Genomic DNA, 72089 nt, shown 5'->3' on the forward strand with positions numbered 1-72089 from the left:
ATCATCCTTTGAAAGCCAACAGAACCTTTTGAAAGCAAATTGCTGCTTAGTGTGGGGAAAGGTACTGGAGTTTGTGTCATCTGCCCAGTTTGCTTACCTGGCACCATTCAGGAGAAGTCCAACTTACCTCTAAATGTAATTCGCATGGTGAAGCTGGGGCATTCTCACAGTGTAAAACTGTGGCCGAGAAGCTGCACTGCTTGCTGTGGGTCACAGCCGGGAAAGAGAAGGAAGTTAAAGAGGACAGAGTAGGGGGAGCCCTCCAACAGCTCCCCAGGGAGACAACGGTCCTCTGAGACCTGTGGAAAGCCTAAACAGATAAGGAAAGTCTTTTGCAACATGAATCTAGGGCCAGAGTGAAAGACGGATTTAGGATGCCAAATCCAGTCCCAGTCACTCTTTCCCTCACTGGTGCATTCAGCTCAGGCTACACATAGCAGAGACTTTAGACCAGCTAACATACTTTTAGCAAGTAAAAGGCCAGCGAGGTTACTTTCAGCAAATAAAAATGAGGCGTTATTTTGATTTGCAATTTCCAGGGACTATTCCCTTCTGACAAATAAATAAGTAGGTGTATATGCATTTTAAACACTAAATGAAAGTCCTCAGTTTGCCCAAATTATTGCATGTCAAGTTGCAGCTAAAAAGGCAGTATTCTCATCTCTCCGTGAGTCTACTTCATTTGTTATAAATAAAACCTTGATGCAAACAAAGCCAGACAACACCATGTCCAGATAACTTTCCCCAGACAAGGCCCAGATAGGTACTATTATGTTTACAAATCACATTTATGACACTGAGCCTATCATGAAGAGAAAATGGTGTAAAACTTGACCAGAATCAGTGCCGAGACTGTAACAGGAATTGGAGTGTAAACTCAGGCTCCTATTATTGTAACCTCAAAGTTTCTCTCAAATTCCTTCTTGGAAGTCATGCTTGCCCTACTTAGAAAGATACTAAAATACTTCTTGTATAATTGCTCAGGAAAAGCTGTACATAGGAAATAAACTACTGAGCTGGCATTAATTTCATTTTACTCTAGTGTTCCGCAATATGACATATTTTACATCAGCTCCGCTGCGTAAGGTTCTTCTATCTATCAACTTAAAGAGAAAAGTTTGACATTGAATTTATTTCTTGGATAACATACTGGATGCTTCTGAAGTCTACACTGAAGCATGAAGTGATAGTGTCTGTTGAAGCCATCCGTTCTTATTGACAAGTCTGGTTAAATTATCAGGTTGTATGTAATTTTATTTGAGTGTAGGAAAATGAAGGTTATAGCCAAGAGCTTGGTGGGGTTTTCTTTCCTGAGATGATGATTTATTCATTTTGGCTTCAATAGCTACGGTGTCAGGCGTATTTTATATTTTTCCAACTTTGACACTTCAAACATTTGATTTCCCTTTGCAACTTCCAACCTAAAACATGTTTCCCATTATAGATATTCAAGTGACTGCCTTGCACACACTGACTCATGAGGCTGGTTTTTATTTTCACAAAATATATAACCCTATTTGAATAAAATACAGATGGTGTCCAATACATTAAACACAGCAAATTTGCCTTTCCCTCCTTCATCCCCTCTGTGTTCCCTTCCCCAGATTTTCTGTGGCTGTATGAAATCTTATCAGCCTCAACAGCTCCAAGAAGATGTGGCAACAGAAATTTGATGCCACTCATATTTCATTTGCTACAATAAATAATGTGCAGGTTTTTTAATTATTAGCATTTTTCTGTAGGATTCTGCATTTGGAGCTCTGCTTTGAAGTGAGACGCGTGTCCCTTGGAAGGTACTGAATAGCCAGCTTCACATGGTCCTGTGGTAGAATTTGAATTAAGGGCATTCAACATGGAATATGGCACCAAGTAACTTGCCTTCCAGGTGACAGCTGAGCACATTCAGTGGCCTCTTACATCGCCAAACCATCCAGAAGGAACAAAAATGCAATATACTAATAGTATAGTAAGTTAACTGATTAAGTTAGTAAAAACTGCTGAAATTAGTTGAAGAAAAATTGCTCTGGGTTTGCTATGAAAGCATAAGGATCGTAGTACACACATGCATAGAAGTTATTTGGAATGCACACGATCCGAGTTTTTGAATAAGATTTTACCAGCATCACTAGATGGCATTGGAGGGTGCTTTATCTCATCATAGGAGAAAGGTAGCTTTTGTCAGCAGTCCATAGCAATTTTTACTAGGAACACTAGTAGTTAAGGAACTTATTCCAAGCAAGCTGCAGGCATGTTCTATGCAACTTAGGTGAGGGAATTGCAACACGAAGCAAGGATCAAGGCTGGCTGAGCAGTCACTGTATTGTTGCAGTTTCCTTCTGTCACACACAAGGAGTCCACCAGCTCTGAGCTAGAACTGGAAGACTGAAATTCACACAGAAATAAATTGTGAAGGGTACCGAAGAAACAGAGAACTGATATTACATGGGCTGGTGATTTCAGACAGGTAGGAGTTAATTTGTTCCTGAAATTTAGGGTAGAATTTTTGGTGCTTTATATTTGTTTTTCCCCCCACAGCAAGTTATACAAATATTTATTATATAAATGGTTTCTCTATTTTTTCTTACACAATTTTTACTATATAGTTCTCATGTCCCTTTCCTATTACTTTTAGAATGAGATACGTTTGCCATCCTGTGAATTTTTTGTTTAGCACCAACCTCCACTTTGGAATTACTGCTAATTTTAGTCATCTACTCTTGCCCCTTGATTGTTACTGCAAAGAAGCTGTGCAGAATCAGCTGCACCACAACTACAGTGGCTTCTGAATTGCAAAATTATTAGTACAGAGTTCTCTTTTATTCATATTTTTTAGTAGTCGGTAAAAAGAAGCAAAGAAGAGTTTGCTCCCATATAAACACGATTCTAGGACTGTATATCAGAATAATTATAGGTCATGGAACATATGTTGCAATGTAAGGCAGCAAAATGGTGATTTCTTTTCATATCTGCCACCTTGACCCACAGTCTAAGTCAAACTTCTCAATTCTCCGGGTAGACTGTGCAGAGTCTGTTTGTAAATTCATTGCCTATACAACAAAATGGGCACTATTTTTTGCTTCTGTCACATTCTCTCTGCTTAAGAGCTGTCTTTTATCTAAACTCTAAAATGAAACAGAAATCAGAGCCACATACAGATGAAAACCTGACATTTAACTGGAGTGTTTCCATTCCTCAAACAGGCTTTAGGTTTGTTACTTTTGGGCACTAAAGGACAGGATGGTAAAACATGTAGAAATAGTAGCGCTTGTGCTGGTCAACAGCTTGTGTCCAAGAATGGCGTTAAGACCTGCCAGTGAGTCACGTGAGGTTTTTAATAGGTCATGAACTTTCTCTAAAGCTAAAGTCTTGTATAAAACGTTAAGTACACTCACTTCTAAAGGTGCCCCTGTGCCCCTGGTCATCTGTCTGTCTGACTGGCTGCTCCGCATTCCTTCTAGTGTATTTATAGAAAGCTACGGTTCATAAATACCAATTTGTACCATTATCTTCATACATGCCAGCTACTTGTAATATTGAAAACTGGAAATTGTTCTTAGGACATACTGGAAGTCAGCAGAAGGATAATAAGTAAGAATGGCATTATACCTGTTAAACAGTGAGTGTAAACATGTAGAACTCATTCCTTTCCTGAGATTATTTATTAAATAGTATGTCTTTAATTTGCTATGTCTCACTTCCATCTTAAAGTAAGGTATTCCTTCATGTTGTCCTTGTTTAACAGGAACCTACACATGTGCGTACTCCCTCCCTCTTACACACACATGTATATACAGGAAAATCAGTGTATTTTGCCTCACGTACGTGGTCCAAACATTTAGGTCCAAGTAACTTTAAAATCTCACAGTCTGTTTTGCGTGAGCGTAAATCAAGGCTTAACTGAATTACACTGGTAAAACCAAGCTAAGTAAGATCAGATTCTGTCTTTACCATTTCAAGTAGCCACCAGATAGTTTAGTCTTCCTTCTCAGACTCACAGTCATTTGCTGAAAAACTGTGGTTAGCAGGGATTTTTTGTTTACAAGCCACAATTTCTAATAAATGTGTTGTTTGCCCTCTGGCTTGACATCAAAGACAGCTTCATAATGAGGGTGGCTCCTACTGAATTATATTTCCCCGCAATTTGAATGAGGAAGCAGGGCACCTATTACGCAAAGGCAATCGTTGACTGCCTGCAACTACAAAGGGAAGAGATAGAACGTTTTGTTTCCTTCATATTTTTAAAATGCAGCTCTTAAAAGCATCCACGTCAACTTGAAAAAAAATCACGTATGCTGACTTGCAAGCAACTTACTCATTGCAGTTAAAATGTGCCAGTCCATGCCCGTGCTGACGGATGGATATGGAACCCCACGTGCCTGGGGAGCTCTCAGAAGCAGCCAGCCCGAGTCAGCCCGATGTGTCTTGATCCTGCTTAAAACTCAGAGACAGGAAAAAAAATTGTGGTTGTTTTTTTTTTTAAAAAAAAGGATCAAATGATCACATCTCAAAAAACATTAAGCAGGGTATGATAGTAAAGTCTTTATATACTGCCTGCTTTCCACAAATCTTCCTCTTCTTCTTTCTGCAGTCAATTGATGAAAACTTCATTTGAGTCTCTTCAACCCAAATCTGTTGGACTTCTTTCAACAGTGTCTCACATTTTGACACAAACATTAGGGATATGTTTTCCTGGAAAAACTTGTGAACAGTTTTGCCACTCCATTTTTCCTTTTTCTTTTTTTTTTTTTTTTCCCAATAGTAGGTTTTAGTTAGTTTTCAAAGAATTTAGTGCTAAAGAATACAAGATAAGGCTTTCCCTTCCAAAGTTTGAACATCCCTGTACTCATATATTTCTTTCTGACAGGCAACATAACATGATCTCTGGATGTTCGCTACCACCTTCCATATGCTTTGAATTACAAGCCCTCTAAATCATTTGCCTAATCTAAATTATTATCAACAAGAGTGTCTTTTTTTCTCTAAATAGCAACAGTGCATGAAGGCGTGGGGCCTTATAAACATTAATAGGGTCAGCACCTCACATCCACCAGTAGAAGTGGAATAACAGTATATATTTTGCCTTTCGCAACTCTCCTTGTAAGGCATGCCTCCCCCATGTCCCCAGGTGACAGCAGGCTGTGGGAGAGGAGCAGTGCAGGACAGTCCTGCAGGGAGCTGCTGGGGCTCTGCTCTCCATAACCACGGCAGAGAGAGCCCATGTGGGTAGCTATGTTTTTCAGAACGTTTGTCTGTGACTGACAAATTAGTCACTAAGTCTACTCCTTTGCTGACCTGGTATGAACACAAGGCTGCACTGACTTATCATGAGCTGTGGTACAAGTTGGTAAGGGGGATTTCAGAGACAGGGACAAGGTCTTCGCTGTGAACCCACCATGGTCAGGTCCTGCTCCAGGACAGTGGTCCCCAGTGGTTACCACACCACATACAGTAACTGGCAACAGGAAGTCCTGCCTTCGCTGCAAGACACTGTCCTCCCTGCGCCCCACTCTTGCCATCCTTCTCACAAATCTTACGGGAAACTTGGTGGTCACGGCTGGCAGAAATACTAAGCAAAATACCCCAGTGAGGCAGGGAGAGGCAGGGAAAAGCACGTTAGGAATAGTTGTACTTATTCTAAACTCCTTTATCTCACCTGGGAAGAATATCTCTCTGAGATTCTTCACCAGTGTCTCCTTGCCTATCCAACCCCTTCACCCTCTACACAAACTTACCTGAGCTCCTCGGCTGGCAACAGGGCCCACTTGCTTACAGGCTTCCTCTCGAGATGATGAATGCTCATGGCAGTATCACTCATTTCACCACAGATTTCTCTTAGATGCAATGCGAGTTGTAACAACCCATTTCTGGAGCCGAATACATGAGACCTCATCTTTCCACTTAAAAAGACGCATTGAAGCCGGGGAGAAAGCTTTGCAAAATGACCAGAGAGAAAACAGTAGGCTCAGACAAGATAAAAAAAAATAGAAGAACATATTTTTATTTTGGTCTAAGCAAGACCAAAGCTCTCAGTGTATCTCCACTACATCCCTTGGGATGTCAGGCCAGAGATGATGCTGAGCAGTGCCCGCTTTGTTGCCTTGAGTCTGTTCCTAGTGGTGGGGCAAGTTTCACCCCTTCACCAAACCACCACAGAGCTAGAGGGCAGCTCTTGGAGGTGCTCTGAGCCACAGCCCAGCCGGGGCATCGCAGGGCTGGACCGAAGGCTCAGCACAGCCCCTCACAGAGCCACAGCAGCCACCGCTTCACCCAGCTCTCACTTCTCCAGATGAACTCAACATCCTGTTCAGCAATTCATTCTGTACACAGCCAATTGTTTTTCCACTGAGGAAATAAGCTCTCCCTGTTCAGCATGACAGGTAAATACGTATACACATACACACACGTGCCTGCGCACACACAGACATCACTCGTTTAAAGCCCTGTGGGTGTCTTCTTTCGTATTTCTACCTTGTGGCTTAAGGAAGCCAGGAAATGTAAAAAACAGTTAAAATGTTAGGCGGAAAACAGATAGAAATACCTTTTCCACAGACACCATGGAGCAGTTCCCAGGGTGGCTGGCCCAGGCCTGCCAGCTCACTTTGTGCCTTGCTTCCTTCTCCTCCTCTTCCTCCTCCATGGCTTCTCAGAGGTTTCCATGCCACAAGTGCCAGGCAGGCACTTTGCTGAATCAGACCCACTGCTGCCAAAGACACTTTCTCCCCATAAATTTAGTCTTTTACCAGTGCTTATTACAGCTATTAAATTCACCTATTGTAGTATCACACCTCTCTTATTAGGATTTTAATCAGCATTTCCACTGGAAAGTCTTACTCTCAAAGAGTTATAAAACTGCCTGTATAAAGTTGATTACCGCTGAAATTTATAATCCAGCTTCTTGGCTCATGGCTACATTTCTTCCTTGCTTACTTGATCTCTGTTTGCAAAAACTGATGTAAATTGGTTTGGCAAGTTTGTTTAATTCCAGGGGTAAACAATTCCTGACTTGAGTCACTTTTTTCTGGTGTGCCAAAAGTGATGGAATGAAATTATTCTAAGTTACCTGACTGAATTACCCTGGCTATCTATTATTTTTTTTTTTTCTTTTAAATGTTGATAGATTTTACCTAGGAACGCAACTAAAGAATTTAACCATTCACATTGTTTTTAAATGCTGAGGATTTTTGGAGCAGTGTACAGTGCTTAAAAGGCAATCATGGGAGGTTAAAGACTTTCAAAATACATACCAGCACCCCAGTGCCAAAAACTCATATCACTTCAATGAACTGTGCAGTATGTGTTGGCATGATTTACGTAGCAATTTTAAAAGAATCTGTAGTGTTTGTTTATTACCACAGCATGATTGATGGGTTCCTAAGTGCATGGCGACACAATCAGCTGAGCTATTACGGCTGGGAGCTTGATAATTTGTGAGTTACAGCCATTACAGCGTGTCATTTCAGTCCATTGCCAGAAGTCGATAGGGTATCGGTGACCTCAGAGGAACCATGGTGAGACGAGATCCACTGCTGACGATGTCACCTTCTCTCCTGCATAGCCACACAGGCTAAGAGCACTTCTGCCCAGCTTCCCTGGCTCTCCTGCTCTCCTTCTCACGCCCTCCTTGGTAAAGAAAGCCCAGTAAGAAAACCCACCATTTAGCCCAATGAGTAATTCCTTCAGGTTCTGCTCTCATCTGCATCTCTTTCAAATGTTAAAAGACTTGTACCAATGAGACTCAAGACAGAGAAAGTCTGCTCAAATCTTATCTTCTAATGGCCACTTGCTTTGCAACAGGCAACCGAAGTCACCGTGTACCCCCAGAAACACACCCCTCACTGGGAGCCACTGGAACAACCTCAGATCCTTCCTGGAAAAAATATCTCAGGCTTCAGTTTACACCAAATACATTATATCTAAGTCCTCACTGGATGTAGGCATTTAGTTGCAACACAAAAAAAAAATTGAGCATGAAAGAAATTGTATTTATCTTTTATTTTTTTTTTTACAAAAATAAACTATTTGAGAAACAAAAGCACATTTTTTTCCTGACTGTACAAACTACAAAACAGTATGACATTGGTCACTTTAGCATTTACTTTATTGCTTTCATTGAAAGCAAATTCTCTAGACACACCATGCCTGTAAAACGCATTTTATATAGAATTAAGGCTAGCATTCATTTGACATTATTAAGGTCATTTACTTCATTCACTCTAAGAATTAGCAAGCGGTGCCTTAGAAAACCAAGGATTTGATGATAAAAAATGCGAATAACTGCAAGATAGTCATTAAACTAGTACTGTTCCACCAGCTGGATTGCTTTGCCAGTCTGTCAAAGATGTGGCTTCCTGAACAATTCAAACTCGATTCAACAAAAGTCTTAAGCACAGGCTTAATTGTAAGCATATGCTTAGGCCTACCCCTATTCAGCAAAGCACTCGGCACTTGGGTAAGTCCCTACCCTTTCAGTGGGACCATTCATATGCTTATGCGATTTGCTTGACCTACAAAATGGCTCTTTTAAATTAAAAGTGAAACTTTATGATAACATGGGAAGCAAAACCGAAAATTAGCTACAGTCTTGCAATTCTAAACATAACCAATTCCTTCCTTTTGACAAATACATCGGCACTGCATGTTTGATAGCTTTAACACAAATGTTGATTGTCTTCAGTAACATTTGTTACTCAGTTTACAAACTGATACGCTTCAGTTACTCTGTTGTGATTGTACCTGCCCAAATAAATATCAGCGCGGAGGATACAGACTTCCCATAGAAATGATCGACTTTCATCCCTGGGAACACACGCACAGGTCAGAAACATTATGCTAACCTTGGTTAGAAAAGCCAGAGCTGCCAGCTGATTTATAACCAAAATTATACCCTAACAGTGTATCATATCTTGTATTTTGCTTTGTTTTTTCTTTAAAAAAAATCACATTTTCAAAATGTTGTTTTATTGCACATTCATCCTGGTCATGCAGGTTATTTCTTTAAAGTTTTGTTTAGCACTCTATAGATTAGAATGAGTAATAGTGCAATTATCTCTCCGGCCACAGCCGCCTCATACCTAACAGCTGCCCATATTTATACACAAACAGCTCTTGTCACTCACGCGTCAGACTGAGCCACTTTAGGTGTCAGTCTGTCACCTTCACATATGTTATCTTGTCAGGATCAGGCAAGATATGATTTGAGGCCATCTTGAAGAAGACAAGCTGCCGACCTGCACCAAATAGGAAAAAGGGAGGGGGGGGGGGGGGGAAATAAAAAGATTTAGAAGTGATGAGCAAAAGGTTGCAAACTTTAAAATACTGACATTTCATATTCTTCTTCAATCTATGCATTCTTCAGGCAATCTGAGAGTGAACTCTTTCTTAAATTCCCCTGGTATAAAACTGAAATGCTTTTGTCTACACTGAATAACACTGAATCTCCTCTGCTTTCAGTGTATTTTATGTAATTATGGTCAAGATACAGGCTGCAAATAGCTAGCACAGTAAATGAAGGGAAGGTATGAATATTTTAGAACAAATTTCACATGATCTTTTCAAATGTTTTTAAAGACTGATAAAAACAGGGTTTGGTTCGGGGCATTCATTTGATTGTACAGGAGCAATATCATCTTTGCATGCTTGAATCTTTGCAAAACCAATCAGTGCAATGTGTGTTAAACAAGTCTTTCTCCGAAATTGCTCTTGCTCCGTAGCTCTGGGTTTTAAACAAGCTGGAACTGGGTTTCCACTTCTCATACAAAAGCCACCAGTAAGTGATAATAGCCTGGGGAGTGTAAGGCACCTGCCACACGCACATCCTGGGCCAGTGGGGCTGAATTTGGTGAGGATTCACTCATTTGTGGATGCCACAGCACAGTTCTTGTATCTCCCCATGCTTCTTCACCTGGTGTCTTACTCACATCGCTGTGCCTCGATGGGTACCGTCCCACGGACACCCACTGTCATTGCCTTTCCTTGGAGCAGAGGCCACAGAGATACTTTCCACATCTATTCAACCTCTGCCTTCCCTCTCTTTAACTTCAGAAAACCAAATGCCATCTACTCCCAGCCTGCCTCTCTAGGGGGCTCCCATAACACTATTTTCTTAAAAAGTATCACACGGCAAATGGGAAGCCTCAACTACTGAGCAAATTTCCATGCTGCAGATTTCCGGCACTCGAGTGCTTATGCATCAGGAGCAACATGGTAAAGGGAATGATAAATAAGACTAGAAATATTGCTACTATCTCTCATTTGCTTTTAACATTATAACCTGAGACAGGAGCTGCTCTAAACTTCCTATGAACTTCCCTGTCCCATAATAATTACGTTTTTTAATATAATAATTAACTTCAAAGGTCTGACTATAGATAGTGTGACATGATCACCCAGTAGTCACCGGTTAGCCACAGGCAAGGTTAATATAAATTAGTTTTTTCTAGGTTTCATGGAAGTCTCTGTTTACACCTCCCAGAAGTAGAAGACATGCAGAAAGCCATAGTATTATAATGCCAAAAATACTCTGAAACATATGAACTGTCTAAAGTTTCTACTTGTTTGTGATGCTCAGAACTGGAGACCTGCCCTGAGAAATAGGCATGTGTCTGTTTGCTCAGATTGCTCTGGAGTTGGCTGAAACAGGCACAAATCTGGTGTGGAACCAGCAAGCCAGGGCCAATTCTCCACTTGATGTCAATCAGCACCAACATTTGATTGTACAGGAGCAATATCATCTTTTGCTCCTCAGAGTCTGTCCACAGGTTAGACAAGAAAATGAGTTGCAGTGGCAAATGGTATTTTCCCCTGGAAGTTCTAGTTCTAGTTCTGCTTCTACTTCTACTTGGTCTTAAACTCTCCCTCATCGCCGTCCTTTAGCCAAAGCCCTACTGCGAGAAGAACAGTGTTCCCACCAGCAGCAGGGCATCTCTGACACCAGCCAGGAAGTCCCAGCTAAATGCATAGGAGAACCTGTTTGGTTTTGTGTCAAACCGCAACAACCATATGGATTGGAAAGATTTATTTAAATCCAGATGTTGGACCCTGTCCTGCACATTTAACTGCGGAAACAGGTCACAGGCTTTTGTTGTTGTTTCTGCTGCTGTGTTTTAAAATAAAATTTCAGACCTTGCGGCTTGGAGACCTGTGGTCCACGTGCTGTAGCCCTCTGGTGCCAGCTCCTCAGAGTCTGTCCACAGGTTCCTGCTCTGCTGACAGCTGGCAAAGAGAAGCTCCACCAAACTCAAAACTGCCTTGGCTCTAGCTTCAGAAACTATCCCACTTCTAGCTGCTGCTGGTGGCTCCCACAGCCCAGCCCAGCACGCTCCCCAAACTGTATTAAAACACTTAAAGCAGTCAGAATATGTGATTCAGCTGCTGCTTCTCCTCCACAGCATCCACCACCTACCTGTCCAAGTCGTCTGGTTAGTTAGGACGAAAGCTTTGCACTGGGAGTAGCTGTCACAGATCTCAATGGCTTCGTTGACGTCAAACACGGAGAGGAGGCAGCCCTTATGATGGTAAGATGGCCAGCATCTGTAGTTCTCATCAGGAATAAAAGCTTCAGGCACCCGTCTGTACTCTGCAAATAACCAGAGCAAAGCAATCGTTTTGAAAGCTCCAGCAAATTGCTTGTTTTTAACAGGCAAAGTTTATTATAACAGCTTAGGAGCAGGATATATGATGGAAAAGGTGACGAGCTAGACTGTACCAGCCCCGGTTTTCTCCCAAACGTGTTTATAGCTCTGCACCTTACTTTCCTTTTCCTTTCCTCCTTTCTTCTTCTCACCTTTTTCTCCAGAAAGCGTCTGTACATAGTCTGTGCACAAAACCCTTTCCCCTTCCCCGCTGCGTAGGCGAGGCTTTGGTTTTATTAGGAGTTTTCCAGGAAGAATGTCCCATTGAATAAACAGCATCCACTTGAATGAACTGACTCACTGTCCTACTTCTTAACAGTGAGTGGGATTGTCGGGGTGAGACCCAACCAGGCGTTCCCAGCCCTCCCTCTCCCTCAGAAGAGCATGCTATTTTCCTCCGGCTCCTTTAGAGAAGGAAGAAAAGACAGGCTTTTAATTAAGCAAACTTTTTTTGCTTGCTCAGATTAGCACAAAAGGGGGAATCGCTTGATGGGCCTCCGAAGAGAAGGGGGGAAAAAAAAGGAGCGGGAGCATGTCAGCGTGGTCCTCGCCCAGCGCCTCCGCGCTGCCCTGCCGATTACTCCTCTCCCTTGGCTGCCGTTCAGTCTCACTTGCCTTTATGAGCTGCCTCTTGTTCTCTGTTCACAGCTCCTCTCACTTTCCCAGCCACTGATGGGGGGTTCTCTAATGAATGCATCAGCAAATTCAACTAATCATTTATAAACATTTCTATTTGGCGTCCAGACGCACAAATTGATGGTTCCCTCCTGTCTGTCCCCCCCACGTCCTATTCAAAAAAATAAATAACATTCTGTATTTCTTCTAATTGTATCTATTATGGAAACCAGAGCTGCCAGCTCTGACTCACAGCCTATTCTTAAGTCACTTTGGTTCAGGCATTTTCTGCCTGACATTGCAGATTCAGCCGGCTAGTATTTCAGACAGCACATTGTACGAACACCACCGAGTCAAAGGCGAGTGCCTCTACTACTCTAAACTGCCAGCATTTCAACTGGGAAAAGAAGTACACATCCACAAGTGTTCATTCACACCATGCAGTATGAAATAGCGGGAAACTAATGCACTAAATGCATTATTTTTTTTTAAAGCCTGGCTCATTAAAAGCACCATAAGAAACACTCGCAAACAAGAAGCAAAATCAGAGCTGATCATGTCCCACTTAAATCAAAAGCAAAACTGTTTCCATTAATTCAGAAAATGCAGATTCACACAGACAAAGGAAAAAAAATAAATAAAAATGCAGTTTTACATTACAAATGGTCATGTCTCTATCAAAAACATATGTATTTCTTCTGAAGAGAAGTCATAGCATAAATCAAACTGCTACTGGCTGGATAGGTAAAGTCCCTTTTTTTTTTTTTTTTGAATTTCCTTATCAACTGTACAGTGTAACAACAAATGAATGAAATTGAATAATATCCTCTTATGTCTGTATGGTAACTGCTGGGTATTGATTTGTACCTCACAGCCAAGGTCAGTAAAATGGTATGTGCAAACAAAATGCAAAAAAATCAATTCACCACTGTCAGTGCCATATACAACTATCTGTGTCAGTGTGCGTGCCATGTTGACTGGATATAAAATGTGACCATCCACAACTTTTCTTCACGTGGCTACAGAAATGCCACCCAACACCGCACTGCCCCAAAGCCCACGCCACAGAGGACGTTCACAGAAGGATGGCACTGGCTGTAGCAGAAGATGATGAAGTTTCTGCCCAGTTCTCTGCACCAGTAGGGACTGTGCTCCGGCTCTTCCCACAGGAGCTCTTGGAGCCTGTTGGACCCTGCACCAGGGCTGGGAGGGAGCTGCAGCATCCCTCGGCACACCCTCAGGGCACTAAGCAGAGCAGCCCCGTGTCACATTGTGAATTTTCCTCCATGCAAGGCAGGAGCCCATCTGGAAGACCCTTATTTTGAATTATCATTTGATTTTTAAACTCTTCTGCATGTAGATATGCCTCTAAGTACGCCTACAGTTCTTTCTTCTCAGTACAGCTCTCAGGGGTTAGGCTCTCAGCTGGCGTAACACAGATTTCAAAAAAGCAGCTGTGATTTACCTGACCTGAGGGCCTGCCAGAGGTAGGAGATAAAGTCCTCCCTTTCCACTAACTTTTTCAAGGTGTCCGAGACAGGTAAATCATTTGAGCAGCTTAGACACATTAATCGACAGTGCTAGGCCAGCAATAACAGTGATGGGGATGGGGAGGCCCTGGACTGCAGGTGGCAGAGAGGATGGAAATCTCCACGCTGGTGCTTAGGGTGGTCTCACCATGCAGCAGAGTCCTGTGGCCATCCCTACCCTCCTTGCCACTCCCCACCAGTTCCTACACGAGGGAAACCACCACCATCTGCTCATGGGAACAGGGTAGTGAAACAGGTACACAGCAGCACAAACCACACACAAAGACCATTTTCGTTCGCTGGGAGATCACCAAGTGCCAGACAGGTGAAAACACAGCCACTGGAGTCTAGGTGGAAGCACAGAGGCACACGGGCTCCACAAAGGCAGGTTCTGGCAGCTCCCCCAAACTGTCACAGACCACCGACTGCCTGCAGTCTGGGGATTTGAGTCTCCTACCTACACTGCCTGTGGGGAGGGGAGCTGGATGCAGTGAGTGGAGAAGGCAGGAAGGCATCCCCTCTGCCTGCCGGCACGGTAGGCAGCAGGGATGGTTGCCCAGGAGTGCCTTCCCCTAGGACCATCCCAATGGGAAGGTGGCCACGAGGAGCAGAGAGTGGGACATGTGATGGCCCTGCACCCTGGCTCATGCTCCCAAACTAGCCCAGGGGCTTCCACCATCCTGGGAAGCCAACATGGGATCTCCTCTTAAACTACTACAGTCAGAACTGATCAGAAACTCACTGCAACACCAACTGAGTGCTGGTCTGAGGAAACCACATTTCTCTCCTAAACTCACTTGATCTCAAGCAGAGCAAGGTAGCTGCTGTCCCTGTTTGCACAGCAAAGGCAAATATCCCTGGAATCTCTTGTTTACACAGCAACAAATTAGGGAGCTGACCTCTTAACTCCTATTTGTACGAGTTGTGAAAAAATACACTCCTCACACGAACTAGAAGGGTGCTCCTGAAGGATGCCCCTCCATCGAGATGTGCCCTGGCAATGCCAGGCGTCTCCTGCTCCTCCTTGCACTCCATTAGCCCCAGCCAGCAGGAGAGATGGACTTCAGCGATCAGCCTGGTCACTACAGTGCAGTTACTTGCTCAATTAAGCAATACTCCACTGGTTTAAAGACAACTCCGGCTCAGGTTTTTGTCCTGCCAAGACCCGAAACTTGCTTAAATGGAGTCCGTGGAATTTGAAGGCTCATGGCAGTAAATCACATCATAAAAAGGTCAAAGTTCTGGTCGATTTCCAGACTAATGGTGTTTAAAACCAATAAATACTTGCCTAATGCTATAAATGCAGTCATAAATTTACACTTTTGCGTACATACACGTAGCTCAACACAGAGTACATAATGTCTATCAAGGTAATGGCAAGGAACAGATCAGAGAAACACAAGACGCTCCTACCAGTATCACAACAGAAAAAGAATCCTTTTCTCCATCTACCAATTTTGTGAGGATTGAAGCAAATAAATGTAATGCAGTAAGCCTCATCTTGATGTCACATGACATTTACTCCAGCTTCGCACAGGGAAGCTGATTTGCTGCCCACAGTTATACAAATAAACCCCACTAGAAAACATCTGTCCTGCCCTGTAAACATTATGAAATTTCAAAATATCTTGCTATGCTGAATCTGGGCAATCCTCAGAAGTTTTGTTTTTTAAAAGGTTTTAAATCTTTTTATAAGTTTGCTCTAGTCAATCAAAACACTCTGTTTCAATCAGGCCAGAATCTTCTTAGAAGTTTCTTACAGCACTAGCCAGCCCCCACACCAACCACAGTAATCTTCCAAATGAGCACCTACTCATGACAGGTAAAAGAGGCATCTTTAAAAGCCATCTCAGCATCACTGACTGGTGCAAGAGCTATAAAAGAAAGCCAATGCTTTAAAATCGTGTTCTAATTTTTTTCCATCAAAAATCACCTGCGTTGCCCCAAAGCCGACTACAATCTATAAACATACTCATTTTCACTGTACTAGACTGAATCATATAAATAACTCCACAAGTATATAATAAACTATGTGAAACTGCCTGTGGTTTCCCCCTTTTAGCTCGTTTGAATCACCCTAAATCTGACTTTAATCAGTCCTAATGACCGTTTATTTCAGCCACAGCAGCCAGATTGCATTTTTACTACCAACTATACAGCTACTCGTTGGAAATTTGCCCAGTTCTCTTTTCTAGTTATCACCTGCCAATACACCATGGGTCAATGACACAGACGCAGTAATGGTCATCCTTGAGAGAGAAATCCTGTTGCTCCTTTTCCTCCCTCCTCTTTTCCTCCCCTCTCGAGAGGAGCACTGGCAGTCGACTCCGGATTTGCTTTTAATTGCTTTGCTTACAAGTAAGCAGAAAGAGCCTGATCTTGCCAATCTCAGCAAAAAGCGGTATTGAGCAGTGTTTTGCTCTACAAACAGTCCCCACCGATTCCCAGGGAGCTTAAGGAGAACGGAATCACATCCTAAATAGACAATAATACACTCATGTTTTCGGTACGCTTCATTTTACGCTGAGATTTTTCCTCATGCTTCAATACCTCGCATTTAAACATGCTTCTGACGAGAAGCCTCGCAAAGCGTTACGGAAAGCTATTTTTTGGCCTGTCTGAGAGAGCGCCATGCTAGGCGTATCCCGCGTGCCTCTGCTTTCAATCATTTCTGACGAGTCCCAACTGCTTGGAAGGGCAGGCAGGCCTGGCAGGACAGGGCTCTGCCATCAGACCGGGAGATAGCCCTGCTCCTCTGGTGAGTATTTCCGTCCTTTGGCTGCTTCCCGCGGGCAGGCTGGAAGCGAAGTAGGGCTCGCCTCTTTTTATATGCTTCTATTGTGCCTACAGTAGAGCCATATTTAAATCGGTATGCAGGCTGTCACCGAAACACAAATAAATAAGGAGAAGAACGACATGTTCCCTTAGATTTTATTCCCCTTAACATGACACAGCTGGAGCCGTTTTCCTGCCTCGTGCCCCACATCTCAGGGCCGTTCACCGGGCTGCGGAGCTGCTCTGCACCCACAGCCACCTCTGCAGCTCACACCCATTTACTGATGGCAACTAGCCCGAACCAGTGCCACGGCCGCTTGTAAGCTGCATCTGGCACATAAAAACAACGATGCTGATGACGGACGAGCCAGAAGTTGTCTAGGTTCATGTGCGCAGGGTATTTAAGCTTAAAGACAGATGCCTACAGGATTTGTAAAAGACACTTGGTGTCTTCTCTAGTGTTCTTGAAAGGAGCTGAGGACCTAACCCATCAGCAGAAAGCATTTTGCTGTACGCTGCTGCCAAGACGGACCTAGAAAAGTTTAGCGACAGGAGAACAAGTTGCCCAGTGAATAGGGCATATGGCTTGCACGATGGTGGAGATGGTGGTGTGAGCAACAACTAACCAGTCACTACAGAGCTACACAGCCCCACTGGATTTCCAGTGCGGTAAGGGTGCAAAGGAACCTGCTGCTGCGTTCCTCTGTGTGCTGGGACTGCCCGGCTGCTGATGCAAAAGCCCTCTGTGCCTGACGAGCCTGGAGAAGAGAAGGCTCCAAGGAGACCTTGTAGCAGCCTTCCAGTACCTAAAGGGCCCTACAGGAGAGATGGGGAGGGACTCTTATCGGGGACTGTAGCAACAGGACGAGGGGCAACAGTTTTAAACTGAAAGACGGGAGATTTAGATTAGATACTATAAAGAAATTCTTCACTGTGAGGGTGGTGTGACACTGGAACAGGTTGCCCAGAGAAGTTGTGGATGCCCCATCCCTGGAGGTGTTCAAGGCCAGGTTTGATGGGGCTTTGAGCAACCTGCTCTAGCAGGAGGTGTCCCGGCCCATGGCAGGGGGGTTGGAACTAGATGATCTTTAAGGTCCCTTCCAACCCAAACCATTCTGTGATTCTATGATTTCCCCCTCAGCTGGCCACAAAGCAGCCCTGACGTCCCTGGGAAAGAACCACTGAACGCACAAGTGCCAGATAAAGCAGGAATCTGGGCTTTCAAGGACCAGGCTGTGGTATGTTCCCAGCTGAGCCTCCAAGTGCCTTGAGCAGCATGCGTTGTGCCTTCACATTGTGGCCTGCCATGGGATACACAAATTGCCTCAAAAAACATTCCAGCAACCTTGTGAAATTTCTCTCACACTTACACATGTGCATAAACACACACACACACACACACACTCCCCTTGCTTTCAGTAATTCTTGGGTGGATTTACAATTTCCTAAGCAGGTTGCTATAGTGACCCTGCAGAATATTTTTTCAAAACACTGTTGTACTGTAAATGTTTACATACAGCATAATCCTGCCAAATTGTCTTAAGACAAAGGAAAACATGAAGTGTCTTTGCTTTATGTCCAGCCTTCCAGCTTTTTTAGCATTGAGAATGTACTTTCAACTAACAGCAGCAGCTAATAATGCCTTTCTGTGGGCTTGCACACCCTCGGGCCTAATAATGGGTCATCTATTAGCTTTAATGAATAACAAAGCTATCGGATTTACTAGTGTTAGCTGATTTCACGCATTTCTGAGTAAATTCTGAGTTAACTGAAGGGCTGGGGCTTAGCTCAAGGGCCAAACACCCAGTTGGTACAAATCAGTAAGTAATAAAAATGTTGATACTGGGGCAGAACTTTACTGATGAACATCAGTAGATTTTTTTATAGTCTTTTTAATCTGGATAATTAATGGAACAATTTAATCATTTTTAGATAACATATGTCAGAAGTAATACATGGTTCCTGTTTTAATTCATATTTTTCTGGATTCCAGCATGAGAGACCGACAGTCAATGGAATATAAAAGTATTTGTTCATGGTGTTGTTTTAAACACTGTAATGTTCCTATATCAACATTAACAGTAGTGTGATTTATGATTACAGAACACATACATAGCTATCGAATGTCTCCCACGCCTCTACTCTGTTTCTAAGATACTAAAGCAAAGTCCAGAGCATAATATAATTTACAGCACTATAAAATCTTTTACAACTGAAGCACAGTGAAAGCTTAATATCCAAGACCTTCTGTAATATGACTATGTCATCTTGTTAAACTTTATTTATGGGAACACTAGGGCTGACAAGAACTTTCTTCGTGTCACTTCCCTACTGATTATCAATATCACCTTTCTCACTTCGTGGTGTTCACAGGAGAAGGTCTTCCTTTCAAAAACATAGGTTCAGATAGATAATAGACTGTTTCCTCAAAGTTTATGTTTAAGTTACGGCCTTGGATCACTTGCCCAAGATCACGATCTCTTCTTTCCTAGTACAAATTTACAGTGGTCTATCCAAGACAATGGATAATTCAAAGCATTTAGACCTAATACAAATTCTGAAGCACCATTACCTGAACCTTCTGTGGGTTTGGTTTTCTTTTTTTCAAAAAAAAAAAAAAAAGAAAACAAAATAAAATATTGCAATTCTTGGGTCTGAATTCTCCTCTAGTTCTGCTTTTAGGATTTCAAAATAGATCACCCACCAGAAAAGCCTTATTTTGCCACAACCCTTTAGATGCCAGAGGAGACTGGCATTGTTAATTCTTGTCATGTCTACTGTTTGAGAGCAAAAATCCTGGGAGACAAGTCACCTTGTGAGACTTCCATCATCTGGAGAAAAACTGATACAAACTTGTGGCTGCCCAATCTTGGCACACTGGCATACGAATGCAAAGCTCTAATTAATTCTGATCTGGCCTGAGAACCACACCATCATCTCTAGTTTTATCTTAACCTAGCACTGGGTTGGAAAACACTCTCCTTGAACTTTCATTATGCTCTAGAGCAAAGCAGAAAAGGTTTAAACTAAAATTCCACAATCTTAAAAATATTTTTTCTTTGCTTTCAGAGAGTAACACAGTGTCCTCCTAGGCCCCAAACAGGGCCAAAGTACGATCTCAGCTGACAACTTGAGAAAGTATCACAGTTGTCCATTTTCACCCCTGTCTCTCCCTCCACCACCCACCAGGAGTTACACAAATTATTCGATCTGCTCAGCTGTTCAGCCCTGGTTTCTGCAGTCAGGACACCAGCTCAGCTGAAAATGTCCTGCCAGCGGGAAGAGGTTGAGCACTTGGACACCAGTCCTTTACAGCACCACTGTCACCTTCTCCTGCAGCTTCACTGTACCACAGAAGAACTGCTGATTCCATAATCTCTGGATCATTTCTAACTAATAATTTCTAATTCCATAATCTCTGGACTGAGAATATTAAAAATTAATTCTAGCATGGTATTACCAATCAAATAATGGTTGAAGAAGGAATTTTTTCAGAATAAAAATGATACAAATGAGTAGGCAGGTGTATTTTCCCCCTCACAATATAATTTCTTCATACTTTTCTGGCAAGGAAAGGGAGCCTTAAAATAGAAATAAATTACAACCCCTTTTCTGTTTGGTTAAAGTAGCTTTAGAACAAACAAGAAACAGGCCTGCACATCTTAAAGGCATGGCAGCCAAGACTGAAAACACATCTCATCTAAGAGTAGTTTCCACTGAGATATCTGATTCCTCAGGCTTGCCATTGGTTGAGAACATTTTCCTATCAAGGAATACAGTATTGCACTCACAGTCTTTACTGGCCAAATATGTTACACAAAGCATCTATGGATTTTCAACATCTTTGCTCCCGCTGTAGAGTGTCTAAGTCCATGATCAGTGTCCTACAAATAAAAAGGGCTCCTTGGAGAGAAGGGTGTTACTAACCATGAACCGGGCAGTGGATTCTGCATTATATTATCCAGGACTCTATGGAATTAAACTAACACAAAAATGTGTAATTATTACAGTAGCCAAATATACATGGAGGTCTGCTCCATATTAGTAGAAACCTGCACTGTTACATTTACTAGTGCTGTCCTAAGCTTCTCTCCCCGAGACTCTTTATAAACATGACAGCCCTCTAAAATTCAAAACTTCATCTTGTCCTGATACAGCAGTTAAATCTGGAATCAACCAGTATCACAGAAAAACTTCAGCCCTCCTGGCACTTCTTCAACAAAGGACGTGTTTGTACTATTGATTGTACTGCTGAAAATAATTTTGCTGTGTTGACAGGCATCACTCAGCACAGATTGTGATGAAAAGCTGAAAATTAGAAAGTTAAATGAACACCTGCAACAATTTTCCTGCCAATTTTCCAACAAAATAAATATTGAATTATTCTGATAAGTGGGTCAAATTCATCCCTGGTGTCATGGCCCTTTGAGGTTAACAGCGCTACGACAGGAATGAATTTGGCTCCTGTGTCTCTTTCACAGAGCAAATGCTTCACTGAACTTTTCAAACCCCCTGTGCCAACATTCATCTTCATTTAGAACCCATCTTTCCCTCTTTACTGAGCTTTTTGCAGCAAAGCCATAATTTTCCTATCAACTTGCAGTCAATTATGTTGACAGTTTGACATGAATATTGTACGTACACAAAAATAATTTGCAAAACAGCTTTTTCAATTGTTAGGCTTAACAGTCATTTCCATCATACATAATCTTCTTTGACGTGTATAATTCCACAAGCTATCCTTCCGGGAAGAATATGCATCCCTCTGTACCATAGCTGCTTGGATAGCATTTTACATACCTGTGGTGCTGCAGAGATTTTATGAAAAAGATACTATTATACAGCTTAGTTTTCATCCTGTTCTTTTTTTTTATTATTATTCTATTGCTAGCAGACAGCTGAGGGACACCTTATTTTCCTCTTGCAAAGCAAGCAAAAATTTTATTCTTTCAGTCTACAAGTGCTTACATAGCAAGAAATTCCTGTATGTCCCAGGAACCCCATGGAGAGTTAAGGCATCTTGGTTAGAATCCCCCCAACTCGTGCTTGGGCACATTCTGATACTCCAACAACAGAGAAGTGTGTAGCTGTGATGAAAAATTCTGGGGAACTGCTATGGAGAGCAACATTCCACTGGATTTCCTTATCCCTGTATTACAGCCTGCTCACACCTATGGATGTGCAGCTACCTCATTTAGTGAGAAGGGCTTCAGAAGGCACCCAGGAAGCACAAAGCAGACAACGAATTACTATATGCATGATTTCAAGCGTCATTGAGCCCCGTCTTCTGCACATTTGCCCTTTCAAACCTCAAAATAAAGACAAAGTTTCTGATTTTAAGTTTCGAGAAAGACCGCTTTACCAGCTTTCGGCATCCGGGTTGTGTTCTGTAGGTACTCCCCACTCTTATACAGATTCAAAACTCTCTCCAGCTGAGCAGCCGTCTCATCTATTCCCCAGTGAAGTTCTCCTTAAAAAGCACAGAAAAAGAACGAGTTAGATGCACCCGCATAGGACAAAACAAGGTTGCACTTGAATAAAGCCCTAAGCATCAGAGCCCAGAGGTGCCCTGCTCTGTGGCAGCGTTGTGACATGGACATTAAATCCCTGAGTTACTACAAATTGGGTTTGATACCTGGCATGAGCCAGGCATGTCGAAAGCCGGCTCATCCAGCTGGAACCGCAGGCCTGCGGGCAGAAAACACTGCGGTGAACTCCCCACAAGCGATGAGCTTTAGCTAATATAGGGAGCTCCAAAGGCTTTGCTTGTTAATTAGCTATAGCCCAGCATCATTAACTTCCCCCTTGAATGCACACAGTACAAGGTATAAAACCCCTAGAACAATGTAGCAAAACCCCTCAAATCAGACTTACAGGCACACACAATTTCTCTTTTCCCAAAGGCACTACCTTGGAAATTAGTAAGGATTAGGAACAAATACTTTACTCTGAGGGTGGTGAGACACTGCAAGAAGTTGCCCAAGGAATTTGTAGGCGCCCCTTCCCTGGAGGTGTTCAAGACCAGGCTGGATGGGGCTTTGAGCAACCTGGTCTAGTGGGAGGTGTCCCTGCCCACGGCAGGGGGGTAGGAAATAGGTGATCTTTAAGGTCCCTTCCAACCCAAACCGTTCTATGATTCTACGACCTTTGGTAATGTCACTTGCCTCTGGCTTCTGAGGTATGAAAGCACCACCACTACTACTGCCAATGGAGAAGTATCCTGTTTCTATCATTAAAATTCCCCTTGCCAGAGACGGAGGTTCCTCCAGATCCTGGAAGGAATTGCATTCTGATGCAGTTCACTCCAGTGCTGAGGTGTCAGGAGGAAGTAAATACCTCTGTGAAGCCCAGATAAAATCTCAAAATGGAATTCCTCTGGTATATGGGGCCATTCTTGCTTCCTCTGTATGGGGGAAGTTTTATCCTGAATAGAAAAACAATCTGGTTCTATTGCAGTGAACATAAAAGCAGCACCCCCCACATCCCAAATGTGATAGTCACAGTAAAAAAGAACATACTTGGCGTTATCATGCTTATTGTGATTACCTGTTGCATTGACTATCTTATCCAGTAACGGTCTCAGTGAGGATGGAGCACTGTGTGGAAGAAGATACGTGAAAAAAAACCTGCAATGGAAAAGTAACCCATATTGAAAAATTAAAAAAAAAAAAAAAAAAGAGTTTACAAATGTCTGGTAACTACTGAACAACATAAGAAATACAATTCCTATTGCTCATAAGCCATTGACCTATTCAGAAAATATAATTATATTCTATAGTCAAATAAATACATAGCGGATGCTATTCACGCAGCTGTCTGGTATACCTAGACCATACCGTTATATACAATGCTGCTGTGTAACTATGTGTAAATGTTCCATTAATATCGAAATTTGCTATGAAGCCCCATGGATTGTGATTATTTGCAAAGCTGTCTGTACTTTAACAAACTAAAAGGATGCTATCAACCCCAGAAGTCGTGGGGTTTTTTGAAGCCTTGAAAGTGCATAAATCAAATTTCTGCTCATTTCAAATAATTGACTATTATTTTCTTTTCTACAGTTTTCTCAGAATTTCAAATTAACTGTGAGGAGAAAGCTTTTTTCTATTGTTTTACTGCCACTGCAATTCAGAATGTCTTCTTTGCTCTCATCATTTATCTAAATTCAAGATGCATTCATGTACACATTCATTGACAAATGTATATTCTTCATTTTAACATTTTTAATTACAAAAGAAAGAACAGTATGCCTTTACCATCACTTGAAGTACACTTAGTTTTCACATTGTTCCTTTAAATTTCTATTACTCTGCCAAAATTACCCTGCTTTACATCTAACCTGCAAAGAAGATTTTTTTTTTAATATACAGAGACCACATTGTCAAACAGAAACCTCCAGGGACCCATGCTCAGGAGGGAGACTAGCAGGCGTCTTACATAAGCACAAATTAAAAAATTATGTTACCAACAGCAAAAATTGATCATAGACAGGTATTATTGAGCTGACATATTCCACTTACACAATATTTCCTTGAGATTGTAACACTCTTTTTCATCCCTTATAAATATTATAAACGTTATTTATATAAATAATATAGAATTATAATGTATAATATCAATACTAATTTTGTATTATTAATACATATAAATATATTTATTAAGGAGGATTAACCCCAGGTAGGTTTTCTTAGAGATGAGTATGAAACAGATAGTATAAATACATACAGAAATCTAAAGAGCAGCATAATGTTTGTAATGAATAATTTGTCTGGTAAATTTTACCTCACTGTTTTGGTTTAGAGATTATCAATAAGCAGAGTCTGACTGATTGTGAATAGTTCTTTGCAAAAATTCAGTAGCTGGCATTCTCTTTGCTAAACACTGGATGGATACAAGTCATGGAGGTTATTGTTTTTCCGTGGCTATATAAATATATGACTTGTTCTAACGCAAACACCCACATGTGAAATTCTGACATGTAGAGACACTGGCGCCTGCACAACTTAATTGCAGGAACATTTGTTATTCATCGATTCCAGGGCCAGTGGCATCCCTTGTGATCTGCATAACACAGATTGTCAGATCCTTTTACATTTGTTCCTACAGCTTTTTTTCCCCCCTCTTTTTTCTTTTTGAGAATAATCTGATCTTAATTTAAGAATTGACAATGATGGAGAATTCATCTCAGCCATTGGTTAATAATTCAAAATATTAATTATCCCTACTTTTAAAACTGTCCAGTGCTTTGAAAATTGTTCCTCCAAACATTTGGAGGAAAACCCATAGAGACACATTTGTGACAGAAGGTAACCATCTGAAAGTCAAGATGGGCCAGTTCTTGCATAGTAGAGTTTTTTCCAAAATGTTTTCTCTCCTTTAATTATTTACCTCATAAAGAAACCAGCGAGATAGGCTAATTACATGTTCAAGGCTAGGGCCTGCTATATTTTAAAATTACAAGGGGTTTATGCACGGTTTGACATATTGCTGCTTTTGACTTCAACCTAACAGCACCAACAGCCCTGTCCTGAGGGCAGTCTCCAACCCCATAGCAACAGGGTGCATGAAAATACGAATTTAGCCTATACCTAATGGCCTGAAGATTTAGCCTTCCAAGACAAGTGCACAGGGTCTGTTGCTGATGCCCTGGCACAGGCGGTCGCAGCCTGCTCTAGCACGGATCTGCTGTTGAACAAAAACCCGCTCTCTCTACCCAATAAAGCGAAAGCAGGGGCTGGAAATACTGGGGCACTGTGCGCGTTACACACCAGTGTGAGGTTCAAAGGCAATACTGAGAACTGTAATAGCAAAAAGACCGCTTCCTTCAGTGAGACCAGCAACCTGCCGCAAGCCCACCACACCGCAGACACGTCCCCACTTATGACCGAGATGGATGGGTGCCTACTAAAGGTTTCTGAGCCAGACCATTAAAACCATCTTAACCAAAAGCCAGCAAGCTAAGCAAGATCTTTAAGCCAAGCAAATGGAAACGGAAAATTTTGCAGGATAGACTAAAAACTGCGCTGCGCAACTGCAGATGGCTGTCATGTGGTGCAGCCCATTTCAGTGTGGTCAGCTAATGCAACACACATGCTGGTGAGCGCCCTGGGACCAAAGCAGAAGACTCTCTTTGGAGCAGCCTCTCCTCGCTGTGGTCTGGCAGGCAGTGAATGGCATGATACTTGAAAGGGAAGTCTGAGAAATGAGCACACCATGATGGCATTGCTTTTGAGATCCTCCATCCTCCTATCTCCATCAGACAAGGCGGCAGCCTGCCCCAGCAGCACCCGTCAGCCGGAGCGGCGGTGGCAGAGGAACGGCACTGAGCACTGGCTACCGGCTCCATCGAAAGCAGCAACACGGCTCCCCCAGCATCCCAGCCCAGCCCACCAAGAGCAGTGGCCAAGGGGGGAAGAGACGAGACCACAAACACAGAGCCATCACCCAGAAGGACCCTGCTGTAAAGCCAGAGAAACCTCTGTAATCAAATTTGGAAGACGGATGTGTTGGCCGAACACTTTCTTCAGCATGGCCTACTGGTCTGGTGTCACCTGTCAACTCCATGTTCCCTGTCACAGACACAGTGCTGCCGGGAGTGGAAGCAGCATCATAGAATCATAGAATTGTCTAGGTTGGAAGGGACCTTTAAGGTCATCAGCTCCAACCACCAACATAACACTGCCAAAACCACCACTAAAGCATACCCCTCAGCACCACGTCTACCCATCTTTTAAATACCTCCAGGGATGGCAATTCCACCACCTCCCTGGGCAGCCTGTTCCAATGTTTGGTAACGCTTTCAGTGAAGAAATTTTCCCTAATATCGAATCTAAACCTCCCCTGACACAACTTTCAGCCATTTCCTCTTGTCCTATTGCTTGTTACTTGGGAGAAGAAACCCAAGAGCCAGTGCCTCAGCGCCTGACCATGCAGAGGCCAGGGGCTGGGGGCAAGGAGAAAGGGAGCACCCCTTACTTCCACAGGTTTAGCATTACTCCCCAGATGGTCAGCGACTGAGGGGGCTCTTTGTGTCCCCTGAATCGTCTCAGCACAGAGCTAATGGGCCCCCACCTCCACAGGCACATTTGTTACACTCCTATGAAAATCTCTACTTGGGTGAAGAATTCAGTGGAATGAAACCAACATAAAATTAGACTATAAGTGGTGAATCACACTCGAAGCATGCAGAACATCTCCAAAGTTACAAATGCTATGTATTTTCACAAACAAAACAATTATTCATGGTCTCACTTACTCTTGGGTAACGGTTCTGAGACAATATGTACTGGTGGATGTGAGCTCCAAAGGATGCTGGAGACTTCTTGCCCACTCCTAATTCTTTTTCACCTTATCCGATCACGTACCTGTAGGCGTTGTAGAGATTCCTCTTCTCGTTCATACTCTGACACCGTCCCTCAACAGAACAGGGCAGGGTGAAGTTCCTTGCGGGGAATTCCATGAAGCAGTCACTGTTACTGGTGCAAGAACTCTCCTCGATGCTGGCATCATCCAGATCCGTCACCTTCAGTTCCCCGTCCACGATCACAAACTGCCGAGGGCGAAAATCCAGTAACGTCACGGAGCCCAGAGGAGAGTGAGCCAAATAATGCAGAAGTCGAACTAAGCTGAGACATATCTGGAATGCAAAAATGTGGGTACCTTGCATTATTTTCTCAGTACAAAGTATGTAAAGGAAGCCACTTTAGCTGAAGATATGTTCATAAATATATGACTTAATATAATCGTTGTAACTTATCCTCAGAACTGAATCCTGCAACTAAGGTATTTTTCATAGGATTAACATAGTTGATTGCAAAACCCTTAGAGACTTGAAACAAAAATAAGCTGCTTTACTAGTGCTTTCCCACACTATTCTTGAAGCAGGGCTCATTGTTGCTATTCTTACTTTTAATAGAAATAAAAGCATTAACTTTTAATAACACATTACGCACAGGCCTTGACCATGCAGCCTGATGCTGTTCTTTTACAAACTCCAGGTCTGAGAGTTTTGGCCTGACCGCCCTGCACCCACGCCTGGAGCTCCAACTGCAGACAGCGTCTGTGTTGCCTCCATACTGATCCTGCCTTTTGACTGCTCTTATATTATTTTTTTTCCCACTGGTTCCTCTAATGTTTGCTTTTTTCCAGGGGAGAAGGAAGCAAATTACCAGAAAGAGGAGCTTCACAGCTCCTCTGTAACTCTTTGTTGTGCCTCAGGGTAAGTTTATACGTCCATCTACCTTGGTGGGTCTACCTTGATGGACCTCGTGTGCCACTTGGAGGCTGGGGTGGGAGCTCTGCGCTGATGCTGCACTTTTCGATTGCAGGTTACAAACTTGAGTAACTATTACTAGACAGCAAACTCGATGAATGTTGAACTCGGCCCCCTTACCAAAGTACTGTTTTCAATCCTTGCATTCCTTTGGAGTCTATGTAACATATTAATGTAAATGTAGCATTAATATGAACACAGTTAAATACTGGAATTTTTATTCTATGTATTAAATTAATAACAGGTCTTATTCAGTCTAGCAAGCTTTTTATTGTTTACATATAATCTTTGGTTTTGGTTAAAATACACCGTTAAGGCCACATGCATTGAAGCAGTCAAACCCAAATTCAGTTCCAGAGCATAAATGGTATACCCAGGGGAGTACCTAAATGCATCCTTCATAAGAAAGCTGAGCATGTCTGAAGTTATCTCTCACAGACCCTTTGCCTGTGGGACATCAGGACTACTGTACAGTTCGATAATCATTTCCCTGCTTGACCAGAATAGAACATTTTTATCCTACTTACAGGATACCACAGTTCACGCGGAGATGCTTGTAGGCGTAGATGAACACAGGCCTGGTTATGGGACACCAGACCTGACCACACTTTCCTTCCTCTGGAAGGACACAGGACTCATGTATGTGACATCCTGCAATACACTGTATATAAAAAGCACATCCAGCCCAAACTAACCTATAACACGTGTATCTTCAATTGCCAGTGAACCTAGAATTTAGCTTGATTAAAAACACAGGTTGTCATCTGGAATTACTGCCTTTTCTCAAACTCCAAAAAGCCCCTGCTCCTGCACTGGGAACCTCTGTGACCAACCCTGACGGGATGCTGCCCTGCGTACCTGCTGCCAGGCCCTGCAGATGCCCCTCTACAACAAACTTTAAGCAAACACATGAAGGCTTTGCTCTGTATCATGCAATTCTGCAGAGCGCAGAGGTGTGGATCTGGAGAGCAAGCTTACTGCCAGGTCCCTCAACACAAGGGAATTATTATTTGTAGGAATAAGGTCAAATATTTACGCAGCCGTTTTCAGGACTGGACCACAAACAAGTCTCACCTATCAAGAAGATATGATTTTATTTTCTCCTCCTTTTCTGCATTAGCTGCATCCTAGACAAGCTAATGAGCATGTCATTATCTAAGATGTCATTACAGCAGGCACAGGAATGTTTCATCTTTAATTCCACCTCTGTGAATCAGCCCAGCACCTTCATCTAATTCTCCTTCATCTCCCTTTGCAATTGCTCGCTCAGAAATATCCATGCTGGAAGGAAACTTCCCTGTTTATTACCCATAATCGAATGTATCTCTTGGTCATTTACTTTGTAGGCAGTTGCTGTCACAGCCCATTATGTGCATTCCCTGGATGAGATGAGCCGAAGACAGGTCCCCTATTTCAGGAGCTGTGACGAGCACCTCTACCGCTTATCACGAGTGCACTTCTTTCAGGACAAGGGAGCTGAAGCTTAGTGCAGGGAACACACTTGCTCCATCTATATGAGTAAAATAAGCTCTGCCAGGGAACATTCCTGCGCACAGAAACTCAATCCCACAGGCATACTTGCTCGCACGGTCTCTGGCCCGGGTCTGACAGGGACAAGGCTGTTTTCCAGCACTGTCCCCAGGCACGATCCAGAAGGAAGCATGACCCAGGGACCATTTCTGGCCGGCACCCTGCGTGCAGCCAACCGGCCTTCCGAGAGGGTGAGAATTCACCCGTACGGACGTGGGCTGCACCTTGCTGGTTCGTCTCCGAGGTCAGTCGGGCACACTTTTAGTTTTCTGGTACAGATAGACCCGTGCAATCCACAGCCATTTAGACGAAGACTGCTGCTGCCTCGCAATGTCTTAGGGAGTGAGTTAACCTCAGCCGACCACACGTCCCAATATATACTGAGTGAGACAGCGCTGTCTTGATCAAAGCATTGCTGCAGTCTGGCTTCATTTTGGACAAATTAAGTGTGACCTTCGTGCTCCTGGTAGATTGCCAATGCGGTGGACAACCCAGGTTTGAGATTTGTGTACATTTATTTCACTCTTGCCCCAGTAAAAGACGAACCGAGCAGGAAGCAGTAGAAAAGAATTCTAAAACCAACCTACGATAAGGATCAGCAGAGAAATGTAACATCCTTCTATTGTTTAAATCCCAGTTGCAGAGCACAATGCTCAACGCCAAAAATCCTGGGCCTCGAGCTTTAACAAGAAATGTTTGAAGATATCATGTAAAAAGCACATAATTGGCTACAACTAGATAATATCGACGGCCAAAATAGCACAATATATGTTAAACACTGCAGAAAGGGAGAGCTAAATGTTGTTTCTAAACCAAGATGTAATCATATGCAAAGCAAATGTTTCATAAATGTGAATTGCACTGCGTAGTACATAACCCCTGCTTTGTGCTTCATGTTACTTTGTATTCATCACTCTCTTAAAAGTCCTTTTAAAACAGTTGTTACTCACTCGAAATCTGTCTTCCCAGGAAGTCTGTAAAAGCTGAATCATCTCTAAAGGCGAGCCTAGTTCAGTGATGGTCGTCAGTGTGTCTGGGATGTCATTGCTATCTTGGTAGCAATAGCCATAAAGCTGAAAAAAAAAATCACAACCAGGCAATATCAGTGTAATGTATCTTAGCATGCTTTTATATTTCTCCCTGGGTGTGAGAGGCAAAGTAAGCATTTCTTACAAGGCTCTGAGCTCTACACACTGTATTGCCTTGAAGTCACCCCCCAATAGCTTTTGTGTCCTCTCATTTGAGGAACACTCCCTTGAAACTCCCCAATTAGCCAGCAGAGTCTTCTGTGGGCACCATACAGCACAAGGCCAGTGAAGCACCTCCTGCATACCCTTCTGTACAGGATCTTACCTCAACAAATGCTTAAGAGAAAAAAAAATTAAAATTAAAATACCCAGAAACAGAATTCTATCTGAGGAAAAATAGTTTAGGCTATGCAATACTTGGCTAAATAAGACTGACTTTCTGCTTAAAAGACATCACAAAATAGCTTTTAATGACATTTCCCATAGGACTATTGTTTGTGCATTGAGTGGCAATGTGTATTTCAATGACACAGTAACTTGAAAAGCAGTTGAAATGCCAAAACTTATCTTTTCCCAGCCAGACATTGCCTCTTGCTATACTTGATGGACTTTTGTGTGCAGTACTGTTAAAGAGGGACAACTACTCCAAAACATTAACTGCCAGTAGCTTCTTCAATTTAAAAGCATTTAAATGGCAATTTCGGCTACACTCCAGCTCCTTCTTGTATTTGCTTTCCAAGGACATTTGAATGATTAATTTTCACTTGCACAAATAATTGCACAAGAAGAATATTTAAAGACTGTGGAGAAGAGATGTCTTGCTTTATATGGAGCGGGACAACGTCTGTCAGGGCTGGGGGACAGGCTTTTACAAACTCCCTGCCAAGCCCTGGCAGAGAGGCAGTTAAATGAGCCTGATAAGGATCCGATTGCAACTTTCCAGCCAGAACAGCATGCACATGAAATAAAATTAAATGTAATCTCTGCCCCCAGTCAAATAAACCATACAGTAAAAGGATCTGTGTGAAAATGCAGCATTAAAAAAATGCCCTGCTGCTATTCCTCTACTGCCTTGCCCTGAGTAATTTGACTTTTTAAGAAAGCTCAGGAAGACAGTGAGCATGTCCTTGGAGCTCAGGGGACTTGGATATGGCCCTGCAGAAGAAGCCAGGCTCGTGCAGCGTAATTCAGCAGGAACACAGAGAGCCAGACTGGCAAGTGCCATCGCTGGAGGGAGCGGTGCAAGGCTGAAGACAACCGCTGTGAGCAGATTGGAGTATCAAGCATGTTCTTACAGCTTGTGACCCTCCCAGACAGAAAAGCAAAGACAAGGCTAAAAGTCAGCAAATATGGGATTTGTTACGAACCGTTCTGCTAGCTCTGACTGTAGCTGTCTACATTTAAACAAAAAAAAAGGGTGCCAAAAAATGTAAAAGAAGTAAACAATTTTTCTTTTTGGTGTAAAAATGGCGCTGTATTTCAAAACAGCTGCTTAGACACGGACATTAACCTAAACAAAAAAAAGAGCTAGGAGATTTTATTTTAAAACATGCTGAAAAGATTTTGGCACCAATGCACAACAGAGAATTTGTGCTAAATGCTGATATGAACATTCGAAACAGGAAAAGGGACCTTTCTCTTTACTGCCACAACCATGACGAAGATTTCAACAGCAATCATTTCTTACTCCAGAGCCAGTCACACCGCACTTGGGTTTGTTCCTTATCCTCTGGGACACCATTTTTGTGCAGCTTTTTGACAGGAGTTAAATCTCCATGTGCTGCAAACTGTCTTAGAGTAACACATCAGCACAATTCTGTTAAAGCCTTCTGAACTAACAAAACATGAAATGAAATTAAAATATTTACCACAAGAGACAAGACGGATTCTGCAGTTCTTACTAGGTATTTCACGTGTCTCTGGTGTAGGGGCAGACTAAGAAGGCAGGATGAAGCTCAGTAGGTTTGAAAACCTTCACTTCCGAGTGTCAAAATCTAACATCTGTTTCTGCATCATCTGCAGAGCTCAGCTCTTGTCTTCAGCACAGTAATACTATCCTTTGGGTAAAAAGCCATAAGGGAAATTAGCGAGCAACCCAGACTGGGAAATGGCGGTATCACAATAACTGTTGGGTCACAGTAACACTGAATACAAAAAAAAAGATACCAGTCTTCATTAGACATTCTCAACGCTTGTGAAAACCGTTCCAGGAATAGAAATTCAGACGACAAACAACAATTATATATTCGTTTGATTATTAAAACATAACACACACATATCTGTACACACAAAATACTGAGAAATTAGTCTTAACTCTTTATGTGCATGTGAACACATAAGTAGAAATTAATTACAGTATCTATTTCTGTCTATTTTATCTCAACCCATGAATGCCAACAGTAATAATAATGATTTAGTTTTGCTCTCAGAGAGCCGGAACTTTGCTCCTAAGTAATTCTTTCCTTTTAGTATCCAATTTTTACCTTGGCAAAAGTCTTCACTGCCTGAGTATCTGACTATTCGGTGTATATTTTACTATATTAATACACATTTAATCACTTCAGTCATTGTAGAAGCTTAAATGACCTGATCCAGTTTTGGTGTCATACTAAATTGCTCTTTATTCTCACAAGAAAATTTTATTGCACGAGTACTGCCGAACTTAATCAATCTTACAAGCTGAAAAACACAGTACTGAGCAAGTTAGTGTAGATCTAACTCAAAAAATATATAATCTAACCTGAGCTCTTTATTGCTTTTACTTAAGTGAAACTTCTCCAGATGCAGCATTATTACATAATTATATAGAGTTATAAAAGCACAGAAGTCTGAGATATAAAGGATTTATTGGGCCACATTTATACTTTTCTAAATGAACTCCTGAAACTAAATGCAAAAACGCACATGTAATTACATGGCCGTATTTGTATGTGCAATTACCATGATTACAAACTGGGCAAGTCCCAACAGCCAGTTAAGCATCTAAAATGATTACATTCATCCTCTCCTGATGAACCACCACCCAGCATACAGATGTTACAAAATACAGAGTATATACAGACGCAAAATATTCCAAGACAGTAATTCTTGGGCCTTTTGCTTAAGAAGCTGACTTATTAAGACACGGAAACAAGTAGAGAGGTATTGCCCAAAATACTTTTTTTTCCCCCCTTTCCTTTTCATTTTTGTCCAATCCATTTTAAGGTCTGAAATGAGACAAAATGGTTTGTATTCCCAGACGGTGAAGTAAGAAACAGATAGCTGGATGCACACAATAAAAAGAAAAATAACCACATGGGGAAACTGAACATAGCTGGAAGCAAAAGATGAGCCAAAATATCTCCTCTATCTGCAATTCTATTAGGTTAGACATCATTCTCAGCGTTGCAAAGCTACACTTTAGATATATGCAAGAGTGATGGTTTTCATACGCCTTTTCAGCATGGTTCCAATTAAATGAATGGAAAGAAATACAATCCCACATCTTTTTGCTATCTCAAGTCACTGCATTTAAACGCCACCCCAACATTGTGTAGAATCTAATAGCAACCAGTCACAATATTGGGATGCCTTTCTGTCTGTTTAGAAAAACGTATGCCAGATACGAAATGTTGACCTGTTCTCACATCGTGTGCTGTAATTCATTTTGAGTTTACTGAATCCTTCCCTCACTGTTTGGATTTTCTCAGTCATAAAGGCTCGGTCCTGCGTTAGTCCTTGTGCACCCAAAACTCCCACTGACTTGGATAGTTTTTTAGCACGCTGGGCATCCAGGGTCAGCCCCTGCAAAGTCATATTGCTTCACTGGAGCCCATGTCCCTACAGCCGGTCAGTTCACCTCCCTTTACAATTCCCTTTTACTACAAATGATGGGGACAGAGGTGCCCCTTTCAGAGGAGCTGGGGTGGGGTGGGGGGGGAGGCAAAGGCAGAGGTCAGCCCCTACACAAAAGCTGACAAGCTTACTGAATAAAAACACAAAATAAAGGAGCTTATTAAGCTGTCATCAGCAGAGTAAGTCCATGCAAACAGCAGGCCCTCCTGCATTGGCGTAGGCACCCTAACTGGATTTTCAGAAAAATAAATGTCAAGCCAGACCCTCTGCCGAAGAGTTGCATTTCATTTATAGAGATGGGTCAGTCAGGAAGGGTAGGACCAGCCACCTTCTCTGACCGGGGTTGTGGCCACCTTCCCTGCATGGGGCTGTGGTGGCCGGGCTCTGCCAGGCTGCGGGAGAATCGCCGCCCCGGCTGCTGCAGGACAAAACTCCCCCACACAGATCATGCCACGTCCCTAAAAATTACAGCACGTTGCGAATCCTTTTCTTTGCCTTGCTAGTTTTTGGCCCTTTAGATTTCCTCTACAATCACAAAAGCTGGCAATTTCCCCCTTTTTTCTTTAATGAACATGAGATTTTCCAGGAACGAGAACTTCGAGAGCACCGTTACCAGACTATTGTAAGTGACAGGCTCAACTGCATCACACCAGAAGTAATTTCTAGAAACCTAATTCTCTTCTCTTTTAATTTGGACTTGCCCAAACTTACTACAGTAAGGCCTAACTGCTCCCCACGATAGAAAAAAAAAAAACCACTCACTTTTATGAAAAGCAACAGTAGTCAACACTTGCCACAGCTTTTAATTTCAAAAATACGTGAATACAGGGTTACTTAATCAAAACGGGTTGTGCTGAGACTGTATTTTGTAGTGACTTGGTGCCCAGGGGAAATAAAAAACTCCCACTGACATTGGTAGCCATTTGATGAGCCATTTGTTTGAGCTGCTACATGTCAAAACCAGAGCAGCATAATTTAGAAGCTCTTGCTACTTTATTGTTATCAAAATGAACGTAGTATTTTACATGCAACCAGTCTTGGATTCACCTTTCATTCCTGGAGCACTGGGACAATCCCTGCGAGACCAGGACCATTCAGCGCTGCCCGACACAGCTATGATTTACCAATACATGATGTGAGACATGTATGTCACTCTAAGATCTAGTCATTCCTTGGGTTTTAAATACTTCCCTTCATTACTGATGGTACATAAATATATAAATATACGCACAAGCACATATATATGTATTTGTGTATGTATGACATATATATGTGTATGTTTCTATATACAATATATACACACAATATTTGTATCTATATTTTAATGTTTTTAATATAAATAAATACATTTTTATTTTTTTTTATATTGCCACAGCTACCCAGCCCAAAAGCTTCTGCAAACCTGTAACATGCATCTCCCTGGAAAAAGGATAGGTTCCCTGAAAGGCCTAAACTAAATAAAGGTTGATTCAATGTCAGCCTTCCTGCTACAGGATATATAGAGATGATGCATGAGAAGTGAATTGATTCTCCTCATTGAAATCCAGCAATCAAGCCCTGCCAAGTGCTGAGCTTCATTGGGAAAAGACTTTCATACAGGGCATCCCCAACACCACTCAGAACCTTTCAAGAACGGGACGAAAACTGCGCGTTGAAAGCTATCCTCTGCTGCTAGATACTGGAACCAACAGCAAGCAGCAAGTAATTCAAATATTAAGCTCTAAATTCACAGCTCTGCCTCGGCTTTTATTTATAAATGCATTATTATGATTAGCACTAAACTCCGGTAGAGCTAGAAGGGACAAGAATCTCATATCTGGCACTGTTACTAAACATGGAAGTTCATTAATAGAAAAATTAGTGCGTATTATTTAGAAACACACACATATGTATATCTAACCATATCTGTCGGTATATCCACAGAGGTCCACAGATACATATAAAATATATGAAGGTATGTGTGTGTATACATATATACCTGCTGTTCTGACACATATTACGTTGGCTATAATCTTATGGTTTAGTAACGTTATCTCCCTTTTACTCTCCCTGCTTTCCTTTTACTCTGAAGTGGAAAATTCTTCTACTAGAAACATTTACAGCACTTTGAATTTGCATTGCACTGCACAAGCTCAAGGCCCAACCCTGCAAATATTTAGTCACACAAGTAGCCTACTCTTGTAAAGCCTCCCAGTGAAGACAAATAGATCACTCATACAACTAGGATTTCAATGGAAAAGGGCTGATATCAGTGCAGGCACAGTTCATTATCTTGTAAATAGCCAGACCAGAAGCTCCTCTGACCTCCATCCACAGGACTGCATTCAGTTCCACCACACCGCCAGATTAACCCTTCGTCATGATGGGATTTTGCACTACAGAACTATCAAATAACCTCTGTGCATCGCATGTTTGGAAAAGCTTGACTTGCGTTCATTAGACCCATCTGTATCACTCTTCTTTCTTAGGTATCTGAGCCTTAGTACTGTGTACTTTATCATGGAGAGCTTTAAAATAAGCTTGGAGTCTATCTGCAGCCACATAGTCCAAGAAAAAAAGCAACTCTTTCCAAACTATGTTGTTCCAAATTTGTCCTAAAACAATATAAAATATCCATGTTTGGTGTCTACTACCTAAACTGAGTGGTTCAGCTGAGTGTCACAAAAAATAACAACTCCTTTAAAATTAGTCTAGAGTCAATATTAGTATTAGCATAGTGCCTGTGAGAACTTGTTCTTGTCAAGTTTTTCAGGGCCGTCGCAGAAATGAAAAATTGCAATGGGAGTTAGATGCCACAAGGCACCTACCTGCACCATCAGATGACTGTGTTGGCACAAAAATCCATAAAAAAGACCTTTAAAAAAACCCAGCTTGTGTATCTGACACAGATACTTCATAAACCAGGGCTACAACACTTCTAAGTGTGGGCCAGCTCACGCCTGAGCCCACCAATGCTCTCTGTGTCTATGCAGTGAGCAGAGGGGCAGAGCTCTGCCAGCCCTGGTGTGCCCTTCCAGGGGTCATCTCCTGCCTCCTTGGCTTGGCTTGCCACCACAGCCCCACCAGCCCTTCCCCAAAATACGGCTGCAATGAGAAGACAGAGCGTGTACGAAAGGGCCACAACCATCCATTGTAAGGACAGGATATGAGAGGCTAAGATGGGATAATTTCAGTTGGAAGGGACCTACAAGAATCATCTAGTTCAACTGCCTGACCACTTTAGGGCTCACCAAAAGTTCAAGCATGTTATTAAGGGCATTGAACAACCACCTCTTAAACACTGACAGGCTTGGGGCATCAGCCACCTCTCTAGGAAGCCTGTTCCAGTGTTTGACCACCCTCTCAGTAAAGAAGTGCTTCCTGCTGTCCAGTCTAAACCTCCCCGGTGCAACTGTGAACCATTCCCACATGTCCTATCACTGGCTACCAGGGAGAAGAGCTTTCCCTAGCTACTCCACATTTGGACTGGGGGGGGGGACAGGGCAGGGAGTGAAAAGACAAACTGTAAAAAACACATGCTTTCTGTTGCACTTCTGCCCTGGTCATAACTAATTTCCAGGCCAGGATATTCACAGGGTGGAGCGGCCTTGCTCCCCTTGTCACTGTTGCTCCTATGAAAAAAGGCAAGCAGCAAGGGAGAACTTGATGGTACCCACAGCAACCCATGGTGACCAGTGATCTCCCCGAGCTGCTGCACAGAAGGAGCAACGCTGGGCTCCCCTGAAGGAAACTGAATGAGGTTGCAAGTCATCAGCTCCCATAAAGGAGGCAGAAATTCAAACCAGAGTCTTCTGGAATGATTTACATGGCACATAAAACTGAGAAGCAATCACAGAAATCATTCAACAAATGATTGGGATTAGTTTTATGAATGCTGCTCTCAAAAGGACGGACGATGTAGCCCCGTTAACTTATGTGATGGCACGTGCCTTATGGAAAACTGTTCCTGCCAACAGCTTTGCAAGTTCAACACCCTCTGCCATCCCATGCAAATCAATGGGATAAAACGTTATTCGGTGACTTCAGGATCAAGACTATAGCTTGCCTTCCAGTGACATGAACGGTTAGAGTTGGTTTGCAATTGTATCAGCTCTGTGCTTCCAGCAGCTCTGGAGTTCTTGTTAACAGATCCTTTCTTCACTCTTAAAAGTGCAGGATAACATCTGGGCCTTTTGGGAAGCAGTCTCGCAATAAAGAAGCACTTTGTGTAATTCTTCTTTCCTCGCCAAACCGCATCTGTCTGCTCTCTCTGCCCTTCACCACTCCACCCCAAGCTCCTTGGGGCTGTGGGGACATCTGTTAGCAGCAGCGAGCTGTCTCCACCGAGCCATCAGTAGGTGGCACTGCCTGCTTTTTTCTCTCCACCCACATAAATGTCCAGTGCTGACCCCCTGAATCGGCCACCACTAACAATTTTGAAGGATGCCCAAGTGACTTAGATTCCTCGTCTCCTGCAAGGTACATCTACAGCAATGCCAAGCAGTGACCAGGACAAAGACGCAGCTCCATCTCTGCTCGCTGGGCAGCTGCGATGTCAGCTTTACCAGAGGAAGGAGGTGGCCAGCGAGTGGTGCAAATCTCTCTTGCTGCCTCTTCAGGATTTGGCAGGCTCATCTGCCCGGGACCATAAGTTCCTCTGATCCTAATGCCAGTTAAACAGATGGTGTCAGTCTGGTCTTGCGCCATGTGTGGTGGCCTCATTCATCTTTAGCCAACCTGTCCCAAGAGCAGCTCAACTGAGCTACTTCAGAAAAGCATTGAAAAAATTCCCAGTCTAAAAGGTCCCTCCTGCTTGCAGCAATCCCCTACGGATGACTGCATGCGGGACACATGTCAAACCCCAGCCAGCCCCAGCCCCAGCCTGGAAGGTTAATTCTCATTAAGTGCTTCGTTTTGAAAGGCTTGCTTCCAAGAGCTGTGAACCTCTGCTGGGGTTCTCCAAAATTCAGAATGACAAACTCTCCGTGTAGTCACCCTCCAGCTGGTATCAGCAATCACAGCACTCTTCTCAGGCCAGCCATTCCCAAAGTTGTCATGGTCACACTCCAGCCAACTGCGGATCAAGGCTTGTTGCTGGGAATCCTGCACCATTGCCACCACAAAGGGGATTCAATGCCCACCTGCTGGCAACAGGGAAGAGATCCCTGAGTAGCTGTTTCCACCATGGCTTGATCTCCCCTTCCTTCTCCCTTTCCTCCCCCTCCCCCCACTTTCTGTGAAAACAACAGTGGATTCATGCAAGAAGGATGGGGAAGGACCAGACCTTCAAGAGTCATACACTCCCTACAAAAATGTGTTTGCACTGGAAATTAATTGTATATTGACTTTCTTCAGACTTGGAAAGACTGTCTACTTCCACTTGGAATCAGCAAACTGCATACAAAGCTTTATTATTTTAATTCTCACATTAGAATTAAAACTGCCCTATCCTGCTGGCTATGCATATGTATAGGAAAAGCATCAGGGTAAAATGTCTGTTAATTATCACATGTAAAGAAAAGAAAATCTCATTTAAAAATCGGTATTTAAAAATATCATGACCGGCTAGCACATCTTAAATCGACTGAACTTGTCAACAGCAAGTGATGTATTACTTTCAGTACTATTTTAATCAATGAATTTTCTAAGTGATATATATTGTCTCTGTAATCGTGACCATTTAAAATAAATAAAAAAAAATATACTAGTGCTAACTGAACCAATTCCCATAGAAACTGCTTTGACATCATACCTCGGATGGTGACTTTTTTTAGCGTTGATGCCATCCCAATATTTCATCCGCATGTTTTAACTCTACACTAAAGCTAAATAAGCCAAGTGAAACGACCTTGTCTGGGCAGTCAGCAAACCAGTGGCTCTGCTAGCAGCTGGTGTCTTCCACTGGCTTCAGACAAAGCCAACCCTTTTCCTTGAGCTTTTGTGTTTGTTTTTAAGAAAGCGGTAGCTCCTTCTTAAATGAATCATTGTGAACTCACACTAGAAGTGCTGATAAATAGCTGTCACAGAAATAAGCTTGCGATTTTCCAAAGGTCTGCACTCCCAAACCTTCCCTCCCCTCTCTTCAGCTTCAGCAATGCAAAGGAAGAAAGAATGCCTCCAAAGAGCCGCTTATGCCCATGAATGGCAACACCCTTAAGTCTGATACTCCAGGGCTATAATTACATTATTACAGTAAATCAAACATTGCCTTTGTGTCTTTACAATCGCGCTCATTGTTTGAAATTAACTGCAAATGGTTTGATTTTCTTTTCTTCCTCAAATACGGGCAGGAAGGAATTAAAGCACACTAAATCATCTTCCCCACTAAAATGCACGGAAAGCCGGGATTCAGACAGCAGCATTTGAACTGTGCAAGAAAAGAAACCGCAGCACGGAGGGAAAGGAAGAGATCAGGCACCGCGTTTGACACAGAGCGACTGCAAAGCAATTAGCGGGCCGCTAAATCCTCTGTTACAATAAATCAGTGACCCAGTTCCTCCTCTTCCCCAGTGCCCTTCATTATAAAATCAACTTTAATGAACTACCCTCTCTTCCCCACTCCAAAGCAAATACATTTCCACCGCAGTCTGCACCTGCCCTTCCCAGCGGCTGCCGCCCCAGGGAACCTCGGGCAGCCGAGGGCGAGCAGCGGGGGCAAGGGGGGCGATGGCACTCCATCGGGCATACCAGTGATGGGCAGAGCACAGAAATGAAAATACGAAGGCGAGCTGCCCTTGCCTCAGCGCTGGCTAATGCGAAACCACTCTCCCTCTTGCCGGTTTTCCACGTTTCTTTTGATAGACTTGATTCGCCACATCTGCCGGAGTTGACACATCTGGCTCCTTCCCCAGGCGGAGGGCACGGTGGATATGTCAACATGTTGTCTGAAGGCGGTGGTACTTTCTGGAAAGAGCTCTTTTCCCCTCTATCGTATATTGTACAATAATCAAGTCTTTTAAAAGGATGGCTAACAAAAAAAAAAAAAAAAAAAAGGAGGAAAAAAAAAAAGCTGATTTTGACAAGAGACAGGCCAGAATGGGAACTGCTGAGACAGTAAAGAACAAGCCTGTTATCTTACAAACTACACTTCAGGCTGTCAGCTGCCAGAGATTTACAGGAAAAACCCCTTTCCTAGAACTGAACCTACACGGAACTCTTATTTCCAGCAAAAGAAAGCTCATGAACGCATTCACCCCGAGTAGCCCCTGACCGACGCCGAGGCAGCTCCAGGGCGGCCGGGCGTGGGGGAGAACCGGATCGGGCATCCCGGGGGAGAACCGGGCATTCCGGGGGAGACCGGCTGCCGCCGCCGCGCCCTCCCCTGCCCACAGCGGCTCGGCACCGTCCGTGGATGGGTCGCCGGGTGCCGGGGCTGCTTCTCCTTCCCCTCCTCCCTCCCCCGCGGCGTGCGGAGGAAGACCTCCCGCTGTCCTCAAGCAGCTCCGGTCGGTCCCCAGCGGGTGCCAGCGGTCCTGCCAGCCGGGTGGCGCTGGCAGGTGGCAGCGCGGGTGGGTAAAGCATCGCCCCAAACCCGCACGGCTCCCCCTTTCCAGCCCCTAGCCGGGGCACTCCCCCAGCACGGCAGGGTGGCAGGAGGGTGGCATGTCCTTCGAGCTATTTATAGCAGCCGGCTCGTACTTGGGTATGTCGGGAGCCGCCGGTGGGGAGGGGAAGGAGCAAAGAAGAGGTAAGGAGGAAAGGCAGAAAAACTCCCGGGCTTTGCTGGCCAGGTAGATGTTACGTGTTGGCCGTGGCATCTGTAGGCAGTGTGGGTCCTACTGCTCCAATGGAAGCTGCAGCGCCTGTCAAAAGCCAGAAGAGAGGGGAAGAGATTTTGAACTGATTTCCTCTCCCTAGGCCACAAACCCTGGACAGTGATTTCTAAGCCCTGGGCCAGCTGCCACTGGACAAAAAAAAAAAACAACAAAAACAACAAAACACAAAACCTAAACTAAAAACCATTCTGGAAGTCGATAGATCCTGTCCCCTTTGAGATTTTAACAGAGACATAATCCATAAATTGCACGTTGCTCACTAGTGCCCGTTTTCTGCACTGGTTTTACAACTCCAGTGTGGCACCAGAGACCCACTCCTGGCCCATACGGCTGCCCCGAACCCTGCCTAGGTAAAGCTTGTCAGGTCGATTTTTATAATCTCCTTTCAAGGTAATGTCTCGTCAAACGTTTATCCCTCACTCATGCTGCAGTAACCTCGCCCTGTGCGTCCCTAGAATGAAATATGTTAAACAAAAAGGTGGGTGATGTGCGGGCACTCGGGGCTCTTCTGATCCCAGCCAGGCAGCGCTGCCAGGGGCTGATGGTGGCGCAGGACAGACAAAAGAAAATAGGATGACAACATCGCGACGAAACTGAAAACATGTTTCTGATTTAAGCGTAATCTATTTTTAAATTGGGTGGCATGTAAATATGAAGTCCTAATTAACACGCGGCGTATTTGCCCATGAGAGCATTTCCCCGGCACGGCGGCTGGGCGTGTTTCTCCTCCCCGGCTGCTCCAGCCCCCGGCCCTCCTCGCCAAGGGACACCCCACATCTCCCCTTCGCTTCCCCCTCCAGACCCCACCTGACCCCACGAAACGGAGGAGTGAATGAGGGCGGCTCCTCCAAGGCTCGCTGCGGAGGGAGCGGCGCTGCGAGCAGCTTTCGGCCGCCCGGGCAGCCCGGGGCGGGGGGACCCGCTGCCCACACACGCAGAAGCACCGCGGCGGCTGCCGGGGACCCTTCACAGACGCAGATGCGGCCCCCTTCCATTTTGTGAGGAGGACGAGCTAGTTACAAATTAATCTTTCCAGAGCAGAAAACTACACACGAGTAACACGGGGAAGAAACACGAGTGCCTACCGAAACGACTCGCAACTTCAGAAAGCACACACTTCACGCTCAACCTGGCCAGCTCGCTTCCACAGCCCAAGAAAAACAACCTGGGGGGGGGGGAGAATATCCCCTCCGCGTTTACAACTGTAGGGTGTATTTCCTGCTGTCAACTCAATCAGTAACGATGGCTGCACCCAAGCACGGGTTTCCCAACAATAATTCATCACAGCAACAGAGGAGCATCCTTCCTAGGAGTACAGGTCTTTGTAGTTTGCTACATGTTGCTCTCCTTATGTATTACAGTGAGACCTGGCACCGCTGAGGAAATAATATGGAAACAGGAAGGAAGGAAGGAAGGTTGGTGAATATCTATTTTGTTGTCGTAGATAAATCATGACTGCCCTTTCTTTGAACAGTATATGAAACTCGAGAGCTTTGATCGTTGGGATCTGAAGTTCTCGTGGGGGAGCTGGTACTCCTGCTGCTGCTGCTGCTGCAGAAACACAAAACTCCTTTACTCCATTCAGTTCAAAAAGCACCTACTGTGAGGCCGTCTGGTCCAACGTTCATTTTTTTATTCTACTGCAACGCTCGCGCTATGCGAAACGCAATAGGAATTTCCATACCAGCATTTACATCCAAATGGACCCGTTGAGATTCATGCTGATGTGTAACAGTCCTACTATGCAGCCCTTCTGGCAAGTGCGGCGGTGCCGGCGCAGTGACTAACACAAGGCGAACACCCGGCCCGTCCCAGCCGGTGACTCCGTCGCCGCAGAGGCTGCCCGGGGTGCCCCCTCTGCCCCCTGCTCTCCAGCGGCTTGCACCCAGGACGGCCTTTATTTCCTACGTTTCGGGAGCGCTTCTTAATCTCCGAGTCCTCCCTCAGCCCTCTCCCCCTTCCTCACCTCAGTATCATTCATGAGGAAGAGCGCACGCCGCAAGGCCGGCCGTGGCGGCAGGACGCCGCGGGGGGGTTGCGGCTAGCCCCGCACCGGGCACCTTTTCCCGGCCCTGCACGCCCCGCGGGGGCGAATCCCTTCCCGGCGGGGGCCGAGCACCGCTGACGGTACGCGGCTGCCGGCGGAAAACGCCCATCGACGGGCCTCCCGCCGACCCGCGATGGGGAGGAGAAGCGCGCGGACCTCCGTCCCCGCAGCGGCGGCTCCCCACGGACCGTGGGGGGTAAACCGCGGGGGCTCCGCGGCGCGGCCCCCCACCCGCTCACGCCGGCGGCGCCCACAGGTCGCCCGCGGCGGGGCCGAGCAATCGGCGGAGGACCGGCGGAACCCAACCCGCTCCGCGGGGCTCCGCGGCCACCCGCGTACCCACCTGCAGGACGTTGGCGTGGCGCAGCCGCTGCAGCAGGATCATCTCCTTGACGATCTTGTAGGCGGCCAGGCGGTAGCAGTCCCCCAGGGCGGCGAACTGCTGCACGCAGTGGGCGATGTCGTGCCCGCCGAAATCCACCGCCTTCAGCGCCACGGCCAGCGTGCGGTTGAGGACCGCCTTGTAGACCGCCTTGGTGTACCCCGAGCCCAGGTACTGCACGCCGCTGACATTGCGGATGTCGCCACAGCCCAGCAGCGGCGGCTCCAGCGACAGCTCGGCCGAGGCGCCGGCCCACGGCCCCGCCGCCGCTCGGCCCCGCGGCTGCTCCGCCGAGGTGCGCGGCGGCGCCAGGTCCATCAGGCGCCGCTCCCGGGGCCGCAGCGGCCGCCGTCCCGCCGCCGCCGCCGCCCGGTGCTGCCGGTAGCGCAGCACCTCCTCGTAGCGTTCGCGGATCTGCCGTGCCAGGGCGGCCCGGCCGCCGCCGCCCTCCTCCTCCGGCAGGCGGAGGGGGGCGCCGGGCGGGGAGGGGGGAGCCCCGTCGCGGGGCGGCGGCGGCGGGTGCTCGGAGCCGGGGACGAAGAGGAGGTTGAGGAGGGTGCCCAGGAGGAAGGCGAGGCAGCAGCCGGCCGCCACCGCCGTCTTCCTGCGCCTCATCGCCACTTCGCTGCCGGCTCGTCCAGCCTTTCGGGCTTCTCTCCTCTCGCCCCTTCCCCGGGAACCAGCTCTGAGCTGATTTTTTTTTTTTTTCCCCCTCTTTTTTTTTTTTCCCTCCGGGCTGTGCCGGCGGCAGAGCGGACCCGGGCGCTCAGCCGGAGCTCAGCCCCTTACGGCGCGCCCGCATGACACTTGCCTCCCTGCTTTTAAGCCTCTGAAGCACTTATTATTAGCGGGACGCGGAGGAGGGCGGGGGGGGAGGGGGGGGCGAAGCGGGGGATCCCCGGCTCGCTGCCCCCGCCGACGCGCACTGATTGACAGCCCCGGCCCTTCCCGCCGCCCGGCCGAGCAGCAGGGGGGCCTGGGAAACGTAGTCCCCCGCGGAAGCCCCGCCGGCCGCCGGCGAGCCCGGGAGCCGGGACTACATCTCCCAGGCTCGGCCGAGCCCCCCCTCCCGGCAGGGAAGGAACGGGGCGGAGCGGGGCGGAGCGGAGCGGGCGGGCGGACCCCCCCCCCCCCCGAGCTGCGCCGCGGCCCCGGGGCTGGGGGCTGTCGGGGCAGGGCGGGCCCAGGGTGCTGCCGGCGGGGCGAGGCGGGAGCTGTGGTCCTTCCCACGCGTGTCCGTGCGGCGAAAGTGGCGGCGGCAGCAGCGGTGTGGACGGGATGCCCTCGTCCCCGTGCCTGGCAGCCGCGGGGGCGAGGGGCGTACACAAGCACCCACGGGAGGGGGGGTTCCGATGCTTTTTAACGGCACAAGGCGGGCGGGGAGGGGGTTGGGAAGGGGAGCGGGGCTCGGGGTGCGTGTCACCCACACGAGACTACAGCCACAAATCACGGTCGCGGCATGGGGTAGCCCCTGCTCTGTTGGAAATGTGAATTGCAGGGGTGAGTGCTAATGACATGGTTATCCATCAAGCCCGCATTACGATGCTGTTAGCAACTAATTAACAAACACAATCAGCCCGCGAAACTTCCACAAAGGAAAGCCCATCAACAAGAGAAAAGCCGTAAAGAGTCAGGCGAGGCAAAGTTCACCACAATGGAAGCGGGAAATCATTTCCAATAAGGGAAAGGGACGAGCCATTTAGGTAATACACATTGGACTTAGCAAAAAAAAAAAAAAAAAAAAAAAGGAAAAGAAAAAAAAAAAAGAGGAAAAAAGGCTCGGCGACGGCTCCCAGGAGCCAGCGTGCTGTGACGGCCAGCGTTTCCTCCAGCGCCGGCAGAAAGCGGAGCTCGGGAAGCTCAGCCCCGGCCCCCGCCCGCCCGCTGCCGGAGGCGGCGGCGAGAGCAGGAGGAGGCGGGCGGGGGGAGCCTCCGGAGGGGATGCGGGAGCTCCACCGTCTCTCCCAGCAGCCTCGCCTCCCTGCCGCTGCCTCCCCACAGACACCGGCGGTGCGGCCCACCGGCGGCCCCGCACACGGGGCGGGCAGAGGCGCGGGGGGGCTGCCCGCCCGCGACACGCCGGACCGGGCGCCCCTTCCCAGCGGGACTCCCGGAGCCCGGCACTAACCACCACGTAAAAATAACGGGGAGCGCGTAATCGCCAATTAAAATAAAAATAACACGGGAAAGAGGGGAGAGAGGGGGATGTTGTCTGTGCCCGGGGGGCAGCAGGCTCCCCAGCGCGGCGTAGCGTGCCTCCCTGCCCACCCGCCCGGCTCCGCGCTGCTCCGCGGCCGCTGCGCGCCTGCCCACGGTACCCGCTCCGCCCGCCGGGGCGGTGCCACCTGCCCTCCCGCGGCTGCGGGGCGGCACGGGCAGTGGGGAGAGGGAGCACCGTCCGGGTGTCGAATAGCGGGGGTTTTGTGCTCGATGCATCCCGAGGGATTAGTGGGGTTTGGGATTTTTGAGAGGGGGTGGAGGGAGATTGGGCTTTTTTATCGTTTGAGTTTTGAGGGGATTTGGGGTCTACCGCCCCAATCGTTTCTGTTCTTATCTAGCGGGAGCAGCGGGTTTTTTACCTTTCAGCCACGCCAGGGCAGCTTCTTTGCGGAATTCCCGAGCCAGCGCCTGTTCCTGCTGCGGTCAGTGGGATTTCACGGGTGCAGGAGAGGAGGACAGGGTTGCAGGCCCGGATAATTTTTTTGCAAAGTAAGCGGGTTCATAATGATATGAAATGCGTTTCCGACGCCGCTGGGACACCTGCAGCCCTCCCTGTTCTAAGTGGGAATTCACCTACAGACACACACACACCCCCCAACTCCCGCGGGCGGCGGGAGGCTCGCGTTGCCTTCCCGCGCTAGGGTTGGAGATCTGAAGGTACCGGACCTCCCCCCGGCAGGGCAGAGGGCTCCCGAGGCGGCACCGCCCGAAGTTATCCAGCCGGTCATCTTAAACGGCACCTTGCGAGTCAAGTCACCGCGGAGGATGCGCGCCTCCCGAGCCAAGCGCAGCAGGCGCGCAGCCGCCGCGCAGCTCGCCGTCCTGCGCGCCCTCCGGGGAAATCACGGCGATTTGCCCGTGAGCACTTGAAACGTGCGGGCTCGGCTGGATTTATGGCTTGGCTGATGCTCGCCAACACTTTCTATTACTGCACAGATAGAGTCGGAATAAAAGTCGGAGCGGTTGTGCAAGCCGGGAAAGGAGGGGGCCCTGGAAACGTTACCAGCAAGCGGTGCGATCTCAGCGGAATTTGGCCTTCAAGGCCAAATCGGGGGCGAACCGAGGCCAACAATCTCGCGGAGGGGGGAGCCGGCTCCTTCGAGGGGCCGTGCCCCCCACGAAAGAGGATGGTGCCCCGGCGGGGGTGCGGGCAGCCCCGGGGGAGAGGCTGAGGGCCCCCGGCGGGGCCAGCGCGGGGAGAGGGGGAAGCTGGCTTTGCCAGGTACCACCGCACTGCACCTGCACCCCTGGATGCTTTGGGGGGGGGGGCGGATGTGTTAAGGGGGGTGGGGAGGGAGTGTAGGTCTCCGCGAGGTGGAGGTAGTGCCCGCTCTTCTTTCAGGACGGGAAGGAGAGGGTCCGCAGCGGAATGGGGGGCTTCGTTTGTCACCGTGAGGAGGCAGGGATTTAAGGAGAGCAGCCCGAGGGGCTGAGCCGCCCTTCTGCCTTCCCCTTTGCCTCCCCCCAGAGACGCGCCGCTTCGGGCGGGGCAGCGCCTGGCGCCGCGGAGGCTGCGCGATCGCGGAAGTTGCGCGCCCGCCGCCGGTTCGCCGTTGTTTGCGCAGTTTACAGGAACACAAGCGGACTGCAAAACAGATGCTCCGCAACCCATTAAAGCGGGCCACCTGTTTTTCACATCATGCCCCATCTCAAAGCCGGTTTTCTTCATTATATCCCCCCCGACAGATACCATGAAATACATCACTCATTTAGATATGGGACTCGACCTCTGGAGGACGACTTGCGCCGAGCACTTTGATGTTGAGAGACAGATTTCAAAAGACAGAAAGCCCCTTCCATGTTTCTAATTACCCCGCGCCCGGGGCCTGCCACTGATTAGGGCGGCGGTGCCGGGGCGAGCCGGGCGGGTAGCCCAGCTCTGCCCTGCCCGGCTGGGCGAGGAGGGGCTGCCAGCCGCCCTAAAACCGCGCTGCCAGGAAAACCAACACGGGGGCATAAACAGAGCTACCGACTAAAGTCAACAGCGAGCTGCGGCCAACAGCAAACAGCCCACGCCGGTGTGAAAACGGGGCAAAAGCCCTTTTTCTTTTTTTTTGCCTCCCGTCCTCCCCGCCGCTGAAGGAGATTTAGGAATAGACGGGATCTGCTCCCGCAGCCAGGGCTCTTTTTTTTTTGCGAGGCGGTGCGCTGAAAGCATTACAGACCTTGCTCACACTTCTGCTCACATGCGAGCCTTTTATCTCGGCAGCGCGGTTGGAAAAGCTGAATCACCGCGGAGAGAGTGAGGACTGAAGGGTATTTTTTCATATGCAACGGGCCGCTCTTTATTTGATCTTCACAGTCCCTATTTCTATCAATATTCCTAAAGCTGAGGGATCAAACACGGAAAAATTAAAACCATGCTACCACACTAAATAAGATTAAGATCGTGGCAATATATTGACTGCTCCTTGGGGAAATCATTTTGTTGCTGCAGGAGCCATGGCTGTCCTGGAGGCAAAGCCTGTGTTTCAGGAATGGGTGACGGGAAAGAGAGGTTTGGGAGTCTGCATCCAAACCCGGCCAGGAACAATTTCAAGCGCCCGTGTTCCTGTCCCCCTCTGTGCTCCCAGTCTGGCTGCATGGGGATCACTGGTCTATGGAGTCAATGAAATTTGCCAAGCTAAGCTCGACTATCCCTGGTTTTACACCCACAAGCAGGCATCTTCAAGTGAGTCCCACTGTTTGTCTCAAGGGATTTTGACTCCAGGCCCCAAAAAAGAAGTCTCACATTTTCAAGTGTGGGTAGCTTCAAGATCTCACTTAAAAACCACAACTGGAAACATGTTTGTGGGAGCTGGAATCCTTCAGAGCTTCTGCTGGGGAAGTTTGTTCTTCCAAAAGCGCTTTGCGCTCACATCACTCCCCTTTGACACATCAGAGTTACTTTTTTTTGAAAGGACTTAATAACCTTTAGAATTCCTGGCCACCTGTTCTGGCCGCTTACATGGAAGGAGAGCTTTTTTTTTTGGAAAGCCCAGCCTGAGCCATGAGACCAGAAGGCTCTTGAAAATGCGAGTCCATGTGCTGCATGCCTTTTTGCTGAGGGCTCCTCCGTGTCCAACCTCTCCGTCATTCCCTGCTTTGCCAAGGTCTTGTCAGCTTTCAGGGCAGGGTGGAAAGCCTCTCTTTCCTCAGGATGTGGGGCCAGTGGAGGGCCGTTGCACGTGTCTATTTTGTAGCCTTTTGTAAGTTTTCTTACATGGCAAAATCTTTGTAGTGCTTTTTACTTTAAACAAGATCTCTTTTTTTGATGTTGTTTCATCCTTTTCTCTCAGGAAACGCACTCCCTTGTATATTTGAAGCAAGCTGAGATGCAGCCAATTGTATTAGTTCTGGCTGGAGCAAAAATGCATAATGAAATACTGGATGTGTGCTGTGAGTCCAAAATAAATGGTCACTAGCAGAGCCAGCAAAAACCTGCAAGCACAGACAGTCTGCAAAAATGGAAAAGCTTGGACTCTACCTGCGGTGCTCTGCATTTTTCCGAAGGGAAAAATGAACTTTGGGGTTTAGAGAGCTCAGGAAGAGACGCTGGGGCACCGTGCCTTTTTGATTACATTTGTGAATTGTGATGATTCTTGCATTTTTTGTGAATACAGCATCTGTAAGTGGGAGAAGGTGTTTTATCTCCTAACCTGTGTTCTCAAAGCACAGCAGTTTGGTTTTTATGTGCCAGATGTCAGTGTGCCCTGATTCTTCAGGCAGTTGGGATTAAAGCTTCCCTGTATCAGAGAGGTGTTACAAGGATAACTCCATTAATGCTTGTGGAAATCTGGTACTGCAGTGATAAAGACCCTGTAAATATTTACACAGACAGAGAGAGCTCATGGAAATTTTACATTATTAGCTTAACTTCATTACAAGGAAGTAGTTGAGAAAGTCAGCGGTATATTACATTTGCTTTTAATTTTAATTAAACATTGACAACTTATCTGGTGCTTCTTCAAGCCACAAGATTTGGAGGGTTGCTGCTCTGTATATTTCGCAATCTGCAGGAAAATACCAAGTCTCAAGCAAAGGAAAAAAGTAACATAGCTGTTATAAGAATAAATCTTGCCAGCCAGACCTTTTACACTTTTAAGAGTTAATAAAATAGTGGGTAAAGAACAACCAGAGGATATAATTTATTTGGACATTCAAAAGCCTTTTGATAAACACCCATACGAGAAACTGTTAAGGAAACTTGGTAACCACAAAGTGAGAAGTAAAGTCCTGTCATGGATTAAAATCTGGTTATAAATGGGTATGGAATAAATGGCCAATTCTAGTAGGGAAAGAGATTAATAATGAGGTGCCCTAGAGAGCAGGACTCAAACCAATATTGTTTAATGCTTTATTAATAACCTGGGGGTGAATAGTGAAGTGGCAAAAGTTGATGTCAATAGAAAAGTACTTAGCTTAGGTCAGGAGCAACTTCAGAAGAATTTAATAAAATGGCAGGACCATGTGCAGAAGTATGAGGGCAGCTCGGAAAGTATCTTCAAAACCTACAGCAGCACTCCTGCTTCTCCTGGCACTCTGGGACCAGGCCTGTCCCACATCTCTAGAAAGCTGAGGGTAGGTAAGCTGAGGACAGGCAGATGTTTCCAAGCATCTCAAGTACTTTTTCACTCCTGGTTGCTGCCCAGCTCCCCTAGTTCATTATGCCAGGAGGAAAGACTGAGCTCCCATATGGCAGGCCCCTCTACTGGTCTGTGAATAATATCCCTGTGAACTCCTCCAGTAATTGTTTGAAAAAGCTGATGTCAGTTCCCATGGCTGATCCTTCCCTGAGGACATGCCAAAGACTGTAGGTCACCTCTCACAGGCATTTCAATAATTACGTGTTTGGTCTGATGAGAGTGACATGGCAGCAAGCCTCAAGTCTGCTTAGTCTAAGAACATAAGCTCCTGGGTGCTGCCTGGCACCTGGAAAAACAAAACCTGCCAGCCCAGCTGGGGTGCAAATGTCTATGTGCAAACAACAGTCACATCATCTAGTGCATAACGGGGTAAAGGCACAGGCAGCTGCTTGAACTTACTGCCACTGAGCTTCTGGGCAAGTTGCTTAGGTGAGTTGTTTATTCTGTGGCTTTTCCTTCCCAGTGAATTCACTCCTGCAGCGTGGCTGTGTCTTGCTGGACCATGTCGATGTGAACAGTAGCATCATGACCCAGCACAGGCCTGAATTCACACTGTAGGTGGTTTATTTGAGCCTGGTATGCCGACAAATGTACTTACCAGCAGTCTGGATGGCATTTGATGGTGTCTTTGTGTAATCTTACTGCTCCAGTCCTGTGTTCCAACTGTTCTGTCTTCTCCACAGTGCCACCCAAACACAGCACAGGCTCCCATGGCTTTTGGAGGTAATGACATTCATGGAAATTCAAACGTCTGTTTTTCACAGGGATTTATTATTGTTTTGTTGTTAACCAGTGGGTCATTTCCAAGGATACTATTCTGGAAAAGAAAGCAACTCATAATGAAAGATTTTAAAAAATCCTCTTGATATGACTTGTAAAGTATTTTGAAGTACCAGCCACAAAAGAAATTGTTTTTAAATCCTCTCTTTCATCTGATGATTTCTATTACATGAGAAATGCCCTGCATCCCCAGCATCAGGACCACAGAGTAGTAGGAGGGGGTGCGAGTGCTGCTCACAGAGGGCTCTGTTCCCAAAGGGAACTGGGAGGCGTCACACCCCGGGTGGGAAGTGGGAAGTCCGAGTGCAAGTGGGAAATGACTTCTCTCTGATCCACCCAGGAGACAACCCAGGGCTCCCTCCTCTCAGTGAATCACACCACCTTGCCTTGTCCCAGCATCTGTAGTTCAGTCCAAGCTCTTCATGGCTCATCATCACTCTTGGGATTCTTGCTTTTACTTCTTTTTTTTTTTTTTCATAATCTGAAATGAAAAACTATACACACATGTACATAATATCCATTCAGCCTAAAACCCAATAACCTAATACTTTAATGCAGGGGGATGGGCTCCAGGTGTGAACAGGCTTCATTTGTGGTGCTTTATAAATTGGTATCAAATGAGGACCTGCTCAGAAGTGAAGGAACAGCTTCAGCAGCCTGGGGCCTAATCACCCAGTACATGTAACCAGGGCTTCTGCCAGGGACCAGGTTGGCAAGGAGCAGTTTTGCAGGGCAGGGGTGTGTGCTGTATTTGATGCTAAGCCTGGGGTGCAATTCTCTCTGGCCATGGCTCACTGAGTTATTATGGGAAGCAAAATGTTCAGGCAACGTCACAGTAACATGTGCAGTAAGTGTGGTACTACATGAGCATAGCGTGCATAATGCAAATGTGAAGGTTACTGAATGGCTTGGGATCAATGGTTTAAAATTGGGGGTTTTTTTTTGTAACTGGCTGCAGCAACCAAGCCACTTCCAGCAGGGCAATGCTTATTTCTTTCCTCCTGGCTCCCAGAATAATTAGCAAAGCAGAGGCTGGCATTTTGCTAATCCAGGCGTAATTAATCACCAGCAATGTTTTTATTTTAATTCCTCTGTTTCCATAGTGGCAAAGTGTTTTAGGAGCTGTGAGCTTTTATACATGGGTGTAGAAAGTACCGATGCAGTTGTTTTTCCAGGCCATAATATCCTTTGCAGCAGTAGTAGTTTTTAGAGGGCCTAAACAATTTTGGATTAAAATACAAGGGCCAGACTGGAGAGGTACAGAAGGATGTTTTCTGAATCTTAGTTGTTCCAGCAGCATAGAGAAATGGAAAGGATTAGAAGCAGAGTATTTTGTACTCAGAAGACAATTTCTTGCTATCTACCAGTTCACAAAGACATGGCAAAGAGGATCTGTAATTTGTTCCTGTGCCTTTGGTTCCTTGCCTACCTCTAAGGATGCTGGCAGGATTATAGCAGTAGTGGTTCTTAGAGATGGCAATGTGGTACTTCCTACCCAAGACTGCATCCACAAAAGCTGTCAGGTTGCTTTACAGCCTCTCATTTGAATAGACAAGATGTTTGAATTGTTTCTCAGAGTCACTTAAAAAAAAAGACGTGAAAATGTCAGAGAATTTCCTCTTTCCCTTTCCCACCCAAATACAAAATCAAATAAAAGCAAACATATGGGACAAATAGAAGAGCAGCCCCCTCTGCACGGATTCTCTGTGATACACAGGCTGTTTCCAGATGTATGGATTAGACCTCATCCAACTACTGCTTAAAGCTCAGCCTTAGCATGTTGATTGAATACTCACTGAGTCGGAAACTTCTGTGAAAACTAATGCACTTGGTGGTCAGGCTCCCACCTTCTGCTGTGATACTGATCCCTGTGTCTATTCTGTGACCCTGTTGCTGTCTCTTCATTCCAGTTAGATGATTTTCAAGCCTGCTAAAGAGCAGATTTAAATCCTTGGAGTGTAATTAAAAATGAAAAACAAAATAGGTGGGTTTTTTTTTTTGTCTTCTACGTGAATACTTTTCAGTCAACTGTTGCTATAGTGTAAGGAAATGTATAGCCCTGATAACATGAGCAGTGAAGTACGCTCATGGTGAAAAAACACTGCATCATGTATAAACTCCCAACTGCCTGCTAAAGACAGTGTTTAAAAGCCCTTCAGGATCTGCACTCAGAAACAGTTCAGGATTTTCACACATCATGTGGATGAACATCTCCCATAACTACTTTTGGTAATGGAAAATTTGTGTGTGTGGATCCCAGACGAGAACTTTCGGATATAAATACTTGCCTGCAGCAATATTAAGTAGATGGGCAATAGGGCATCACTGTGGTTGTGCAGGGCTCATGCCCTGGGCTGCAGCTTTTTTTACATGGTGCTTAGTTTTTTTGGTCCTGATTCTTATCCTAAACATGCTTCAGTACTGATCTCTAACTTTTGAGTGCCATTGGTATGAGTAAGAGTGGACCAAGGATTTTGGGGCTATAAATGTAACGGAGGCATTGCAACAGCCAGCTTCACAGTGCCATGTCACTCATAGGATTTTGATCGTCACATTATGCACTATAAGAGCCCGGGCATGCCAACAGGGAGAACTGCCTACAGATGGGGGCCAGGGCAACTGTCAGACTGAGAAAAGAGCTTCTTAAACTCATCAGCAAGTACAGAGTGCAATAGAGAGGAAAGTGCCTGGTTTGAGGCCAAAAGGAGATGTCTCGCTGCGCTTGGGATTCAGGGCAGCCACCCCTGGGCAGGTAGCTCCTGGGAAAGAGGCGAGACTGAGGCTCTGTACTGCCACCGCATCATGTCACCTGGAGGTTAGGATTGTTCTGTGATCCAGGAGACCGACATAGCTGAATCCCTGTACTGCTTGACCAGAGTTCATCCCTCACCCTTCACTGGAGTACTCAGGCAGGAGAGTACAAGATGGGATTCCTTCCATCATGACTACTCACAATGGGCTGTGTATTAAAAACTATTACAGAAATTGTTCTGTACTCTGGTGTATTTTTTTCAGCTGCTGTGTAAGAGAATTGGGAGTCAGTCCCTGGTTAAATGATGAAAAGAAGAAGCAGAGACACACAGCACCCACATTTCCAGGAGCTGGGGCACGTTTCTCTCTTAACTACACAAAAGGTGGATTTAAAGGCCAGTTTGCTGACATTTGCTTTAGGAAAGTAATGCCCTGACTCACAGACCCCGGGGAGATGCACGGCAGTGCTCTGCGAGGCCGGCTGAGCCCCGAGGATGGCTGCAGAGTCTGGCCCTCCCCAGGAGCTCACACCTGGACGGCTCTGTGCGTGCCCCGTGGGAACAGGAGCATCCCGCAGCCTTGGCTGGTGGAGACGGACCTGCCAGCGGGGTTTGGGCACCTCTGGGTTAAGGGTCGGAAGGATTTCTGAGGATTTTTCAGGTTCTGAAGATTTCAGGTGCTTAGGGAGTCAATTAATGACTACATCTCTCTGTGGAGGTGTTTTTTTCTTACCGCGTTTTGCAGGTGCCTTATGGATGTACCCTCAGTCAAATGTGGTTACACTTTGCAGGGGGCTTTTTAGTCCCACCTTTCTCTAAGGCATAATAGATACCAGCTAATAAAGTCAGCAGCATTTTTTTGCAAGTGGAAAAACTGTGTACTTGTGTAAAAAAATCCTTTATTATTCATAAATTATTCCTTGATAATTTGGCTCTATTTATCCTGAGAATTAAAAAAAAAACAAAAACAAAAACCAAACCAAAACACAATATGCTGCTATTCAGCAAGAAAAACCCTTAAAAATTGTTTTAGTCCTCAAATTCAAGCCAAAGACTGGAACCACCTTTGAATCTAGCAAAATCACATCGTTCTCAACTACTTTTCCAGAAATGCTGGGAATTTTATATTCTTTGAGCACCCCGATGGGCTGAAAATACTCCTGAGAGATTAGTAGGCTCTCAGCTACTGCTCCAATTCATAGAAATTAAACCTTCCATCATCTGGTTTTTATATTTGGAAAATGTCAGCTATACTTCCTATCACGTATATTGTTGCTTCAATGCACTGAGCCTTCTGTGAATTTCAAAACACATAACTCAGCTCTCAAGCATTTCTTTTGTAAATATTGATAATGGTTTCAAGTTCTTTATTAAATAACTTTTTAATGAGTTTGAGGACAAAGAACTATTTTTTCACAGTCTCACAAAGATAAGAATCATAACATATCTTTCTATACCATGGAACACATGGCTCTCAATACCTCATTGTGCAGCATAGGTTTTCCTCACTTTTAAAAAGTTTACTTTAACAAAAAAAGCCCCACAATTATAAGAAGGAAAATCTAAGCAGGCCATACCAAAGTGTCCAAAATCACATGCAAATGCTATGTGACAGCTTTGCAGGTCAGCGTGTGCTGGCATTTGGAGCAGCATTAGAAAGCTCCCTTTACTCTTTTAATCCAACAGCAAGAAGAACTACAAAATGCCACCATCACTCCTTAATAAAGTTCATTGTATAGACCTCTCTTTGCTCAGCATTATTTATTGCCTGCTTTTTTACCAGAAAGGATCCCTGTGTATGCACTTAGGATCGAAGACAATAAAATATTACGGCGAGGTTCACCAGGGGAAGTTTCCAGGGAGAGGTTTTTTATCAGTTTACAGGCATGGTCAAAGTCCTGTAGGGAAGTTCCTCTTTGGAGCAGGCTGTAAACAATTTACGTGGGGAGGTAAGAGGAAGTCTTTAGGGTGCCTTGAAAAATATTAAGTTATAGAAGTTCTGACCTCTGTCTTCTAGACCTGGCCCAGAGGACTGATGTTTACTAGCAAGCATGCGGCTCTCTAGGAAACTGCATACTGTCAGTGGAAGTAGGGTTATTTTTTTAATACATTTCAATTACAAGTTGGACTAGGTAGCGGTATACTAAATCAAATATGCTGTACAACTAATTTTCTCTATAAAAAACCAAATGTTTACCTTTGAACTTAAAAATGTTGCCTTCAGGCATACAGTATTCCAGCCAGCTGTAGTTTAAAAGCATGGTGCAGGTTCTGTAGCTTGCTGCTTCATTCAACACTCAAAATCATTCATGTTTGTGAAGCAGAATTAAAAGCTGGCTAGGAACAGATTACTGGTCCCCTGATATTAGCTGTTCTTCTCACACATTCCCTTGAAGACTTTCAGGTCTAATAATAACATTTTCCTGTGCTGGTCCTATTGACAGCTTGAAACCTTAATGATGATCCATTTGAAACGTAAATACTTGGTCTTATTTGCATGTTTATTCAAGGGAATTTGTATTGAATCATTTAGCTGTGACCCTACAAATAGAGGTCAAGACACAAACAAGAAAGTTTAGGTGATTTTAGATGGCGTTTTAGGCCTGGCCCACTGGCAGACATGTTGCCAAAGTTGTGCTTTCCCAGAAGGCTGAGAGAGACATCTCAGTCTCTCCAGTCTCCACCTGTGTAATTTTTCTTGTTAAAATTGAATACGAAGGCATGCATTGGCACCGCTGGTTTGTTGTTTGGTTCCATTTTTTCCTGAAGCTAGAATGGCAACAAAGCCACAGAACATCTCTGTTAAACCCGTAACCAAAAGATAAGGGTTGGGAAAGGAGCTGTTGTTGATTACTGGCTAGCAGGTTCTTATTTGCATCTATTATTTTAATGATGCTGAGACTTGGCTGCAGTGTTTAGGATGTGTTAGGGCACCAAGAGCATTCCAAAGATATCTTTTCAGCCGTTTCCAGTTAAGGAGTATATATTACTGAGTCGTGAATTAGAAGAACCGTTCAATCCTCCATCTTTGTCATTGTGCCAACACATGGGAAATGACCTCGTCCTAAAAGCTGAGCACCTGCAGCTCTCATTAAGATCCGTCTAATGTCACCCATTGCTTTTCAGACTCCTAAAAGGGCCTCTTACAATCTACCTGCCTCAAATTCCCTGAGGATTTATTGGCTCAGAACACAGATTACTTGTCTTGGTATCAGGGATTTCCTTTCGTTTGAACAGGAACATAAAAACACAAAGAAAGTCTAAACTCAAGTAATGTGAAAATATTGTGTTTGATTCCAACCCATACGTTCAAAGTTACAGCTGAATGTCTGACTTTAACTTGAAATGTGATGCTTTGACTCTGCATATGATCTTACGGCATGTAAAATGTTTGGAAGCCTTTGAAAAAACGGAAATATTCTTGGCTTTGCTTGCACTCTTATTATTATGGTTTCTTTAATGCATTTATAGTTGGCACAATAGACCTTTACATCTATCAAGCTTCGGCAGCAAGTTTCAGGACTCGTGAAATCTGTGTCGTTACTGATTGTAATGGTAGTTCACTGTCAAGTCTGTTGTGCACCTAACATGATGTATCTTCAGGTGAGAAGATCCTCGTGCATAAATGGTATTGTCCAAAAGCTTGATCCAAATCTTCCTGAAACCTTTTGGGTTTATTTCAGTGACACGTGGGACTATAAGTTTGAAATGCTGAACTCTTCTTTCTTGAGAGGTGAGCAGTAAAGTACAGGCACCTGCAACTTTACACTGGCCTGAAATTGCCCTACTTTTGCCCTTTTAAATTCAGACAAAGCAATAAAATTTAATGTATATGTGCACTTACTGCATTAAAAGTAATGGTTTCATTTCCAGATGATTACTGACTAATCTTAAATGAAATTTGTTCTCCTAGAAGATGGCTAAATACCCTTAGAAGTGAATACAGTTTTTTTAGACATAGTAAAAACACAACATAGAGAGCAATGAAAATTTCTTGCTCAACATGCTCAAATGCTTTAGTGATCTCAGGGGTTTTTGATAGGTCCTGACAAGAAATAATCTCTGAGCTCCGTTCAACAGCTGACCCAAGTGTGAGTTAAAAGGAAAAAAATATCAGTCGTCTTGAAAGGTTTAAATGTAATCCCTTCTAATGAAGAATATTTTTTTTTCCACTGGTTTATGTTCACTTTTAATCCTATCAGAAGTCTTCTGTAAGAACACCTAAGCAACTTTATATGCTTATATTTTTTATATGCTTATATTTAAAGAAGAGATCACACATTCATCGAGTACGTTCAACAATGTTCTCCTGGGGGTGACTTTTGTATTATGAGAGTAAAACTTTAAAGCACATAATTAATTAGCAGTCAGAGCTAGCTGGATGTGAATGGAAGTGAGGGCTCTGCAATGAGACCAACTTAATGCAGTTGCGTAGTTTGCAGAGCCTGCAAGCTTACAGTTCCATTCAGCCAGATGCTGTGTGACTCCTGGAAGGGGACAGTCCCTATCCCACAAGTCTGTTATTGAAAATAAATCCTTTGCCACTCTGTGAAGTGATCTTCAAGGATGTTACTCATACAAGTACTGATTAGAGGTTCACTCTTCAATCAGTCAACCTCAAATGCATGGAATTCCTTCAAGGCTGGCATATGAATCAAGGGGAATGAATGTGTTCTCAGGTAAGACTTTAGTTGATGGGAAAAGGTATCCAAACTAGGAGATGACTGGAAAACATAGCGTATTTCACTGGAACCCCATAAGCTCTGAGATCAAAGCTAGTTCCACTGAATGTTGTCTGTGCTCACAGTTCTATTGAAAAGTTGGCAAAGTATTGTCTTCACGGCTAGTCATGAAAAACAGTTAAAGTACGATGGCATTGTGTTTATGCCTGGACTGTTTATTACACTTGCACCACTTTCTAATTTAGTAATCTTTCCTCAGTTTTGCATTCACTATGCATGCTCATAATAGATGAGCGAAGTTGCAAAATGTGAGTTGTGTATCAAATTCTGCAGAAACATCAAGAATATATGGGCTCTCCCTGTGCATCTTCTGTCTAACATGTTGACAGACTTACATGCAGGCTACATACTTAGCAATCAACCTCTAGCAGCCTTCACAAGTTTAGCAATCAACATCTGGAAAGTTGGCAGGACCAAGCTCGGGATTTGGATTACAGCTTTGTTCACAAGGTGTGCAATTGTCCTAGGCAAATAAAGCCCTTAAGCCCTATAAGGAGCTTTAGAGTATGCAATTACTTTAAAGGACAACCATTTAAAGGACACTGAAAGTCTCACAAAGTTTTACAGCCTTTGTGGCAAGATCTTCTGGCTCTTAACTACCAAACACAATCCAACGATAACAGTTTGTCTCATGAGGGAAAAAACCCACCCTGATGGTGTTCCTAATCCTACACACAGTTCAGCAGTTGGGGATCTCTAGATGGAAGAGTACAGGTATTTTTCTTTAGTTCCTTCTACCTGTCAGGGAAAAAAAAGTTGTGTAGCTAACCTGACATTCCTCCTCTTCTCTCCCTGAATATGAGCTCCGCAGCGGTACCAGAGAACAGAAGCGTCTTTATATTATACTGCAACAATGGACCAAAGGACATGTACCTGAACCTAATCACCGTTCGTAAGAAAGGCAGCATTGTAGCTAGGACCTGGAGGGAAGAAACCATTTTGTAGGCCGTTTTCTTGTGGAAAAGATACAAAAACAATGCTGCTGAGCAGCTAATGCCATATTTACTTTCCTGTCTCTGTTTTAACCCAGGCTGTCTTACTTAGAAGGAGACTCCAACACACTCACCCAGCGCTTCTTGCCAGGGGCAACGAACCTAGCAATTTCATCTATCAGCTACACCAAACCACAGCACACTTTTCTAAGCTTAGCTTGTTATTGTCTTTCAGGCTGCAGTATAACTCAGGGCAATGGAACGGTTACTGGCACTATAAATGTTTTCAGACACTGAAGCTAGTAATATGCAACCTTATTTGAATTGAATTTCCTCTTTAAGAGAGTCTGAAACCGGATGACTTCATATAATTCATTATGTTTAGGAAGGTGGTTTAGCACGGCAAGTTAAAACCCATTAAATTGCTCTGTAGTTTTCTTGGCTGTGGTTGTTTTTCTTAAGTGAAAGTAATTAAACATAAATATTTACTAATATCCCTGGCTATGAAACTCTATAGCCAGTAAGAAGAACAAGGAGAACCAACTCAGCGTTGGCTTCCTACGTTAATACCCCATGCTGGCTGAAACGTGCTTACTGACTTTTCCACAACCAGGGCCAGGCGATGTGGAGCTCTGGTGGGGAATTCAGAAGCAGAGCAGTTGAATTTGTTTAAACAAGGGGAGGAAACCACTACTCAGATGTGATCTTCCTTTTTATACATGGGATTAATGCGGTGTGGTGTCTTAGGAGCAAGACACCACAAGTAAATTGGCTGTTTCCCTGCTGATCCCGTCCAAAGACCTGCTCCGAAAATCTGTCTGTGTCAATGGAAGAAGCCTCCCTGAGTTGTGTGGGTCCTGCAACAATGCCATAGTTCCTCAAGCACTGTAGATGAACGCAGGCAAACCCAGCCACAGAGGCAGCACTGCCTTCTCCTGCCCTGGCCACCACAGCTCACTGCTGCTAAGCCATCTCCCTCCGGCCAGCACAAGTGTTGCTGTGGCCACGGGGAGAACTGATACCAGCAAATACTGACCAGGGTTGGTGCTGCCAGCTTAGCTTAAGGTTTCTCATGCCGTAAAACAAAAGCTCCCTTTTGCCAGCCTACTGAAAAGCTGGTGAGATGGCAGACACTGGTAGAGGCAGCAAACTGTGTTAGTCTAAATAATATAAATTCCCAATATGTGTTCTCTTGAAGGGCCTGTCAGGACACCGACAAATGATTCCAGACTGGCCCAACGTGCCCAGTGAACATCTCAGGGTTAATACTACAGCTGAGACCTCTTCAGATCTGATTTTCAGAGACAGGTATATGGGACTTAGCCTTGAAATAGTACTCTCTCTTTATACTCCATTTGAAACTAAGGGGCCTCTTGTAACTTTTTAGGACTCCAAGGTAACGTAATTAAGCAGAGTTAAATTATTTATATGCTGTGGTACTTCATTAAGTTGATCTGTGGACAGATTTTGCCCTTTCTACACAGACCGGGTCCACTTCACGCTTACAGTAAGACCTCTCTTCCCCAGCATATGACAAAAGGACACCCGTAAAAGACTTAAGTCCTCCTACATTGTCAGAAAAATACAAATCTGCTTAGCTTAAAGAAGATATCAACGGCTGGCCCAGGGGCACAGCTCCCAGAGCGAGATACCGTGCACCGTGAAAAAGAGCAACAAAACCTTAAAGCAGATGGTGATTAGGGATGGACATATGTGCAATCCTCCCCCTGCTCTGTCCCTGCTGCTTTCTGTGGTGGGACGCGAGGGCAGCCACTGCCTGGCAGCATCGGGCTGGGGCAGCACAGCCTGAGCCGAGCAGGGTTGCGGGAGGGTTCCGCAGCCCCGGGGCCGGGTGACAAAGCCTCTGCTCCCAGAACAGCACTGCCATCGCCCAAGATGTGGCGGGGTGTCCCGGGGCCACAGCAGCACCACTCAATCGCTTAACATTATTGAAAATATCATGAAGCTCTAAACCCAAGCAGTTTGGCTGGACCCAGGCTGGGAGAAAGCTTGAACTACACAGACAGGAGAGGCTTATCACCAAACTCTTCTGTTTAGCTTTTACCCAGATACCTTGTTCAATACTGCTGATGTCACTGTGCTTTTTTCCATTAAAAAAATGAGGAACAATAAGTTGTCGCATTCATATTTGCCATCCACATCCACCCAGAAGGTTTGCCTGAGAGGGTGCTCAGCTCACAGGTGGAGAAGAACGTTAGAACAAGAGTAATTAATTTGTGGAGCGATTATTTTTTTTTAAATTTTTGTCCTGTGAAGTAACAGGCTCGTAAACTCTCTCCCCAGTCCAGCAAGGAGATGTTGCATGAAGAGTGATGCTGCGGTCTTCCCCCCTCCTCACTGACCCCTCAGAAGACACGCTACGAGGGCTCAAGTCACCCCTGGACCAGCATTTCTTTCCATCTCCTGCCAAGCAGGGTGGCAGTTCCCGCAAAGCATGCTGTTAAGACACATCATGCATTTGAGTCATGGTTAAGTCCAAAACCTTCTGCCAAGAACGAGCTTGTTAAAAGCTGCTTTAGTCAGAAAGATGAAATACTAAGCTGCCTGCCTTTACAAGACAACAGCTCATAGGAGCCGAAATTCAGATATTTTCCTTCAGACTAAGCTGGCTGGATCATTTCAGTCTTCTGGGGGTATAAAGCGCAAAGAAACTGCCAAAACGATTAAAAAAAATGAGTTATATACGTGGCTGGGAAGCAATCTGTGTGTTCTGCTGGAAAAGATTACCCCATGCACGTTCCCAGCTCGGCCCTGCCAGCCAGGCGCCCACAGCTCTAGGCTTTCCTCCTCCTCCTCAGGCTTCTCACAGCCCTTTCTGCAAAGCACTGCTGGCTTGTCTCATGGTGGGCAAAACCCCATTTAACGCAGGACGCCCACTCTCTTCAGCAGCACTGTAGCGAGGGGCTAGTTTTTCTGCTGATATGGATTGATGGTAAAAGAGGACATCTGACATTTGCTGGGACTGTTGGGTGTATAGGAAGAAAACATGTTAAACCTGCATTTATTGAATGAACAAGCCCTTATCTCATTTATAAATCAGTCAGCCAGAGCAGCCTTCAGCCATATTACCCCAGGCTGAATTTTTGTCAGATTTTTTTCACTGATTCAGTAGGATTTGGTCAGATTGATACCTTGAAGGCAAATTGCCAATAAAAATCCAGGTCTGAAAGTGATAATTCAGTAGATGGCATGTTTCTATCTGAGGTTTTACTAAACGAATACTGAGAGCCAGGCTTCGTATTTTTATTTAAAATTTGGAAGGCAGCTTTCCATACTCTGAGAGCACAGTCACCTCCTTTCAGCCTTCAGCACACAGAGGATCCCTGGCGTCCAAGATGTTTCATTTAAGAGTCTGTTCAGATTTTAACCCATCCTATTCGTACAGTAGAAAGGTACAAGTGGAGCAACCTCTGTCTGGTTCTCAGATGCAGGGAACACACCTGCGGTTGCCCCAAAGCTCTCAGAGAGCATGGGGACAGGGCAAGCCTGGTGTGGAGCTGGGCTCTGCACCAGAATTTCTGTACCAGTGTGGTATTGCTGAGCAAGCCCTGATCCTGCTGCAGGCTGGTTCGCAGGTGCCACAGCCCATACGAAGTGCCGTGGCATTGCTGGACAGAACAGAGATAAAATCACTGCAAAGTTGGAGAAAATATTAATACATTTATGTCCCGGGCAAATGTGGTTCTTATTGCTGCCTAAAGAGGGTGAAGTCACCTTTTTTGTTCATTTTCTCATCCAAAGGCTCTAGCAAACCCTCATGAGATGTTTCAGCAAATCTGATGCCAGCAAATTTGATAATTTCTGAATCCTCAGGGATTCTTCTACAAATTTATCCTTTTACTCTAATTGCTGTGGGTATTTCGCTTCACAATGTAATTCAACCGAGCAAATCAAGATGACGAAAAGGATAAAAGTTTCTTTCCATTGCATTTAATTGGGAGTTTCCCTACAACCTGTGTGGCAGTAATAGGCTTAGAGTCTTATTTGTACAGTAATGCTTGATTTACTTGTTTCTCCCCTTCTTCCTTTCTTTTCCCATGGTGGCACATTATTGTTTCAAACCGCTGGTCTTTGCTGTGGTCTCTTGTTTCCCACAACTTGCATTGCTGAGATGTTTACTTCCTGGATTTAATTCTAATTTAGCTACTACACTAATCCTTAAATAAATCTTTTGCAGTTCAACTCTTTCCCTTAACCCTATACACCAATGTTTACACTATTTTAAATAGGCAGGATATTAGATTAAAGTTAATTGAAGGAGTCAACATACTAATCCAGTTTCTACAGGTTTACACCACTGAAGAAAATATTAAGAGCAGCCATATAAATTCCCCTTTCTCATAGTCGGAGTGAGGGAGAATATGTCTGGAGAGTGGCCCACTACTAGGTTTTGGAAACCCAAATCATTTGTATCATATGTTTCTCAAATCGTCAAACATAATGTAAGACAACACATGCAGCTAAGCTGAATTCTCTTGCTTTCCTGTTTCAAGGCTGACAGCTCTGGAAAGCCGTCTGAACACAGCTGGAGAAACTACAGGTTTCCACGAAAGCAAATGCCAACATATTATCTAAGAGTATTTCCAAACAGTACAACTAAATGAAAAAACCCACACCAAAACCCAACAACCCAAATTACAAAAACATAACACCAAAGACATGTAAAGAGGCAAGACTGCATTTTTGAAACAGCTAATCTAGGAGTCCAAATTCCAGCTCACAAGTTATTTACACCATTATCTGTTGATGCAAATTTTCACCTGTAATTATGCGCAAGTATAATCTCAAGCATATAAGCATCTAGAAGCCAGTACAATGACATCTAAATGCTAAAAACAATCAGATTTAATACAGACCAAAAAAAGCCCGCTACCTCAACCTTTAAAAATTCTGTTCCGCTGCATTTTTTTTTGTCTGAAGATAAGTTTATCCATCTTCTGGGTGTGCTGCAAGTTCTAGTTATTTTCTTGCATTGTGTTGGAATGGAAGGCTATAATGGGAACACTTTTGCTGGCTGTAATTTTTTTTGTGATTTAACATTGGCACCAAAGTAGCAACTTCAAGTAATAATTTCATTGTGTGCTGTATTGTGCAGGCATATAAGAAAATGGCTGATGAGCATTACTGGAGCTGTGTATTTCATTTCTGTCTTTAAAGGAGTTACAAAAACACCTAGCAAAGGGGAGGATGCAGAGCTACATATAAAATAAATATAGTTAATTCTACTTTACAAATCAATAAATATGAAATGTCTCCTTTTGAAAAATCACTTTTGACTACGACAGCCTGGAGTTCCCGGAGCTGAAAGCCACACAGAGTCACATCCCTCTCCTTTTAAATTGCAAACGCCTACCTTTCTTTCATGTCCCCTTGTAACGAGCTGGATGCTGACTTACACCAATTAATAACGTGACCCAAGGTGAAAAAATCAGCAGCAAATGGCAGCAAATCAGTTCTGAACTCCTATCAATAGCTCGTCCATAGCCCATGCACATATTTATGTAATAAATTCACTCACTGTACTACACCAAATCCTGTTAAACCCTGAACGCTCTGGGGCAGAAGTTGTAGCTTTTCCCTGCCAGGTAGGTGTTTACGAGCCTGGTAGCACCAGAAGCGTTTCTGGAGCCCACAAACATAATTTAGCTGCAGTAATGTGAAATTACTGAGCCTGTCTCGTGCCGACATGTGTTACACGCAATTGTAAAAAGGGAAAAAAAAGTTTAACAGCTTAGCCACAAAGGAATGTTTATATCTGATTACACTAACTGCTAATTTAATGGTAGTTAATCAGTGGCATGTAATACAAGCCGAGCAGCCCAATGGATTTATTGATGAATGGCATTTAAAGTTGTTGTTAGAAAAGCTGTGCAGTCGTTACATTAAACAAGCAGGCACAGAGCCCTATCACACAGTAGCGCGTTTGCTAAGGGCAGATTTCTGCTTCAGCTTCCCGTGCTTCACATCCCGAGTTGCTCCGCACATACACCGAGCCAAGAGGCCAGCGCGTGAGCTGCAGGCCCACTCCTGCACTGCCCAGAAGAGATCCCCTGGGGTTGATACCAGTAGGAGCCACACTGCTGGGACAGGCTCTGAATTTCAGAGGAAAGCAGGCACCCTCCTGGGCTCCTGCCTGCCTTCAGCCACTGGAACAAATAATACCACAAACAGCAAGTCACCAGGGCTGCAGCTTGAGGCTTACATACCAGAGTGGGATTTTTGTTCTTCCTTTTTAAGGTGTGCCTGTGCAGCCCCACACCAGCCATAGGTATATAAGCTGCAAGGGGCACATCTCTTCCCCCTGCAGTTGGCTGAGGAATGGATGCAGCCCCTGTGTGAATACAGCGCTGGCAGCTGCACAACAGCATCACTTCCCGATGTATGAGCCTGCCTGCACCTGGGTGGAGGGGAACCGATTTAGGGTAGAGGGAAAGAAAGGTACAGCCGCCCTGTCCCCTCTGGCAAGTATTGATTTGCCTGGATGCACACTCTTCACCTCCCCAAACCTGACCCATACGGCTGCCACATACCATGCAGCTTGCTTTCTTTAGCATGAAATATGAGCAAAGGGAGTCTGAAGCGGCGCTGGAAGCAGATTCCCACAGAGTGCATCCACGCCCGAGATTAAAAAGCAGAGAGAAGCTTTTTTAAAGAAGATCAGACTGAACTTTTTTACTCACGAAGGCTTCTCCGAGTGGCCGCTGCTCCCCCCAGAGCACTGCAGCATCCAGCTCTCCGGCCTCAGCCTCCTGACCCTCCGGCCAGCTGAAATCAGCCAGAGATTTTACTGCTCCTGACTTGGCTGGGATGAAGCCAGCTGCCAAGTGAGAGGCATCTGTAAAGGAGTAAAAAGTTGAAAATTATGTCAGTTATTTATTAATGGGAGACAGTTTACTGAATGCTGCCAAAATTTAAGAGCTTCTGTTTCTTTGCGAGCTTCAGTTCCTTCTTGTGTAACCATCAGGAATGTGTCCAGCATTGCCTATTTCACGAACAATTTTTTTTATCATTTAACTGGAAGATGTCAAAGACACAAGATGGTGAGTTTTCAGACTGTTAGCAATGGCCACAAGAAGAGCAGGTAGAGAAAAATACTGTACTTGGAGAGACCTCATTTCAATGAGGTGCCTTGTGACCCAGTGTTGTGTAACGATGGGGTGTTTGAGAAGGGCTCACTTGAAACTCAAAACCTAGTCAAAGCCTTGATACCCTATTAAATTCACCTCAATGATATTATTGCAGGGAAAATAGAAAAACTAGCATGGCAGTAATTCCTTGTTCAGAATTAAGCGTAAGCCAACTCTTAGAGGAGGCAGTTCATTAAATCACCTCTCGGCTTGAGGGCAAGCACGGGGAGCCCCAGTACGCTTCCAGTTTCTGATGGAAATAGTAAGCTATGCTGAACCAGTTGCACCCTTCTGGAGAAATTTATTTATTAACAAAATCTGCCAGTAACATTATAACTCATGTTTGATCCAGCTTGACACAAGTATAGAAATACACGTCTGAAAATAAAAAAACCAAGACAAGACACACAGGGAAATTAGATCTGTCAGACACAGGAGCTTGGCTGGGGAATTCCCAGATGACCCTCCCATGGTGGCAAGATTGGGCACATGAAGTAGTTGATGGGGCTTATTTGTAAGAAAGACTTGCAAATTCTGCATGCATCCTCACAAAACTCATATGCTACCACCTTGCTTAGTAGCCCCAGTGAGGCTGTTGTACGCAGGCACGTGGGCACCCACAAAGGACTGGGAGAGGTGGGATGGGATTCCTCTGCCTTCACCTTAGTCACTGAGAAGTCAGATACCAAATGCAAGCTACTCATCTAAGCTTCCGCTGTAATCCATAGTCCATAGATGAGGTGCGATGAGACCACTCAGATGCTTTTTGCCCATTTCTGTGTCTAGTTGGAAGAATCACTATTGGGAGATGCCTCTTCTCTTCATCAGCTGTTAAGGCCGTAGAATTGACTCTCTTCAGCAGGCTTAGCTGACTAGCGGTGGGTGAATTAATCAGGACAGTCAGTGCACTTCTTGATGTGTTGGTACCAGAAAGATACCAAGTTAAAGACAGGCTTTCTCCCTTGTATTCCCTCCAACTGGCAGCACCCTTCCTGGGAAAGTGCAGGAGCAGAGGAGGAACACCATGGTGGTTGGTGGGGAGCGGAGGCCCAAGAAAGCATTAGTTTTAGGATGAATCTCATAGGGATGGACCCTGGCAGCTCAGATCAGCAGGACAGAAACCCGCCTTCTCTTACAGCCTTACAGGAATCTACTTATCTGTGGCCAAGAAGCTTTTTAGTAGAATTGCAAACGTTTATCAGTGTCATGAAGGATTGAAATACCATTGCTCATCCAGAGCGGGAGACCCGAGCTCTGTGCATAGCTCTGTCAGAGCAACCCATGAAGTCATTTGGAAGAGAAACACTTGAATTTAACTAAACATAGGCATCTTTGCATTGAACTGGAACCAGCTACACCAAGAGCTAAGTGCACTGTAAACCTATGTTTGCAGCTGAAATACAGACCAAGAAGTGCTTACAAACAGGTCATCTGCATCCCCTGTAGATGGAGACAAACATCAACTCGGACCATTCACTTTCTTCTCACCTCTTCCCCATCATTTGCCATTCACGTTGTGCTGGGCTAATTCCCGGTGCTGTATACTTTTGAACAGATATTAAAAAGTTGTGGTGCTGGTCACTTCTCAGGCAAGAGGGAATACTCTGTACATAGGAGAGCTTGTTGCTTGTTTACTTCCAGAGCCGATTTTTTATTTCTTTCCAGCTCTGCAGATATAAAAGAACAGCAGTGGTAGACACAGGCTGTGCTGTGGAATTCGTTACCGGTCTGGTATAAACAGCCCGTCCTGTGTATTGACCTAATGTAAACAGCCAGTAGCCTATGTAAACAATCAGCAGTTGAGCTCAGGCTACGTGAAGCCCCGAAGCATGTTTGAGCAGCAAGAAATCAAACATCAATACATATATTTCCAACTTGTAAACTGTTGTTTCTCTGCTTGCCAGCAAGAATTCTCTTTTTCACAAATTTCTTGGAAGCATTGCACAGTTTGCAGTTTCCCCAACAAGCAGGGTGCCAGGGGATGTTGCTGGTGTCTCTCAGCCCTCCCTGTGCTCTTGGCCAAACATCTTCCAAAATCAGGCTTCCAGGGGAAGGAGGAGCACAGCAGCAGGGGCTGAAGGAGCCTTCGGGGTGGGGGGCAGATTCCACCCCAACAGCCCAAAGGGGATTCTGCAAGTTTCAAAACTTCCCACTGGAAAAAATTCAATCAATCTGACCACATTTGCATGTATGATTATCCATATAGTCATCTGTAAAAACTGGACTGTCCTGAAAAGTTGTCTAATTTCTTAGAAAACTTTTTATTTGGGGTAGAAGTCTATGAGAAAACAGCAGTCTTTCAGAATTATGCCTTTTTCCTTTGAGAGGCAGTTCTCTCTTTGAGAATCCCAGCCATTCTTAAGGAAGTATATAAAATATCCTTTAAAGTTCAGTTCACAGATCCAGATTAATCTTTACTGTAGATCTGACTACATGACTATTTCGCTGCTTTACTCAGAGGTAAATACTGAACTGAACTAGAATTAAATGGAAATGGTGAAAGAGAAGGGAGGGGACACAAAGGGCAAACTGAGAGAAAAGAGGGGTAAAAGGGGGACCCTGGTATAACTACACTTAGTAACAGCAGGAAAATAAATAAATAGATACAGTTATTCTGGGTAGCTGAGAGAAACTACAGAAAGAAAACAAGCCTTTTATCTTGAAATAATCCGTTTGACTTCAGCCCACCTTGGCAGATAGCTGTTTGCTCTCTGAGGAGAAAGGAACCAGATGGTTCTCATATTTCTAATGGCTGCGTATCTACATGACAAACACCATCTCAGAGGTTAGCAGTAACTGCTGGAAGCTTCACTGGCGTGTGTGGGGGCGAATGATTAAGAGAACACGAACATATTCTTGACTTTTTTTTTTTTTCTTTCTTTCTTTCTCCTCCCCTAAACCTGGGATGAGAATCACTCTTCCAGCAAGGGCTGCACATCAGCCACCCAGGCTGCACCTGTATCTTCATGGGGTGGATGGAGATATCTGGTCTGGTGTCAGTTCAGCCCTTTTCACTAACTGGATTCATTGCAAGTGTACAGAGATGGTCCAAAGACGTGAGCTTCCTTGTGAAACCATGCCTCTTGCAAGACTGTTGACTTTTTGCATCCATACCAAGAGTAAAAATCAGCCAGAATTCAGCCTGAGGTGAACCCTGCTGGGGCGTAATTCGTTAGGTTTCTGTACTGCTGAACCATGTAATGAATCCCAGGGTTGGTGCTAATGCAAAACTAGTGGTGATGTGCTAAATGATTTAACTGCTCATAAAATGGTGGCTAACCACCTGTCCAGTTTTTGTCAGGCAGAAGAAGGTTAGCAGTAGTAATAAAACCATACTATATTAAGTTACAGTGGCTAGCTCTAAACAAAAGGAGAAAATAAAATTCAAAGCTGATTAAAATACTTATGTTACAAATAAGGACTCAGAGGGAAAGCAGGCTGAAGTCTTCCCCTTACTGTCCTGAAGCAAACAGGTTCTCATTCAGAAGAAAGCTTCGCAGCAAAAATGACACTTCGCAGTATTTTGAAGCTACCTTGAACTCTGTTTGACTTTTCATAGGAATTGATTGGAGTGAATGTTCAGAATCCACTTACCCTGAAGCCTCTCAGATTAGCTGCACCATTCAACCCTGCTTGGGGTAGTAACTGCATTTTCATTACAAAAGCAAAATTTTGCCTCAAATTGCTGTGCTGTGTGAAAGAAACACTCTGGGTGGCTTTTGAGAATGGAAACTTGTGTCCATCCTACTTTAGTTATGTTTTCACAAAATGAAAAATAAAATGCACAGTTAAAATAAGCTTACTTGAATATTAAATAATAACAGGAGGAAAAAAAATTAAAAATAGATGCCTTAGCAAATCTGAAACCTCACAGGCAGAATGGGTACTGCCAGAACAAGATTTAGAAATTATAAACGAAGTTAAGTTTGAATCTTTAGGACTGACTGAAAGCTAACATGGAAAAATTACTGCTCTATATTGTGGACTATGCAGCACTTCCTGTATCAACATGCAATAAATGCACTCCCCCAGGTACTCAGAAAAAGAAAGTTGTGTATATTTATGAGATTCAGTGATCTGCTGCATCACTTTGTATGTAGCAGCTTACCCTTATACTGTAAGAAATGTCATGTACTGAATTGCAAGATCACCAGTTAAGAGAACTCAAATTCATTGCTTAATCCTGTACCCCCCCCCAAATTTTTTAAACTGCAGGTGAGACCACCAATAGAGTCAAAGATACCCACAAAGGTTCAGAAGCATACCACAGTTTATGTAAGACTATACTTTTCTAAAAGTCCTGGTTATAATTGAGATCATTCATTATTATGAAATTTAGGAAACAATTAATTTACATAAACTCTTACTATCAACAGCTCAGCTCCTCAAGGACAGAAAAGCAAGAAATCAGGCATTGCTGCAAATACTTACACTAACTAACCAAGGCATGACCACTAGTAAATCCCAGCTCCTTGAGGGCTCTGCAGTGGGTTTAT

The 72089-nt window shown here is 44.9% G+C and overlaps 1 protein-coding gene across 1 annotated transcript; it reads right to left on the bottom strand.

Moving 5' to 3' along the window:
* Positions 1 to 7105: 7105 nt before the first annotated feature.
* PKDCC (protein kinase domain containing, cytoplasmic) lies at positions 7106 to 45011 on the bottom strand. Its single transcript, XM_074168624.1, has 8 exons — positions 44358 to 45011; positions 30302 to 30424; positions 26914 to 27185; positions 23096 to 23175; positions 21912 to 22019; positions 11402 to 11575; positions 9117 to 9227; positions 7106 to 7620 (listed from the first exon to the last, which is right to left on the bottom strand). The coding sequence occupies exons 1-7, from the start codon at positions 45009 to 45011 to the stop codon at positions 9142 to 9144; spliced, it is 1497 nt and encodes a 498-aa protein (XP_074024725.1). The 3' UTR covers positions 7106 to 7620; positions 9117 to 9141.
* Between the last annotated feature and the right edge of the window lie 27078 nt (positions 45012 to 72089).

This window comes from Numenius arquata, chromosome 2 (assembly GCF_964106895.1).
Source record: "Numenius arquata chromosome 2, bNumArq3.hap1.1, whole genome shotgun sequence".
Lineage (NCBI taxonomy): Eukaryota > Metazoa > Chordata > Aves > Charadriiformes > Scolopacidae > Numenius > Numenius arquata.

Bases quoted from the DNA above. Each gene is read 5' to 3' on its own strand.
- PKDCC (XM_074168624.1), bottom strand. From the start codon at position 45,011: ATGAGGCGCAGGAAGACGGCGGTGGCGGCCGGCTGCTGCCTCGCCTTC. The intron at 30,425-44,357 runs GTGGGTACGCGG...TTTTTTTTTCAG, and splicing joins GCCACGCCAACGTCCTGCAG to CTTTATGGCTATTGCTACCA. The intron at 27,186-30,301 runs GTGAGTAACAAC...TTTGCATTCCAG, and splicing joins CCTGGGAAGACAGATTTCGA to ATATGTCTCAGCTTAGTTCG.